General features: G+C 37.5%; 1 protein-coding gene across 1 annotated transcript; it reads right to left on the bottom strand.

Annotated features, from left to right (window-relative positions):
- Nucleotides 1–13,554: 13,554 nt before the first annotated feature.
- LOC143573477 (tobamovirus multiplication protein 2B) lies at nucleotides 13,555–18,854 on the bottom strand. The gene is made up of 5 exons (XM_077058345.1): nucleotides 18,708–18,854; nucleotides 16,885–16,950; nucleotides 16,738–16,802; nucleotides 14,015–14,105; nucleotides 13,555–13,737 (listed from the first exon to the last, which is right to left on the bottom strand). Exons 1-5 carry the CDS (start codon nucleotides 18,852–18,854, stop codon nucleotides 13,714–13,716), a joined length of 393 nt encoding a protein of 130 aa, XP_076914460.1. The 3' UTR covers nucleotides 13,555–13,713.
- Between the last annotated feature and the right edge of the window lie 37,467 nt (nucleotides 18,855–56,321).

Below are 56,321 nucleotides of genomic sequence, written 5' to 3' on the forward strand. Positions count from 1 at the left end.
TTAACATAATACTTTAATCTTCATCATCAGACAACAAATTATCAGAAAGATGATCAAAATCAGACTTACTGTTCAAGCAGCCTACCATCCAACCAACCTTCTGATGTATATAAAATTATACATCTTTTTAGCATCAAATAATCTCTAAAAATTGCAACTTCTATCAAATAATATAGCTCAGAAGGCTACTTATCACATTAAAATGCAGTTTCAGGTCAACCCAAGTCTTAAACGAAGAAACAGTGAAAAGACGAAGAAAAACGAAGAAAACCCCAGACACGCCCCCCTTCTGCCCTAGACACGCCCCCATGCTTCTGAACACAAGAAAAGACAAAAATCTTCAAGAAAAGACAAACACTGGAGACAGAAGCACGGGGCCGTGCTTTAGCAACCATGGGGCCATGGTCACCTTTCAGAAGAAGACAAAAGAAATAACATCAAAAGCACAGGGCCTTGCGTCAGAGAGCACGCCCCCATGGTGAGTCATCATGTACGATCTGACATAGCATTTAATGCAACTGGACACCTGGACACTGGGGCGTGCCTCCGGAAGCACGGGGCCATGCCTGCTTCCCCAGACTGCCTATTAATAGAGGAACATGTTTCATTAATCAAGTGTGCTTGAAGAAAAGTTCCATACTGGTTTCTTTTATAAAAACACTAACATTACACTCATATTGAAGATCTTGTGAAGAGTTTGAAGGCTTGGAGGCTATCATCATCATCGCCCATCATCCCCATCATCCATCGCCATTGAAGAAGGAAGATTCATCCACATTTGGTTAGATTCTTCTAGTTTGGTCATGTGTTTGTTATCTCCATCTCTTTTGATGTTCATAACCATGCTCAATTTGAGCTAAACTCCATTTACCATCTAAAATCTATGAAGAAGCTTTGTTTTACTTGATGATTATGTTTAACATGTAATTTAGTTTAGTAAAGTACATGGTAATTTTTCAATTATCCTTTGATGAAGAAATGTTTTCACTTTAACTCAATACATCAAGTTTGAAGACTAAAAATCATTCCTGTTCACTCATGTTCCTGGAGACTAGAAATGGTAAAAAGAATACCTTGATAACATATTTAAGATAAAACATGGATTATTATGTTGTACTTAGAAATGATGTGATATATGTTATGATCTATTCTCTAGTTTTAATAATTCTAAAATAACATTGTTAACACGATTGCTTAGGTTATCATGCTAGTTAAAGAAATCATATGTTAATGGAATGTGTAACTATAACCTAATCAAATCAACCAAGGGGAGGTTGTGTGAGTTAACTACAACCACTTGAAGTTGTTAGGATTGGTATTTGAGAAATCGAAGTCAATCCTAATCTTTCTACTTTACCAAAATACTTGTCTACTTAAATTGACATTCTCGTGATAGCATGATATTAAGCATAGGATGGACTTGGAAATACGCATGCTACTTTCTTTTATGTCATAGAATATGTTCACTTAGAAATGAGGGGACTATTCTATCATATATTATTAGGACAAGTCTATCATATGTTTATTTAATAATCATCAAGGAAGAATGGAGTGGATTCTTGATCTTAGATGGTACCTTCATATAATTGAACTACTCTTTTGGAAATTCTCTTCTGTCGCCTATATATTATATCTCAATTTTATAAAAAGTTTAAAAATCAACCCAAAAATGATTAAAACTCTCCGATTAAACTAAATCGAATATTCATCTTTAGAAACATTTATGTCCACGGATCGATACTTGATTCTTACCAATACTATTCTACAAATACGATACATACACTTGCCTATTTTGTGTGTGTTTAGTCTTAGTAGAAATCACTTTATTAAATTTAAAACACGATCTTATGCAAAAGCTAAAACCCCATCCATTATATTACTAGCACACTGCACGCACACATCACCTTCTTACTCAGCTCATCTTCTAAATCAAAATGAGCCCTGAATTTCCTAACATTAGAAGGCTTTAGACGGTCTATCTTTCTCCACATAGATAAATTATCTGACTCTAATAATATCTCACGATTCATGACCATGGCACTACCATCTTCAAACCTAACCATGACCATATTATCATTGGGAGGAAAACAACCACCCCCTCACAATGAACTATTGGTTTAACATCTTCAACAACACCATTAAGCCTAACAACAATCTGATCCATAAGATCGTTCTCTTCAACAGATGGAAAAATCTTCCTATTACCCATAGAATGTATTTGTTCCATAAATCATAAGTTTAAAGAGGATATGACACTAGCTTTATCGATTGTATATCGATCACTAAAAACAAAAATATATATGTTTTACCAACTGATCAAAACTCCAGGGCAACTATGTTCGCCATTGAAAATCTGATTGCGTTTTTAGAGTAAGGGTTAATTTTAGTCGATAGTTGTAGTAAGTAATGAAGAATAGAGCTGAAGTGTAGAATATTTAATTTCTTGGTTGAACATAGATAGGCATGATGATGATGATGACCACTATTTTCAAGCACTGGCAGACTAAAACATTTAATATCGAACCAAAACAATAATTAAAATAAAATACAAACCCATAAAGTTCTAAGATAACATAAAAACACACTTTAACAAAATATTTATATATATATAACTAAACCATAAAGTTAAAAGATAACTTTTAAAGAATAGTTCTGATATAAAATAATCAAATATATAACCCGCAACTTATTTCATAACAATCTGCTTTAAAAAGTAAAGTTCATTTTCACATAAACAAAAGGCTATATAAAAATTAAACAAAAATACGTAACTCAAGTCATATAAACATAAAATGGATTTAAGTTAGGTATTAAGTGGACAATAACTTACCTCATATTCACATAGTCAAAATATTAACATTCAAACCAGAGTTTTATTTAAATATAATATATATATATACATATATATATATATATATGATTCCCCTTGTATTCGTGCATACTCACCTATGGTTATGGGTTCGGGGTATTGTTTGATAACGGGGGAATGTCATGTTGTGGGGAACACTAGCTAATTAATTAATTATACCTTAATCATATCTAATAGCTGCTTGGTAGACTTTGATGCTTAAGATTAGGTGGATAAACAATACCCTTGATCGTCTTAACTATTCATGAAAAAAAAGAGAGCAACAAAAATTTTAAATCTGCTAGTTTTGAGGTTTAAGTCAAGTTGGGGGTGGTTTGTTCCGGTAAAAGCTAAAAATAAGCGGGGTCTTAATTGTGTAAACCACTGAGTAATATAATTGTTGGATCTTATTTGTCCCAGTAAGGATTAAGGCATGGGTTTAAGTGGACAACAATATCGAAGATCGCGGTTTGTGCGTTTTTCTAAGCTTTAAATTAATCTATAGGTTTTTAAGACTGTATTTTCCGATTCTGATTCCACTGCATTAGACTTTTTCAGGGACAAAAAAAAGAGTAAGTGTGGGTATATTTAAAATAATGATATATATATATATATGTATATATATATTTCCTTTGTATATTTTATTTAATATTTAATTAGTTTTGGTTCGATTTTTTGTTAAGATTTGTATACTACTAATATTATTGTGTTTTGTAGGTTTCAGAAGTTGATTGTGGTCGAAAAGGGCGAAAAAACGAGTCAAAATAACCCAAACGAGAAGCTGGAACGCATCAGGAAATGAACCGGAAGGAGGAACCGGTCGGACCAGCCGGTCAAACACCCCCAGAGTGTGTCGCGCCACGGGGCCATGAGGGGGATTCATGGTGGGCGGTGGCGGCCACCATAGATTCTATAAAGTTTTATCGTTTTTGTAGGGTTTTGGGCCGTGTTTCACTATATAAACACCATTAACCTTAACCTGAATAATATACCCTACGAACCAGAGCTGAATTTGGAGTTTCTTGGAGCATATTTTGGAGTTAATTGGCGGTTTTGAAGGCAAGGAAACTCGCGTGAAGAGCTTTACGTTCAAGATCGAAGACTACGGATTTTATCGCCTTTAATATTTCGTTTCTCATACTTTGACCATGATTTCTTATATTATTATTTTGTTTGATTTTAAGATGCTTGGCTAAACATTATAGATTGCCTATGATGAACCATCATTCATGTTTTTATTTTAGTTGGATTGTTTCTTTTCGTTATGGTGTTATGATTTAGTAAACTCTTTGATGTTACTTGATTGATGCGTATTTGTACTTGGTTTTGGTTGTTCTAGTTTTATTATTCCACATTATCCTTGGTGATCGTCTGTCATATATTAGGATTTTGTTAGGTCATTTACTGTGTGCTCTTGACTAGTTTGTGGTTGATTTTGCAATAAAACCATAGGAATAATAGTATTAGTCGAACGAATAAAAGTGTGCTGCTAACCTAGAAAGCTGTAAGGTGATAGGTTATTGTTAGATCTTTGTTGATTAAGATTGCTAGTTTCAGTTCTTAGTAAGGAGTCCGTCTAGGTTTGATTAATTAACCTTGTCTAGCGAGTCAATTAAGTTTATTAAATTACCTTTGATTTCGCGCTAAAAGGTAGGATTTCACTATAAAGGTAATCTTTCATAAAAAAAAGTTAATTAAATAATCGTAAGGAAGTTTAATACATTTAACTGGTGTGTCTTAAAAATTGTTAGAAACTCATAGGTGTCTTCTTGAAGGGTCAGGGGTCATGTTCGGGTTTTCTTTTAAGTGTCTATTTTACGATCCCAATTCCATAACTATTATTTTCCAGCTATTTGATAACTGAAACTTTGGGGATTCTAGCCTAGGTGGTTTTTCATCATCATTTGAATCAGTCAAACTTGTTTGTCTTATGTTTCATTAATTGTCTTTTATTAATTAGTTTATTTTATTAGTGTAATATAATATAGTTTAACCCCCCCCCCCATAATAATAATAATAAATAAATAGTCGAGTCTAATTAATTAGTTAATATACGTAATTTAAAGAGTCTCGTGAGTTCGATATCTAGACTTACTAAGCAATACTAAAGTCGATCGGTTCACTTGCCGGTTAGTAGTTTAAAAGTCTAGAGTATTACTTAGATTCTAGTTTAGTGTGTTTTTATTTGACTACTTTTAGAACATCAATACTCAAGCAAACCAGACACGTCGAGCAAGGTATTTACTTTTACCAAGCTGCACTTAGTCGAGCAAACTCATACTTCAGTCGAGAACAGTTTGTGTTAAGACAAACACTTGACAAATCCAACCTTAAGCCAAGTTTAAAAGTGATTTGTGGGTCGACCAAAAATACAATAAGAAGATCTCAATCATACTTGTGACAAGTTAAATAATCAATCTCAAACATACTACAACACCCGAGTATACTATGTTTGCTAGAATAAGTCTTTATAAGCCCATAAAAAACATAATATTATTATTAACACAATTTTAGTATTTAAAATATAACAACATTAACATATATTTTTAATAATAAAAAAAATTCAAGTAACCCGCATAACACGCGGGCTAAAAAGTGTGTGTGTGTGTGTGTGTATATATATAACGGAACATATTAAATAATAATATTTTCCAAACACAGGTCAAGGACAAACATTTGTCGCCCCCCCCCCCCACACACACATTCCGCTCCTTTTGTAGCCCGGGGGTGGTGTTCTTGCCCCAAAACCCTCCTTGTCTCCCTTTTTATATCACCCATTACACATAATCTAATATCTATGTAACATCCCAATTTTTCGTTCGGATAATAATAATAATAATAATAATAATAATAATAATAAATATGATAGGATAAGTAGGCTTTTAGATGGACTTAATTATGGACCAAAAGGGAAAGATGGGCCTTAGGTCCATGGGCTTAAGGGAGTATAAATACCCCTTAAAACCCTAATCCTTTCCATTTTTATCCTAATCTACACACTAGCCTACACCTTAGAAAACACACACAACACCATCTTGTAACCCGAACCAAGATCCGAAGGCGAAATCCCGAGCTTGTTGGTGCTGGAACGTCGTGACGGACCAAAACAACATCAAGGCTTAACCGTGTTCGTAGTTCGACTCGTTCAAGGTACGTTTATAGTTAGAAATCATTCGTATAGGTTCGGTTTGATTTGGGAAATCATAGATCTGTGTTAGTTTGTTATAAACGAACCTAAAACAACAAATATTACTGGAATTGATTAGCATTTGATATGTTAATTGTTAACCTAAAAGAACCCGTAACCTATATGCCTAAATCGCACCCCTTAAACATCGATGTTAGGACGATTTGATGGTTGGGGTTTGTAGGCGCTGGTCAGACGATTCCGTTGATACCAAAATCGTGATATTTGGTTAAGAAACGAAGGATTAATTGCAGATCTAAGATCTGTTGACTATTCGCTGTTCTTGACGATTTTGACTTTGACCCTTGAGTCAAAGTCTGGATAAGAACTATGGGTGATTCTTTAGCTAGTTCGTTATGGGAGCTTAGCGAATCAGAGGATGATTCGTTAGCTAGTTCGTTATGGGAGCTTAGCGAATCAGAGGGTGATTCGTTAGCTAGTTCGTTATGGGGGCTTAGCGAATCAGAGGGTGATTCGTTAGCTAGTTCGTTATGGGAGCTTAGCGAATCAGATGATGATTCTTTACCCAATTCGTTAAGGGAAAAGTAACGAACTAGGAGTTTAATATAAAGACAGAATGGTCCCTGGACTTAGAAAAGAATTATATAATTACATAACAGCCCTTGGAGTTTGGCAATTTATGAAAGATACCTTTAAAGGTTAATGAGTAACGATTAACTAACCAGGTAATGATTTAATGAAGTAAAACAACTTAGACGTGTAAGACTAATTAAATAGCAATGAGATGACTAGAGCGGTACTTAATACTGTAATTATTAAACAGTTAGACGCGCACGGCTCGAGAAGGAGTAACCGTTAGCAGAAGAAGTAACCGAGTTCAGGTGAGTTTCTAGCCCCATTTCCTTGTTATGTTTTCGGGGCTGTGTGCATAATCGATGTAAAGTGTGAATACACTTACCTTAAGTGGTAAGTGTATGCTATAGATGTTATACGAGGTAGCTAATATATAATACTGCCGGTGCGTGAACGATCTTCGGATATTGCACGCATCGCCAAGGATAGTGATTGTCAAGTGGTTATTAGTGTGTATGAATGCTATGATGTGACTTGCTTATTATGTAAATGATATGAAGCGTGTTGTAGACAAGTAGAGGTAGAGTGTGTTAGAAGTGGAAAGAGTCTAGTAAGAGTGTTAGTGGCATGACGATAGTACGTGGTAGGGTAAGCCTATACGTGACTACGTCATTAAAGTGGTAAAGTGGCATAACGTTATACGTTATTAAAGTGGCAAAGTGGCATAACGTTATACGTTATTAAAGTCGCAAAGTGGCATAACGTTATACGTTATTAAAGTGGCAAAGTGGCAAAGTGGTATAACGTTATACGTTATTAAAGTGGCAAAGTGGCAAAGTGGTAGGTGTAAATAAGAGGCTAAGTGGTAATGTGAGCAAGTTAGATAGTGGACTACGTGTCTTCGGATACGTATATGATGCATGTAGTGGTTGTATGATAAGTTGCTTGATTAACTAGAACTCACTCAGCGTAGCTGACTTTTAGTATGCACGCAGGTATATATGTTTATCAAGAAGGCATGAGGATGACACATGGCATGGATTGAACGGCTGGCATCTGAAGATGGAAGAAAAGATGTTTTAAATATAATGATTTGTTTTATGGTATCAAAGAAGAGACTGAATGTTTTGTAACGAATGCTTCAAGTAAACGTTTCCGCGAAAGTTTTAATTAACTCTGATTGCAAGAACTGTGTTTATGAGTAAATCCGATGCTAAAGTAGGGCTACCGGGAACGGGGCCTTACAATCTAACCTCCTGGAAAAACCGAAAAAGAATTTTATGACTTAAGGGTATGATTATTGAAAAGACAACTATTTTTTTTTATAAAATAGAATGTACACCTACGAGACTCTCCAACCATACAACAAGGGATAGGGATGAACATTTTCGATAACGGTATCGATTGGTACCGAACTGAATTCTGTACCGATTTGGTATTGTCGGTACCAAACCGATACAAAGTTTTAAATTTTTGATATCGGTATGGTACCGGTAATTCCCAATTTTTTTCATGAAATACTGTTACCGCACCGATACCGAACCAAACATTTTGGTACCGGGTACCGGTACCAAATATTTCAAATTTTCAGGATTAATACATGTACCATCCCGAACTCATCCCTACATACAACCATAGCCATATCAATTTCGGATAATATTTAAGATTCCATTGAAATAAAAATGCAGAACTCTGTTTGATTGTTTTCCAAGGGAAATGTTAAAATACAAAGAAAGACAAAAATGAGAACTGTGAGAAGGATTTGTGTGCATAAAAACCCCCTAAACAAAAAAAAATTCAAAAATAATAATAAAAAAATCATAACTCAAAATATAAATAAAAAAATTTTTGAAAAACTCAAATGTTTCCTCCATCGACCGCGTTCCAAAAAATCAATGAAAAGACACAATGACCTGATCCTGTTTTTTTTAGATGTTTAGGATTACATTCTAAAAATAAAATCACACAATTTGTTTCCAAAAGCATACCAGTATAGGATCTATTCTAATTTAAAAAATACACAGGCATCCAAAATTCAACTTTGCGATACGTATATGTAAAACCCCAAATAGTTGTGTAACATTGACTCAAAATGTCAAAATATTAACATGGTTAAATTATTTTATAAAGGGAAACAAAAATGAGAAAGATTTGTAGTCATGTAAAAAACCTCTCAAAATAAATAAAAACAAATTAATTAAAAAATAATAACTCAAAATTTAATTAAAAACGAAAATGTTTTCATCGTCTTTGTTGTTCTAAAAAAAGACACAATTGTGAGTGAAAAAATATCATTGTGTCGTTTTGTTTATCATTGTGTTTTGTGTTTATTTTCGTCATTGATTATGTCTTTTTTTTTCTTGACATTGTGTCTTTTTTTCTTTATATTATATTATATTACTTAACACTGTGCTAATTTTGTTCGGCATTGTATTATATTATGCGATCTATTTGTCTCATTTTTTTTATAATTGTGTCTGTTTTTCATTTTCGTAATTATGTCTTTGATCTCGGGATTATGACTTTTCGTCAATTTTTTCAATTTTTTTTCGAACAGGAATTATGGCAGAAACATTTTAGTATTTTCGTCAATTTTTTTCGGACGGGAATGATGGCGGAAAATGATTTTTTTATTATTATTTTTTAAATTTATTGTTAATGGGTTTTTTGTATGGTCACGAATCCTTCTTACACTTCTTAAATTTTTTTACAATTTATATTTTAGTTTTACCCTATATTAGCATAAGTATTTTGTTAGTATTAAAAAGCATCTTGGGTTTGTAATAAACCTTGTAGTGTTTATACAATTTCAAAGCGCCTGACACAATTGTCTAATGCATGTCATAGTGATTTTTTCATGTATTTTATTGTATGTTTCTTCTTTACGCGTGTGTGAAGCTCCTCCACCACTATCCCCACCCACCCACACTCATCACAAATTTTATTTTATTCTTCATTTTTCATAGTCTATCAAACAACACAATGTAATGATTTATTTCATTATCAAATAAACAAAATAAGACAGCGAAATTATGATATCAATTTCATTTCCACGTGTGTTACTACGTTACTCCTTAATGTAAAGACGGGTATATTAAGGCAAGATCTAATGTAGAGGTGCACAAATAAAAGGGTTCCGGACTCAACCCTGTGGAACCGACCCGGAACCGGTTCCAGTTCCTACCTGGTGGACCCAGTACCCAGGCTGGGTATAATTATACCCGAAAACCCTACCCGGTTATCCATTTTTCTCCTAAAATTGGGTCGTACCCGGTTCCAGTTCCTATCCAGAATGACCAGTTCCGTCGGGTATTTTACCATTAATGCAATGCAGGCTATAATATAGCTGTTGGAACCGGTTTTTGATGTCCAAAATGATATAAATTGATTTCTTATTCATTTTTTTACCACCAAACTCAAAACACTAAAAATACTTCTCGGTTTACACTCGTTTTACAAACCCGACTTAACTACGCCTCCATTTTGTTCACTTCCACCACTTATTACTGTAGCAAGAACTAACAAGGCCAACAATAAGGCTTCTACATCCGTTTTTATTGACCCAGTTTGTGTTGAAGAAGACTCCGATGTTGTGCGGTTGTCCCGCATAACTGCAACGAGGAGGTATGGCGGAATTGGGATTTTGTTGAGTTGATCAATGGGGACCTTAAGGCTCGTTGCAAATTTTATGGCACTTTTTTAAAGCAAGATTATAACTCTAATTTAAAAAGGCACATAGAAAAGAAATATTGCAAGACCTTGAAAGAAGTTCCCGTAACGGACCAAGTCGAATTGGGTCGAGATGGTACAATCTTTCGTTACAACATGAAAGCGGTTCATGATAGAATGGCCAAGTTCGTGTTTCAACAAGGTTTGTCGTTTAAAACTTTGACAACCCCGAGTTGACGACCATGATTCGAGAAACTCTTCAACCGCACTACACCCATGTAAGTCGTACTACTCTTAGATGTCATCGTCTAAAATTGTGGGATTGTGCAAAAAAAGATTTAATTGAGTTTTCTCAAACTCTACAAACGAGTGTGAATTTAACTAGTGATGTTTGGTCGGCACCACATGGGTTACCGGAATCCTACCTTTGTGTCACCGCTCATTGGGTGGATTTCGTGTTTTGGCAAATGATGAAACGCACCATCGCGTTTGAAAACTTTCCGTATCCACATACCGCCGAAAAAATGTTTGCAATTGTAGATGAGGTAATAACCACTTATAACTTGAAGAAAAAAAATATTTTCTATGTCGTTTAATAACGCAACAAACAATACAAAGGCGGTAGAAAAAGTTATCATAAAATATACACCACCTTGTTAAGGGAATTTTTTTCATGCTCGATGTGTTGCACATATTATCAATTTGGTTGTTCAAAAACGTCTCGCCAATGAAACCATGGAAGGCGGTTTGAGATGCTTTAGATATATGTCTCGGTTGAAAAAATATTAGGGGCCGAATTGGGATGTTCCAACCCGTTGGAACACAAATTGTCATATGCTAAAGTGTGCTTTTGCCCAACGAGAAACATAACAAAGTTTGGCGGATTTGTTTCCCGATGGTGTTGGGATAACATTGGTTATTTCTTGGAGTATCTTGATGTTTTTAAAACCGCAACAACTAAATTATCGGGGATTTATTATCCTACTAGTTGTTGGGTTTTGCAAGAATTATACAACATGTCCTTGAATTTTAAAGGGTTTGAAGACAAGAATGATCTTTCCAACATATGGTTAAACCAATGAAGGAGAAGTTCAAGAAATATTATACAGGTATACCATCAATGTTTACCTGTGTCGCCGCTTTAAACCCCTATTTGAATGTTTCTGGGGTTGAGGCATTGATCGAAGAAATATATGACAACATGGGTATGCATGAGATTGACCCGAGGTTGTCGACGGAAGCGACTGAATATTTCAACAAATCGCTTCAAGAACTTTATGATCATTATTTTCGACTTTATGGTCCAAGCTCGTAGTCATCTTTTGTGAGGCAAGCAACAATAAGTAGGCCTCGTAAGGACAAGCTTATAAATATGATGAATGTTGTTCGTGAGTCGGTGTCCAAGCGGCAAAGGGGAAACACACAACCAAGTGAACTTGGTCGATATGGTGGAGCAAACTATGTCGAATATGCATCGATCGATGAAATTCGCAACCTTGATATGTTAGCTTGGTGGAAAGGAAAGGAAAGGAAAGCAAAACGAATTTCCTTTTCTTTCCGGCCTGGCTCGTAACTTTCTTAGCATCCAAGCTTCAACGGTAGCTTCGGAATCGGTTTTTTTCTCTTAGTGGGAGGATATTATCGATGCGAATAACAAAACTAACTCCGGAGTCTCTAGAGATGTGCATTTGCCTAAAGCATCAGTTGGACGTGGTGGATCGTATACAACACAAGGCAAACTTTGAAGATGAAATACCACTACAACGTCCAATACATGATGAGGTAGTGGAAGAAAGGCTTTCTTCCGGTCTATCGGGTGGTGAAGAAGACGAAGGCGAAGACTAAGAAGAGTTTGAAAACATATAATTTTTATTTGTTTTAGACTTTTAGTAATGTAATTTGTAACACGAACCAATCAATCCACTTTCAAGTAATTTTTATTTGTTTTATTAGTCTTGCTTTATTTATTATTAGTCATGTTTTATTTTTTATTAGTCATGCTTTGTTTTCTATTACTCTTTCAACGACCACTTCATTACATTAACGTCAAACATTTTATTATAAAAAACACAACATGTTACAAAACATATTATTAAACAATTACAAACAATATTAAACATAACAACTTAAAATAACAAACAAGGTTCGTCGTTTTAATCCCGCTCTCTACGACGATTAAGCGTTGTTACCAGCTGTGGTAGGCGCTTGACTTGCAGAACCAGACAACTCTCCCGCTTCCGCTTTCTTAGCTTCCAAACCTTTTTTTTTCACGGCAATACTTGTTGATGTGCTTTCGGAGAGTGGAGTTCGACCTTGCTTTCAGAAACTTGGCATAATACTTGCACTGCGCCATCTCCTATGAGTCGGTCATAACACACAAATCATAATGAACCCAAACCTCGGGGCATCTTGGTGTGTCGATGACCATAACAACATTCTCGTTGGTTGCCATTGATTGCCGGTTTAAGTGTAATTGAGATTTAAAGTGTGTTTTAAAGTTTTAAAAATGGTTTTATCAATTTCTACACTCAACCTAGCTATTTATAGAGTATCTGTGTGCAAGATATATAATTTAAGAAAAAAGGTTCCAACGGTCCAAAAACGGCTATATAGCTGTTGGAACCGGTTCTCAACGGTCATATTCTTTTAAAAGTTAAAATACCTGGTGTACCCGGTTTTTGGGTATAAACCGGAACCGGTTCCTACCCTACCCGGTTCCACTGGGTCCTCATATTTTCCTGCCGGATCAGATCCGGTTCCTACCTGGTTCCTCACTGAAACCGATTCCATTTTGTACCCGGTCAAAATAATCCTGGTTCCGGGTTTTAATAATATCGTTAATCTAATGGGTGCTGTACCAAACCCCCAAATGGCGAACTTCATTATTTTGGGCCATCCTATTTTACATGATTCCGTTAGTTTGATTGACCATGGGCCCATTTGCGCTCAAACCAAACCAAACCAAACACCAAAATTTCATTAACCATTTTATTTCTTTTCTCAGTTATGGTCTTTGGTTTTCACGACAGTTTCGAATAACGCTGACATTGCTACGTTTTTTTAATGTTAAGTGGTTTGTCGGTTTTGAGATTAGTAACTAACACGGTAGTTTAATAATTTGTAAACAGGCCTGCAGCTAACTTGATAATGGGTCAAATTTTGCAAGAAGGGCATTTTGGTCATTTCCACAGTATCAGGTCTGAAACACTTTGATTTGAGTGATCTTCAAAATACGTCAACTCATGAAACACTTTGATTTGAGTGATCTTCAAAATACGTCAACTCATGGATAATGAGCCGGTTTATACTTAAATACTTCAATCATTTAAATTAATCCATCAACCCTTTTGACTTGTAACTTGTTGGATTACATAAATGGGTCGGGTCTAGATCAAGTCGACACTTTCAATGCTAAAACATCATAATTAACATAAATCTTATTTTTCACAAATGGTGTATCTATCCTTGTCTCAAGTCAAATGATGTCTGGTTTAGGTTCCTGCAAAAAAAAAAAAAGTAATTAGATAGACAGTAGAAAGAATATTTACCCAACCAAAAACACAAACTATATTAACCAATTTCATTAAATACAATTTATCATATGAGCACTGTACCTTCAAGTTTTAAGAGAAGGGTAAAAATGTCATAATTTGTAAATAAGTATGCATTAACAATATACCTATTTGACCTGTTCCCTTTATATATGATAATTATTTAAACCGTTTAAAATAAAACTTAACCAACGTAACATAGAGGTCTTGGATGTGCACATTTACCTCTATCGAGAGTCGTTCAGCAGTTAAAGGCTTGAGCTGGTTGTTCTCTATGTTGCTTAGCAACCGTGTAACAGTTTCAAGATGAGAGACACTGTCAACAAAATAAAGCAAATTAGCAATAGCATACAAGAAATCAAAATAATAATTTTATTACTTAGGACGTTTGCATAACTTCTTTGCCAATGCAAAACTTACAAAAAGAAGTTACGGATTTAGTCCCCAACCACCTAGTTTGCTTTTATAAAATGGTACCAAGGCAAAATTAGCAATTTGCACCTTTTAAAAGTTACACTTACCCCATACTAGTTTACTCTTTTAGAAATTACAGTTTAACCTAGACGTGGCAAATGGGTTGGGTCGAAACGGGTTAGGGTTGGAATGGGTCAAATAAAAAAGGGTTGTTTTGGTTCGGGTCGGAATGGGTTAGGGTCAACAGGATCAGGTCAGAACGGGTCAGGGTCGGAATGGGTCAAGGTCGGAACGGGTCAAAACATGTTTCGGGTCGTTTTTTTTTTTTTTGAAAAAGGACAACGGTGGAAACATTTTAATTTTTTTACTTTTTCTGTTTTTTATTTATATTTTAAGTTATGATTTTTTTGAATGTTTTTTGAATAAAAAAAATCATAACTCAAAATATAAATCAAAAACAAAAAAAGTAAAAAAATTAAAACGTTTCCTCGGTTGTCCTCGCTCAACCAAAAAAAATCCGAGAAATGAAGCAAAACCGAAAAGTCGAGGAAAACGAAACTAAAAACCAAAACTGTACCAAACTGATCGAAACCGGAAAAATCGATCAAAACGAAACTAAAAAACTGAAACCGAACAGAAACGAAAATGAACAAACCGACCAAAAAGAAACAGAAAACCGAAAACGAATCCGAAATCGACGAAAAAGAAACCAAAACCCAAGCCGTCCAGTGCGAAAATTTGTGTTGGCTCGAAACCTGATCCGAGCCAAAACCTAAACCGAACTCGTTCCAATCCAAAATCTAAACCGAACTCGTCTCAATCCAAAACTGTTTTAACCCGAGCCTGCCACTTTTCCTTACGACACTAACCCACATCAACCCATTTCTTTAAATTTGTCAACCCATTTTGACCTGAAAATAAGGTGGTATTTCAAGTGACCCATTTTGACCCATCTTATTAAAATCTATGACCCAAACCAACCCATATGAGTTTTAGAACAACCCAAATTTGACCAGTTTGAAATGGTTTGGGACAAGATTGCCACCCCTAGTTTAATCCTATGAAAGAAAACTTTTAAAAACCAAATTCTTTTAGAAAAAAGTGTACTTTTAAAAAGGGCAAAAAAAAAGGTGTAACTTTTAAAAAGGGCAAAATGGTAATCTTATCTGACCAAGAGACCATTTATGAGACTATCCCATTCACAAACCAACCAAACCCACTTTTTATTATAAAACTAATCTCTCTCTCTCTTCCACTTACCCAACCAAACTCAACTTTCAACACTCATTAGCAATCCAATCTTAACTATTTTTTGTTAAATAATATAAATTATAATTGTTTTTTATTAAAAGTGACTAGAAAATAAAAAATAATTTCTTTATTTAAAATAAATTATATATTTAATTAAAAAATATTTTTAAAAAATTATGAACCAATAGAAAGTTGACAAGTATCGGATAATATAGATCAAAATGAGTAATATAAATTTTATATTATATTATAAATATTTTTTTTTCAAACTCTGTTTTTAATAAAATTTATACCGGTATGTTTACAAGAAAAAACCGAACAATGCTATGTTTTTAGATTTTTTTAAAAACTTGATTATTAAAAGTTACTCCCTCCGTCCCATTATAAGTGTCCTAGTTTGACTTTTCAAGTCTTTCTTTTGCAACCTTGACCGTAAATATTTTTGTCCGTGTCATATAATACTAATACTTGATGAAAATTATATCAATGTAAAATACATTTAAAACCCAATCCATTCATATATTTTACATCAAGTATTATATAACACAAACAAAAATATTGTCGGTCAAAGTTAAACAAGAAAGACTTGAAAAATCAAACTAGGACACTTATAATGGGACGGAGGGAGTATTAAAGAAAAACAATATTAATATTAAAACTAATTAGTGTGAAAGAAAAAAGAAAAAGAAATTATAAAAGAAAACCATTCATGTCTTGACATTTGGCATCGGAAAAGATGGAGAATAGTTTTCAATTTGGTTTGCTACCACGAATGGTTTGGTCTAATTTCTTGCATTTTTAATTTTTATTTTTGTTTCAAATAGTGGAACAACCCACCTAATATTCACCAATGGGAGTGGTCTGAAAGCAAACTAGGTGGGTTGGGAACTACATTCGTAACTCTTAAAACTTAAAAAACGAAATCCAAAATTTGTACCAAATAGGGACCATGCGTGCAGTTTACTCATTGCAAAAATATCCACAATAATTAAAATGGCAACTATGCAACTTCACCTAAAATAGGGTTTGAAAAGGAAAGGTAGATGCTTTAGCCACTATGGCACTACGCCTATTCAAATGTCCGGTAAATCACCGGGTCGAGTTAGGCCACAAAAGTTGCAATAAATTCTAACAATAACGCACACTTTATGATCAAGGAATACACACACTTGTAATTACATAAACAATGTCCACTAAAAATTTAAATATAGAAAGCTTGACACTGATATGAATATTAAATTTTTTGATATTTTAGATATATCAAGAGAATAAGAGAGAAGAACCTTTGTAAGCCATTGTCCATGTATGCATCCAACGATGATATTACTGAAGGCATCTGCTCCAATACCTGTACCAGATGAAAATAATGGCATGCTAATATAAGCTTTTAGTACACAGCGTATTGAATCAAAAATTATTGTTGTTAGGACCTGTTGAGTGTTTTTTATGGTAGATGCTTTAGCCAAGAGGTTTTTAGGAAGCTTCACAAGATTGTCCTGCAGAATAATAAGATAAAACGCAACTTAAAAAAAAATTACAATAAAATATGAAACTTAGTTCTGTTACTAATGCTTTATCTATAAAATTGATCAGTTATCACATGACAATGACAGAACACTAAGCACATTCAATATTTGATATATAGACACACACACACACACACACACTAACACTGTTATAACATTGCTCTATTTTCATTCTGCAGCTTGCTTAAGTACAACCATACAACTAACTGTTAGTTAATTGTTAAGAATCACACAGTATATCCTAAACATTACAACAACTACAAATTGGACCCTCTACTTATTATTATCTTATTAACCGACAACCGTAACACATACAGTTGACATAGAGATGTTCAAATGAAAAATATTAACTAATTAGGAACCAGAGAACCACCCTTTGGCCCTTGGCTCATATTTCAATGGATGGCTAACAGTTATTTTCCCCTCCACTTTCCCATCCTCGTCTATTCCACGATCATTAAAGGTCAAAAGGTGGTTCTCATTTGCACTAACCCATGTGTTTTTATAAATGTAAGTATAATATAATTACAGAGAAACATAAGAAATTCAGTTATACGCGCCCTTCAGGCAAAATCAAAACCTTGTCTCAAAGTAGCACACACCTGTGTGTGCGTGTATATGCATAGGGGTGTGTGTGGTGCGGTTCGGTGCGGTTTTAACTAAAACCGAACCGAAAACCAAACTTTCGGTTTTACGGTTTTTTAAAACCGTTTGGTTTCGGTTTTTTCGGTTTCCGGTTTTTGATTTCGGTTCGGTTTTGGATGCGGTTTTTCGGTTTTGCTAATCAAGCCAAAACTTTTTGGGTAAAAAAAAAATTTGACCTAAGATATTGAAATTAGGCATGATATTTTTTTTTCCTTTAAACTAATAATTAATATAACATTGAATATTTTAGATCTCAAATATTAAAAGCTTATAAAGGATACTTTAAAATCAAAATTCGAAATCAAAACTAAAAGTATCAATATTATTAGCTATTAACCATATGCAGAAACTAAATATATTTGTTATTAACCATATGTTAAAACAAAACAAATAGTTATTGACAGATTTTATTTTAATGGTTACAGTTAAGATATTATGGTTATTACGATTTTTGTAATTTCGGTTCGGTTCGGTTTTTTCGGTTCTTTACAAATACAAAACCGAACCAAAACCAATATTTTGGTTTTTTCTAAAGTTCATAACCGAACCACCGGTTTGGTTTTTTCGGTTCGGTTTTTTTGGTTTTGGTTCGGTCTTTTCGGTTTTGTGCACACCCCTATATATGCACATATATATATAGCACACACATATACAGACATTACAGAAAAAACATAAGAAATTCTGCTACATGCTTTCAGGCCTATGAAAACCAAAACCTTCTATTTGTTATAAACCGTTTCATGCACATGGTCTGCAACCGTAACCCAACCCATATTATTATAAAAAATCGTTTTCCAAGAAGGAACATTTGTGTTTATTTTAAAAATTCTTTTTTTAACTTATATGGTAAATGGGACAAACGGGTTAGGGTTAATAATAATATGGGTCGGGTTACGGTTGCAGACGATTTCTTTGCTATTTTTGGGGGTATGGTTGTTGTGTTTATAGCAATTAATTAATACTTTATTAAGTAGTGTTAGGTAATTGCATTTTGATGATCCATTATTATTAAGCTTAATAAAGCATCAGGGTTAGGCAATTGCATAATCAGGAGTCGGATGATAATATTATTATATATCCACCTGAGATGGGGAGGATTGAAGCATGATGCGAATAAGATTAGAAGTGGAGAGAACCGCTTGTGAGATTTGATCCGTCACCACCCTTGAGTTCTGTCCTCTTCCTCTTCCTCTTCCTGCTGCTGGAGAAGAAGAAGAAGATGGTTCCATCGGTGTGGGGAAAAAACACAAGAATAACTTTGTTATATGATGATGTCATGGTAGTTTATAATACTTTTTGTTTTTAATTGTTTTGTTATTTTGTGATTATTTATTTTAATTTTAAATATATTTTGTTTTAATTTAATATATATATATATATTACTTTGTTATTATATTCTTTTAAGTTTGGGTATTTTCAATTAAGATACGTAGGTTTTTTTAGATTTTTAACGAACAAAAATACACGAATACGAATATGTTGATTTTTTTTTAAATGAAAAAACATGAACACAAATATTTGTCAAATGAAAAAGGGGACGTTGATTTGGTTGGCGATGGCGGGTAGTATCGGAAGTTAACCGGCGATGGAGATGATAGACCAGCAGTGGAGAACATGTAAAGAAGATAAATTAAATTAGGGTTTTAGGATGAAAGTATTTACAAATAAATAAGATTTTATAACTCATTTAAGAGCTATTAGGGTTTGGTAAGACCCATAACCCGTGGAAATTATTCTTTGATGATTAAGGGTTATTTCACATATAAATGAGATGTTATAACACGTTTAAGGGTTATCCGGGTTTGGTGAGACCCATGACTCGCGAAAATTATTATTTGTTTATGAAAGAGTTTCACAAATAAATGAGGTGTTATGACCCATTTAAAGACTACTGGGTTTGGTAAGATCCATACCCGCGATTTCGGGTCAAATGCATGAGAAAGTCTCCATTTAGAAATCAAGCAGCCACCTGGCTCTAGAGAATGAGGTCAATAAATTCATCTAGGCATGTTTAGGTGTTTGAAACAACTTATTGATTTATTAGATTTTTCAAAAAAACATTTTAAAAAGCCAAAATTTGTGGCTTTTACAAAACAACTATTTAACTTTATCAAAAAGCAAAAATAAAAGGACTTTTTGTGATTGCTAAACATTTTTTTCAACTTATTGTTTTTGAAAATTCCAATAAGTCAATAAGTTGTTTAAACTCAATCTCAAACATGCCTAGATGTGTAGTGTAGGCACGTTCTCCTCCACATAAGCGGAAAACATACGAACATCAGTACAAGAAGGTTGTTTTTAAGCGTTGAGGGCGCAAACTTAAAAGGAGAAATTGCGTAGCGTGTTGAATTGAACCATTACTCACTTTACTTCAGTTATTTTTTAAAACTTTTTAACCAATCATAATCATACATTTATTTTTCTTTTATCCTTTTTAATTAATTTTCACTTGAAATTGTTAAAAGTGTCTTTTTTCTTTTCACCCACGTAGCAATAACAAGAAATTTTCACTTTGTCTTGATCCACTATCAATGCCTTAACTTAAAACTTCATCCCTAAATCATGCTATCCTTAGATACCATTGTAACTTTCGTCGATTTTTGAACCCGAAAACCCGACCTGTTAAATAAAAAATATTTAATTATTATATTATTATTATTAATTAAACAAACATTAGTTACGCGTCAATCTACTTTACTTTTATTCGTTATCAAATTTGAAACTATTAAATTATTGCAAAAAACAACGATTAACTATGTTTTGATCATCATCACTTGAATAACAGTTAAACACCACAGACTAAATTGCAAAACATTCAAACTATTCATCCTCTTCCCTCTCCCTCCTTTTTCCCGTCGGCGACCCCCCCCCCCCTTCTCATTTTGGATCCTCGATTAATGTCGTAAATAAGGGAATTGACATCACGAAATCGTTAGTTAGTTGAATAAAAACGCGTTTAAAGCATAATCTAATCTTGGAAAATGACAGCGGTTTGATTCGTATTCGTCATTTAATGAACCCCTCCTGAAATCGACCCCAAACCACTATAAATACTTGTCCATTTTTCAATTAAACGATCCTACACCACCCTCTTACCTTTCCGATCCAGAATCCCTTATCAATTCCACCTCAGAAACCGTTTAAGACTAAGATCTAGATAGTGTTCATAGCCGAAACCCTAATTAGTCGTTCTCATTCAATTGGACCTCATATCAGATAATTGTTATGTTATTCTGGATTGAATTTTGATGCTTAATCAAAGTCCTCTGTCAATTTTGATTGACAGTGGGCAAAAGACCTTTAATTTGGGTTTGTGCGAATTAGAGTTTATGAGGATTTGGGACAATTTTTAGTTTATGTTTAAGTTTTTCTTGATCTGTTTCATTAACAAAAGACCTTTAATTTGGGTTTGTGCGTAATACTGTGAACCGTCTGGGGGCGTAACTTCTAGTTCCCATGGCCTGATTTTGATTTAATATTATTAGACAAAATGGCAAAAGACGTCCTTTACGTTTGCACGGTTTTTCAATAGATGTCCTTTGGCAAAACATATAGCAGAAAGCATACTTCATGTTTCAAATCTATTTCACGTCTCGTCCTTTGACACTAACCTCATTAATTTTTCTCGTTAAATATGGACATGTGTAACACACATGAGGGTAATTTTGTAATTTTCCAATCTATATATTAACAAACAATCTAAAAGAATAAATATAAAAAACAAAACTCTCTCTCTAATCTTCATCATCTTCTTCCACAGTAACCATCACCACCATCACTCACCTACCAAACAAACAACCACCACCCCATCACCTTCCACCGCAGCCACTACCACTTGCCTCTATATTACCCTAGATTTCGTCTGCAGCCGCCACCATCAGAACAACAGCCACCGGATTCGTCCACAAACCCTAGATTTGGAAACCCCAGGGTTGGAGACAAACACAATACCTGCGATTTATGGCTTTTCACAACAGAGAGAGGCGCCGCGGATGGTTCTGAACAGTGAGTAGATCGTTATTATGGTCGCCGGAGAGAGAGCCGTCGTGGTGGTGGGGGTGGTCGTCGGTTCCGTGCTGCTGGCTGGAACTGGTGATCGTGGTTGAGAAGTTAGTAAGCGAGAGAGAGAACATAATGGTGGTTGTTTAGTTGGTGGATTGGATGGATTGTAATGGAAATGAGGATGAAGTTGGTGGGTTGAATAAGGAAGAAGGAAGAAGGAGAGGAGAGAGTGTGTGTGTTTTTATTTTACGGTTGGAGGGTGGTGGTGGTCCAACGGCGGGTACGGAGGTGGGTGGTTTGTCGGTGGTGGTGGGAGTTTGGATGGGATGATGATGATGGGTGGTGGTTGGTTATGGTGGTTGATGGTGGGTTATGAAGATTTGGGGAAGAAGATGGTTAAAAAGAAAAAAATCTTTTATTTATTTAAAGTCCAAAATTTTAAGTCAATCACACAAATAGCCCCTGAGGGGGTAAAATGACTAAATTGCCCTCACATGAGGTGCACGTGACTGGATTTAACAAGAAAAGCTAACCCTTGTTAGTAAAAAGGACGAACCATGCAACGTTTTCTGAACATAAAGGATCTTTTCTGTCATTAAGTTTGCTAAAGGACGTCTATTGAAAAACAGTGCAAACGTAAAGGACGTCTTTTGCTATTTTGTCATTCCCAAAATAGTCATCTAGAATAGAGAGAAATCCTAAATAATTCAAAACTTTTTCCCTTCCCAAAATAGTCCTTGCAAATCTATCTCCCACGTGAAATTGGTATTTGTGACGTGAGATTTGGTTGACCAGTCACAGAGTGACACGTGTAAATTTAAAGATAAAGTTTCAGCGAAATCTGTCTCGGCCGATATTTTTGTAGTCAAACTAGTTTTATTAAAAACCATTGTTTTGGAATGAAAGTTGTCCGTCACGTGAGGTTTTAAACTCATCGGTTTCCGCGGTATTTTGAAATTCGTCGCGTCCGACGCATTTCAGGTGAATTTCGTCTCATACGAGAAATTTCAAAATTGTTTCAAAAAAACCATACTTTTCCAATGAATTTAGTCTTGTTAGATGATTTTCAAAAAAGTTTAAAAAAACGAGAATTTCCCAACGAATTTAATCTCCTTAGATGATTTTTATAAAAGTTTTAAAAATATGGCAAATGTTAAGAATGTGTTTCGTGGTGAGTGGTGGTGTTGGATGATGGCGGTGGGTGGTGGTGGTTGATGATGGCGGTGGGTGGTGGTGGTTGATGATGACGGTGGATGGTGGTGGTGGATGATGGCGGTGGTGGTTGATGATGGCGTTGGGTGGTGGATGATGACGGTGGGTGGTGGGGGTGGGGGTGGTGGTGGATGATGACGGTGGGTGGTGGTGGTTGATGATGGCGGTGGGTGGTGGTGGTGGTGGATGATGACGGTGGGTGTTGGTGGTTGATGATGGCGGTGGGTGGTGGATGATGGCGGTGGGTCGATAAATTTATCTTTTTCTAACATCTATTCTTTTTATGCAAAAACAGATAAATTTCATCAAAAAACCATCGAATTAACATACTTTGTAACAAAATCTATCTTTTCTGACAACACGTCTTTTTATGCAAAAATAGACGAAATTCATTTGAAATGCGTCTGAGGAGATGAATTTCAAAAAAACGTGAAAATAATTTTTTTTTGAAACCTCACGTGGCGTACAACTTTCATTCCAAAAATATCGGTCGAGACAGATTTGGATAAAACTTTATCGTTAACTTTACACGTGTCAATCTGTGACTGGTCAACCAAATCTCACGTCACGAATACCAATTTCACGTAGAAGACAGATTTCCAAGGACTATTTTGGGAATGGAACATGTTTGAACTATTTTGGATTTCCCTCTCTTCTAAAGGACTATTTTGGAAATTCTCCCATTTATTTATGTAGCTATTTAACCTAGTATAACTTTACAAATAAATAAACTAAAATAGTTATACTCGTTTAAACGAATCAGTCACCGCTAAAAACTTTCAAAACAAGTTTTCGTTTATTATATAATATTAATTTAGCAATTCGTTGTTTAAAAATAAATAAATCGTTTACATGTTTAACTCAACTTATATATAATTAATATAACATATAATTAACGTTTTAGCGATCCTAAATCCAGTATAAACCCTTGTTATTATGTCTTGTATTTTTACGTTGTTAGATTGTTTGTTTTTATAACTTTAAACTAGTTTTCGTACCCGGTGCGTTGCCGGGCCAAGTCGGATCTGTTTATGAACCATTTGTATAGTGAGTCGACGCGAATTTGGCCAATATCAATTACGTTTGCTACGGTATAAGCAATGTTAGCAAAACCCACATGTTCAAACCTAAGAAAAAAGTTCTTCAAATTAATAAACAAATAAAATATTTAAAACGACGTTTATTCGGTTGGTAAAACCCGAATGTTGGTAAAACCCGATCGTTGTCAGTGTGGGGCGTTGGGATGGTGAATCATAAAACCCATATGTTGGTAAAGCCCGAGCTTTGTTGGTCGTGGGCGTTACGGCCGTGAGTTGACGCGAATTCGGTCGGTTTTAGTTATGTTCATTACGGTACCGGAACTAAAACAAACATGCCGGTAAAACCCGAGCGTAGTCGCTCCCAGATGGTGAGAGAACGCGAATAACCATTTAATTCTAAATATAAAATAAAAAAACAAAAGAAAAACAATAAAAATTATTTTGCCCAATCATAACATGCCAAGTGGCCCAATCGTTGTCCAACGTCGCCAAACTTCTAATTTATTATATATATATATATATATATATATATATATATATATAATTAGGATAATTCGTCAAGACTCCTCAAAGGACTAATTTACGTGTTTGCTTTAATCACCTTTTTGTCGCCACCTACTTTATCTTTAAGGTGAGTAATCACATCCCCTTTTTCATATTTTTGTTTTGGGGGCATTATACGTACTAAGCTATTTACTATTATAAAATTATACTCAAAACACAATTCCATTAATTGCGTGGTTGTGATGTTGCTTGATTAATTGCTATGTGAATTATGTGTATACTGCTTTATGGTTGGTTGGTATCTCATCCTTATCCTCATAAGTATGATCATACGCATCCGAAGTAACTCGAGGGGAAATGACACTTTTCTTTTTATGTTGTTACTGGTTGCGAATTCATACGAGTAGACATGGCGAAATTTAGTGGCATGATCGAAAATGCACATATACTTGTTTATATTAATTGTGTTATTTACCTATGCAAGGAATTTTTTATTCTTATTACTACTACTATTATTATACTAAACCGTGGTTACTCGCTCAACATGTGTTGGTGACAAATTTTTTATGCGTAATGCAGGTTATTATAGAAAGTGATTTGAAGTGAAGACATGGATTTGGACTTTAGGCTAAAACTTATAAAGTTTAAATGTTGTACTTATTTCTTTTTCATTTGAGCTATTTGTGTACGATTGTTGTGAATAAGTAAATTTTGATATTGATGTTTTATTATTATAGTGTCTTTGAACTATGATATAAATATTGTTGCGCCCCGACATGTTCCGTCGTTAGGTTGAGGTGTGACAGTTTGGTATCAGAGGCGAAGGCTATAAGATAGGTGGTTAAACATAACGACTTAATAGCATGCTTATGGTCCCTATACGTGTACCCTATTTGTTTAACTTATTTATTCATAGCTGAATTATATTTAAATGTATTATTTACACAAAAAACACAAACAACTCCGAAGCTATGTCTGATTCTCAAAAATAATTTTCGAAACCTTAGATGTTATTTTAAAATGGGAAATTCCTTAAGAATTCCCACCATTTTTTATTTAACTCCCCTATCCTTGAGGATGATTCGTGTGCCAAATATGTAGTAACTAGAAAGGGAACACACTTGTTCTCTGAACCCTTGACACCAAGGCTTGCGAGCCTAAGGAAATGCAATGCGTATAAATCTCAATCAATCGCAAGTCCCGATTGCTTTCATAGAGGGTTCGGCGAGGATGTGAAACTTATTAGACCAAAGCGTGTCATAACAAACGTTTACGAATCTACTTACCTCATTGTATCAAACGTGGTCATGTGACGATCACATTCCTTAACTATAAATGAATTCATGGTGATACGTGGGTAAACTCGATTTTTTCTATGTTTTTAGTTGAATGAATGGGTGGGAAAAGCAATGGTGGTCATAGAATACCCCAACCGTTCGCGTCAACGCCCCATATCTTAATTATAATTGATTTTTGATCATTTTGTCGAAATAATGCCATAGTGATACATGGATAATTCAACAAGTAGGTTTTTTTATTAAGGATTTTATTAATGGATATCAATGTTATTTTCTCATTTTTGTTAAAAGGAATCATGGTGATTCATGAACTCCTAGCTTGTTTTTATAAAATATTATTAAATTTTCTTTTATTTAAAATGTATATCACGAATGATTAAAATCCTCAACCTCAATTTCAATTAAGAGTATTGATGTGCTAAAAATAGTCAAATAATTATTAACTAAAGATAAGCTAATCTAGACACTAAGTAATAATTCTAGACTCTTAACGTAACTAAAACTACTAACCGGCAAGTGAACCGGTAAGTCCGGATATCGAACCAACGAGACTCTTTAAATTATGTAATTAACTAATTAGACTCAACTAACTGACACGACTATTTAATTATATTGTTTAGGGGAGGGGGGTTAAACTAAATAGTAATAAACTAACAACTAAACCCTAATTTAATTATAATATTAAAACTATAATGATTACTTTAACCTATTATTTAACTTAATCCTAATTAATTAAAATATAATAAACTATTAAAATACTTAGATTAATGCAGATGATGAAAGTAACTACCTAGGCTGGAATCCCCTAAGTTACGACACTCAATTAACTGGGAAACTTAAGTTATGGAACTGAGATCGTAAAATAAACCCTCGACTAGAAAACCCGAACAGTTGCCTTGAACTTCAAGAAGACACATATGGATTTCTAACAAGTTTTAAAGCACAGCAGTTTTATGAATTAAACTTCCTTACGGTTATTTAATGTAACGATTCCGACTAAACCAGGTATACCCTAACCGGTAGACAATAGTTATGTTATATTTAATGTCGGGTACATGAATTACCATAGTAATTATACGAGAATACATGGTTCACTGTATCGATTGTACGTGAATATACAATTCATCGTATTGATATGCGATTAATCGATCGATAGTTATTGAAACCCGAACGAATCGAGGGTTCAATTATAGACGATATCTATAATATTTAGTGATTTTACGGAGCATTAATGCTTCGGGATAAGTAAAGTACGGCACAGAAAAAGAATTTCGATTTAATGGTACGACGATACATTAAACGAAACCTTTAATACCAAACCGAGCAAGAGACGATCGATCAAGCCGAAAAAGATGCGCAATAATTAATAATATGATGTTTTAAGTTAATAAATGTCATGGTTTAAGTTTTTAAAGTTTTTAAATCGGTTTTATATAAATTTCATTTTTAAGCCGAAAACGACCGTTTTAGCCTCGTTTTAAGCCGAATTAAACATTTAACCGAAAAACGAACTGAACCAGATTATCCAAAACATTATCCGGATTTCTGAAATCTAAATATGTGGCTAAGAATGAAAAGGTGGGTCCCACCCCACCCCCTCAAACTTCCGATCGGACCAAGGGTCCAACCCCATTCCTTCCTTTTATTTTGAGCAACCATGGCATTATCCTTCTTCCTCTCCACATTATCACTCAAAAACCGAGATTTTAGCAAGAAAACCGAGGTAAAAAGTCGAGTTATTTACGTTTCCATCTTCGTTTCTTGAGTTTGTTTGCAAGAAAATGAGGTTTCAAAGATGAAAACCGATTCTTGCATGATCAAGTGATGTATACGGGTTATACAAGGGATCTTGGTCCAAGAAAGGAGTTAAACGAACCAAAAACGAATTTTTACGGTTTAAACTTTAGTTTTGAAACAATAACCGAAACTATAGTGTAAGAGGCTTGATTGTGAGTGTAACTTGCTTGGTATTGTGGTATGTTGGTTGTAGGTTCTGTTTTTAGTGGTAGATAAGGCGGAAAGACGAGTGTGTAGCTTGTAGTGGCGGAAAACGAAAGGTATATTCGGTTTATGTTCGGTATTGGATTTTTGGACAGATTGTGGTAGGTTTAGAGTTAGGTCATGAAATTTTACAGGGATGTTCTACACATGAAAATAAGAGTTCTGTGAAATTTTGGTAATTTTTGGACAAATGATGAATATTTGGTGAATTTAATGCTCGGTTTTGGCTAAAAATGGTGAAAAATAGTTTAAATCATGAAAAATTCTGGAAAATTGCAGATAAGCTTTTTATTACATGTAAAAGTCACACACAAAATTTTAGGTCAGTTGGAGAAGTCTAAGTAGGCTTTTCGGTTAAACGAGTTCTAGGGTTTTCTAGCTCGGTTTTAGTGAAAATGGCATGTAAAAGAATATTTTGGTTTTGGAAAAATTACAAGGGACTATGTGGATGGCAGGGGACATCCAGGAAAAATTTGGGATTTTTCTAAGGTCGTTTGGTATTTACGACATATTTATTGTTTAAATGGTGTTTAAAAATAGATAAATAAATTTTAAATATAAAAATTAATTCTGGAAATATTTTTATAAAATTCCCCACTGTCAAAAAGTGATTTGTGCAAAATTTCAAGATCCGAGATTAAACGGATAATTATTTGTGCAAAAACAAACTTTTAAAGCTTAAAATGCGTAAACCAGCAAAGTTCGGGTAGACGAGCTGACTGGTGTATAAAAACCCTAAAAATGAACTATTTTCATATAACTGAGTTAAACAAGTAAAATAAATCATCCGAAAATAATTCGGATGATTTGAGTAATTTTACCCGATTTAACAGTTTCCGGTGCGCTAAAGACGGAAACGGGTCCCGCAGCCAAACGGGGCTTCTAAACTGAGCTCTAATTTCACAACTTTAATTAAATTATCAGTCAACGACTATTTTCGGGTCGTGTGTGACCAAACTCAATTTTGGAACGTAAAAACGGATAACCGTGCTAGGCACACAAAACGGGGAAAACAAACTAATAGTAATTGTGACCATGGAACTCTAAACGATATCACAATCTGAGTCCGGAGAAGTGTTTCTGGGTTAATATTGCCACCGGAATGGGTACAGTACTGGGTTAACAGTGTCCCCAGATGTCCCTAGAAGTGTTTCTGGGTTAACATTGCCCCCGGAATGGGTACAGTACTGGGTTAACAGTGTCCCCAGATGTCCCTATAAGTGTTTCTGGGTTAACATTGCCCCCGGAATGGGTACAGTACTGGGTTAACAGTGTCCCCAGATGTATCGGTTGATACGGTTAAAGATTATATAAACTATAATTGTATAATAACGATCGTAGGGATCATATTACAGATTGGACGTGTTAACTAATAATGACTGTTGTACCTGCTTGCATGTGCTAAGGTGAGTTTCACGAGCCCCTTTTTCTGAATTGTTTTTAAATATTTTCATCGGGGCTGAAGCATGTTACTACTGAAATGTTTAAGTGCATACAGAACGCATGGATTTGCGTGGATTTATATATTTTTATTGTACGAGAATCGTACGGAAATGTACTAAGATGGTAATTGTCTGAGTTGCTAACATTCTAAGGCCCCGGAACACGAGTGATTAACTGAAAACCGGTAGAGTGTGGATAGTACTATTGGTCTGACAAACCCAACTGGTCCGGCATGGATTTGCTGATGTTTCCCAGCCAGTTGCACATGTCTATTTTGTTGTTATTTATTTTGCTATGTAATGTTAGACATAGCGGTTTGGGGCAGGGTCGTGGGCGGGGGATATGCCACGAGGGTTGTGTGTGATAGTCAGAGGTTTCACTTGTGGGCTCAGTATAATTACATCGATAATATTATATTTTGATAATGATTTATCATGGTTTACCCGAATTGTGAAACTCACCAACTATTCGTAGTTGACCCGTTTTCTCACATGCTTTTCAGGTACAATTAAGATGAAGTGTTTGCTTACGTGCTAAGTGCTTGATGTGTGTAAGATTTGCGTGCGGGATGTTAGGATACATTATAATAAATAGAATTATGTATCGTATTGTATGATGTGTGTATCACCTAGACGGTAATGAAATATGAGATAATGTAATTTGAAGTATATTAATGTATTCAGTTTTCTTTATAAACAATGTGGTTGATGTCAGAGGTGTCTGTTGCATCCCATTTACGTTTCCGCTGCGGTTACGGGGTGCTACATTTAATAATTTATGTCTAAGTATTGTAGGTTCCTGAACGGATCGTACACGGGATATCGCTAACAACGCAGGTGCGGAATCCCTGCGCAGGTAGTTACGAGTGTAGAGATAGAATCACACGAGCAATAAATCAACCACGTTATATTGATAACCGAACACGTGACTCACGGTCACTATTACAGAAAATAACACGTAACACCAATATGAAACACACTGAAACAAACCCTAAACGACCAACACTCAAACTGTTTCAGCGAAACAGTTTTATACACGATGGCGAAGTTGTCCATAACTTCGCTGATTCAACAAGTTCGCCATAGCGAACTTGTTGACAACTTCGCGTATTACAAAACAATCATAAACAAAACATAATTACATTACAGACTCGATTACAAATGCTAGACTATGAACTACTGACACACATGTACCAACAGACTCCCCCTTGGCAGTAGCTTCATATCTTGATCTTCAAATCTTGAGTCTTGTAATCTTCACCTCTACGCGTGCGCCCCTTCTCTCACACATACCGACACTACCCCTTGATATTTCCTAGCTTGATCCTTCCACGCAGGAATGTAGAAGATCTTCTTCTCGTTGAGCACTTTCAAATCAGCCTGCGACAGATTAACAAGATGCATCGGGTCGTAAACCCGAAGTACTTCTTGTTCATCCTCATCTTCCATTACTGCCTCAACTGTCTCGCAATCTACGTACCACCATTTTAAATCTTTTAGGACGTTCTTGGGCATAACTTTCATCGGTACTTCTTTCAAATGACGGACTGGTTTATACTTCATAACCATCCATGGTTTGCCGTCAGCCCTCATTCCACGATCTTTGTCTTCTATCAACTTTCCTTTTTGAGGCTTTAGCAGTTCAAACTTTTTGTCTTTAATGGCTTCTTTCCATACAATCTTCTCAATGATTCTTGCCATATCATCATTGCTTCTATTGATCAGCCCCAATCTCGCTAAATCTTTCACCTCACATTCTGGTAAGGAATTCAGAGATCTCAACAATCTCTTAAAGTACTGAATGCCGTCGTACCGTTTGATCACAAATAGTTTCAGCTCTTTGTCGTACAACCAGCATATGATTCCCTTCTTTGACTCTGCATAGCCCTTTATATTATAAGTCTTTCTAAACATCGTTGGCACTGCAGGCTTCTTGGTTTTAACAAACCACTGAGCACAGCCTTCTTTCCAGTTCGGCTGCTCCTCCCATACTGTATCTTCTATCACACTCTCATCCCCCAATTCTGATCTCTCAACAGCTGGAATCTCATGTTCCACTGAATCATCCACAATCTCACCTTCTTCTAATACATCTTCCACATTAATCTGTTCTCCTATCCTCTCAATCTCATCCATAGGCAACACGTCGTCATCATCCATCAACTCATCGTCCTCCTCCTCATCCAACTCCTTCAAAGCATCGATAACGTCTTCAACATCAGCGTCGTCATCCACAACTACAACATCATCACCAGCTGCATTTGTAGACTCCCCCTCAGTTGTGGAAGCCCCAAGAGCCTGAGAGGTTCTTGGCAGCTCATCACCTGCACCGGAAGGTGCATTGGGATCATCGTCATGATCTTCTCGTCTTTTCGTTCTCAACTCGTCGCCCCTACAAGTATTCTCCCCCTGAGATGCCAAGTAATCCTTGAAGGCATCTATTATTCTTCCATGTTCAACCAGGAGGGCAGCTTGTAGTCGATTGGATTCCACTAGGCTTTGAATGGTCTTTGTCTGATCAGCAACAATCCGCTCTAGTGATGTAATCCTCTCGGAATCTGAAGTAGGCGTTGGAGTTGGCGGGACATCAGCAGAAGTGACCGCAGGTGGTACACTTGGTAACACTGCAGTAGAAGTGATTGTCGACTCCACAAATCGTGCAACTACCACCGGTGGATTAAGCGGTTGGGGTGGTAGGGACACAATTGCTGGGGCCGACGTCTCGACCGATGTAACCTGTGCTGTAGTAGTAATAAGAGACATACCAGACAAGGCAGGTGGAGCAAAACGTACTAGTCTTGAAGATTCTCCAGCTCCCGAACCTATACCTCTCTGTTCTCTTCTTGAACGTCTAAGCACAATCTGCACTGCCTCCTCTTCATCCTCATCCTCCTCCACAGTTCTCGGCCTCTTTCCCGTAGTCCGTTCCCGAGACACCATAAGTCTTCTTGCCTCAGCAAACGTCTCGTCTAGATCAGAGTCAGCTACCGAAGTAGCTGCACTGGTAACATCCATAAATTGAGGACCCGAGACATCCATATCAAACACACCATGTACGCCAAAGGCAACATTAAGATCAACGTCTTCAGCAGTAGACACAGCATGAGATACAGTAGCTGGCACAGCAGCAGAGGCAACAGTAGAAACCACAGGCGCAGCTGATACAGCATGAGGTGCTGCCGCCTGATGTGGTTGGGGATCTCTGAACTCGTCCCCTCCTGCAGGAACATACTCCGGGTTGATGAGATACCCGAAAAGTGGAGTATGCCTGGGACGCCGCTCAGGGTTGCTACGAGTGCTCGACGTCCTGCACTGAGCAAAGATACGTTTTGTTACGCACTCAACGTATCTGATAGGGCGTCTTTGCGGTATAGACGGAGCGACATGATTAATAATCATTTGTAGAAATCGAGGATACATAATAAAACGCTCGCGCGCCGTCGCCCGTCTCTGACGATCAATCTCGTAAAAGATTAGCTGACTAGCAGAATATCTGCGGTTGTAAGTCAGCGCAATCATGGCCGATTGCATCGTCGCACCCATCCCGTCTGTTCCTGCCTTTCTGCCGGACATGCATACTATTAACACATGCATCAGAAAGCGCCATTGATCCAGCAGAAAGCCTTTCCTCCTCTGCGAGTCCCCCAGCGGACCCGAATAACCCATCCTCAAGTAAGCTCCGTCACGGAAAGGAGCTACGAACTCCGTTGGGTCGTCTCTCGTTTCATCACCGAACTGCAGAGCCAACCGTATGTCTTCCGAGGAAAACTGTATGTTGTGACCATTTACGGTTGCTCGCATCACCGGAGGCTCAGGTCTGCAATCATAATACACCGTCTGCCAGAAATCTTCAATGTTAGGCAGAGATATGGGTAGTGTATTAGTGATTGCGTGAAAAACTCGTGATCGTTGGAGAAATGTGATAATCTCCCTATAGTCTTCAACGCCTCGTGCGTCTGGATCCAAAGTGATGTATTGGTTATGGGCTGGAAAGAATTGTCGTTGCTCATCACCATCATCACCACCAGCACCTCCAACAGCAGCCATATCTGCATAAAACAAATCAAGTTAGAGACCATATAACCATCTCACAAGTTCGCTGTGTACCATGTGCGAAGTTGTGATGTACACAGAACAGGCGAATTTAAAGGTGAGGCGAAGTTGGGAACAACTTCGCTTCATCTGTAAGTTCGTCTGAAATCTTATAAAAAAAAATTGAAATAGGCGAAGTTGTGTTCAAGGCGAAGTTATGGATAACTTCGCCATAGGCGAAATTAAGCTTTAAGCGAAGTTGTGGATAACATCGCTGAAGGCGAACTTAAGCCACTGGCGAAGTTGAGAATAACTTCGCGTAAACCTTAACTTCGCCTGAATCTGAAACGGCGACTGTTCAGATTCAAACAAGTTTTATCCGACGTTTCGGACCGATTTATGGATATAACAATGAAGTCCAACATATTTCAATGGCGTTAGGACGAAAAGGTCGTCCATGAACACGTAACGTGAGGTCGAAAAACTTGGTTTCGAAGGTTCGACGACCCGAGGTCTCGAACCGGGTAAAACAATAAAGAGAAAGATAGGATGATATTGACAACACATACCACTAGTATAGTAGAAACAAGGAACACAAGATCGAAAACGGAATGAAAACAAGATCGCCGGATATAATGTATTTGATAATATGTTCGCCGGAAAATAAGAATTTATGTTACTGATACTGTTTCAAAATCCTTATATAGGGCAGAGTTTGTTCAGGCGAAGTTACGTTTAACTTCGCCTAGGCGAAGTTAAGCACAACTTCGCCGAATTCAACAACTTCGCCCGTATTTTCAAAATCAGCCCTTTAAGTTTGAAAAATCTTGCAGTTAACACTAGAAGTTTCCAAAAAGAGTTAAACAAATATGATCAAGACCCAGTAACCAACAATAAAATAATATAACTACAAAAACTAAAAAACTTAGAAAAATTTTAACGAAATAAGGGATCAAATTTCAGTCTAGTCAGAGACCACTACGTTTTAGAAAAGATTCTAACAGGAATCATACTAACGATGTGACTGTCACTTAGATCCGTGTTTAGCTGTATTATGACATAGAGACACAGGTTGTAAGCATGTAAATAACGTAAATGGTTTTCATCGTTTCTGTGATACGGATTAAGGTTCAATTAAGCTCAAAAATTTAAGATGGCAACATCTCAGAGATAATGATGTCTTCTATCTATTCTCAAAGCGTATTTGGCTATACCCAAGTCACCCCGAGTTGACTTCGACCCATAGTGTCTGATTAATTTGTATATACTCGTTGACTGCATCCCGTTCTCTTCTTACTCCAGACATGAGAAGTCTTGATTGTTACTATGTCTCATAAGTACTTAAAAATATACACGTATATATATATATATATATATATATATATATTTTTTTTTTAAACAAACATTTTTATCGACTTCGGAGTACTAAACCACTGCAAGTCCCGAATCTGGATCACTGCAGTATCTTGAAATGCTTTCTTCACGGGAATCAGAACACTTACGGGCTCGTGTATGACTGGGTAGTCGCTTTTCTGCCTATCCTTCGAAAAGATATGTATGAAGACATACAAAACTCTTAAGGAGTTTCCACGTAAATTCGAGTAAATTTAAGTTAGTATCACATACACTTTTACGCACCATAAAAATTACCATGACATACAATGACTGTTCTAAAGCCTTTTAAGCCTAATAACTTCACTACTTAAGCACACACAATCAGTATATATATCATTTTCCAAGGTTGGATCAATTTTCTGTTAAACACAGCATAGAACTTCTTACGAAGTAACAGACTTGAAAATTAATTTCATTTCCCAAAAGAGAAAAAAAAAAAACTTTAATTTCAATCGCCCCAATCACGTCAAAGTCGTCAGGTAAACGGCTATCCTGAAGGTCCAATGGATCAACTGGACCGACCACATACAAGTATGTGTCCTTCTTACTAAGTATGACCGACTAATTTTCAGCAACTGAAAGAACACACGTCATAGCTGCCCCGGTTACTTTCAGTCTTCCGGTTAATGGCTATCCTTATTTTCTAAGTCGAAAAACGAGGACCAAAACATATCCGAGGATATGTCCATCAAACTGAGGTAACCGACTGATTTTAAGCAAAAATGACCCTTTTTTTTTCTTTTTTTTTTAAAACAAAGACATGGTTACTCGGGATTGATCATCCCGTTTAGCTCAATTAGGTTTTGAAATCTGGATTTATCAAACGCTTTTGTAAACAAGTCAGCAACATTTTCAAGTGTATCAACTTTTTCGATCTTTATCAGTTTCTTCTCAGCACAATCCCGTATGAAGTGATGACGAATGTCAATATGCTTAGTTTTACTGTGCTTCACGGGATTGTTAATTACTGAGATGGCGGCAGTGTTATCAATTAAAATAGGAGTAAGTAAGAAATTCAGACCATAGTCGCGCAATTGTTGCTGAATCCACAAAACCTGAGAGCAGCAGTTGGATGCTGCCATGTATTCAGCTTCGCATGTTGAAATTGCAACTGATGTCTGTTTCTTGCACTGCCAGGAAACTAATCTTCCTCCAAGAAACTGACAGCCTCCTGTTGTTGACTTCCGACTCTGATTACATCCACCATAATCAGAATCTGTATATGCCACCAGTTCAACGTCTCCTCCCTTTGGGTACCACAACCCTAGTTTCGGCTTGCCCTTAAGATACCGCAAAATCCTCTTCACACCTTTCATGTGAGATTCCTTTGGGTTTGCCTGAAAACGAGCACAAAGACAAACAGAAAACATTATATCGGGCCTAGAAGCAGTTAAATACATTAATGAACCTATTATCGCCCGATACAGAGTAGGGTCCACATCTGCGTCACCATCTGAGTCGTCTCGTCTTTCGTTTTCAGAAAATATACCCACGAGTATCGCGAGTAATCATCAGTTATCACCAAGCAGTAAGAAGTACCGCCTAGACTTTGTACATTCACCGGACCGAAGAGATCCATATGAAGTAGTTCTAGAGTACCAGCAATTGAGTTGATCGTCTTGGTGAGATGGCTTTTCTTGTGTTGTTTTCCCTTCTTGCACGCTATGCATTTATCTTCAAAGTTAAAACTCTTTAAGGGAACGCCCATCACAAGCCCATTTTTGACAATGAAGTTCATCTTACGAAGATGAATATGTCCCATTCTCCTGTGCCATAATTCTGATTCTGATTCGCTTGCCTTTGTCATTAAACAGGATTCTCCGGTGGCCATTTCAGTAGACCTCATATCCATCACGTATGTATTCGTTTCTCCTGGAGCTTTCATTACTATCCATTCTTCTGGTATATGAAAACCAGGCTTCAATACAATCGCTTCATTCTTAGTGAAATGGACAGTGTATTCTTTATCACAAATCTGCGACACACTCAGCAGATTGTGCTTTAATTCCTCCACAAAGTTTACATTTTCAAGTGTCATTCTCCCATTCGACACAGTTCCTCTACCAGTAATCCTTCCACCGCTTTCACCAGCAAAACTAACTCTAGCTCCCTGAACAGGTTTTAAGTCTTGCAACAAGTGTTTGTTGCCTGTCATGTGCCTGGAACAGCCGCTATCTACAATCCAAAGATTGTTTGCAGCCCTGTTCAACTGTTCCTGCACAATAAAACAAAGAGTTAGAATCTTGGGACCCAAGACCAATTGGTCTTGGATCGATACGTCCCGTACCCTGGCTTTCTCAAGTTAGCGTCAGGATAATTTCTGTAAGTCCTGTTAGGGAATCTCCTTGCAGATTGGGTGTAATGCCTTCCAAACCTTTGAGAATTGAAAGTGTTATATCTTGAGGTTTGGTTGTAAAAATGAGGTTGGTCTTTATGAAAACTTGAATTCGTTACATTTTGGCATTTTTTAAAGTTTTCATTTTTAGCAGGAACAAAATGACGCTTATTCTCATTTTTATTTGGCTTCACACCTCTGAATCTCGGCTCCAGAGGGCAATCTGCAACTAAATGCCCTAATTTGTTACATCTAAAGCAACACCGACTCTCCAATTTCTTGTCAAATGTTGGTTTGGATGTAGAGGCAGTGTTACCAGCCGTTCGTCTCACATAAGGTGGGACATACGGGTTGAGTGGAGTACACTTTTTAGAAGATTTATTTTTATCTCCACCGGTGGGTAACACTACATTCTCGTTCGTCTTACCAGATTCGGACAACTTATCCGAATCCGATGAGACTGGACTCGTAACAGAAATATTTACACTAGAAACAGGCGAACTCGTTTCGCCATTACTAACAGTTGGTTCTTTAAATGTAACCTTGATGGGAACTGTCTGAGGAACTTCAAACTCAGCAGATTTCTGTACACTAGGGTTAAAAGTGTAATTATGGTTATACGGTGGTGGAACCTCGTGATAACCAATTCCTCCTCTCTTTGGAGAGGTACCTTGATCACTAACAAGGTGATCAAGAATAGCTGAGGAATTTCGGAACTGCTCGAGTTTTCGGTTCAGTTCCACCACTTTCACCTGGTGGTCAGCAATCTGCTTTTCACGTTCAGCAATAAGTTTAGTTTTTTCTTCTAAAACCTCATAGCTTAGGTCAATTACATCAATTTTTTCAGCAAGTTTAGTTTTTAAGCTTTTGACATCTTTTTCACATGCTTTTATTTTAACTTTAAAACTGTTTTCTCTTGCCTTAGTAAAATGATGATCTTCTTTAAGATTTTTAAATTCAGCATCTAAACGAACATACTGATCAGTTATGGTCGCAAGTTGCTCAGACAAATTCTCACATTTTGTACAAACAGGTTTAGGACTTACCTCGGAGCGATTATCTTTGTCATTTGCCATGAAAGCGGTTTCTTCTTCATTTGCTTTCTCAATTTCTTCAACCTTCTCACATTCTTCAGCTTCAGACTCAGCCATGTTTGCTTGCTCACCAGAACCACTTGAGCGTTGATTCCAGTTGTACTCTCCTGCCTCTCTGGTCAACATGGCATTTATCTCTCTGTTAACTCCTGAGTGTTGTGTAGGTCGACCTTGTCCTCGTTCAACCCTCTCATTTCTGCATTCCTTGGCAAAGTGCCCGTACTGTTGACAATTATAGCACCTTACCTTGGACTTGTCGAACCCGGGCCTACCACCAACAAACTTTCTTCCAGTTTTGTGCATAAACCGTTTAACACGCCTCACAATCATTGCCATTTGCCATTGCAAATCCATCTCCTCCAGATCATCAGCATCGATCTGGTCGTAGTCCTCATCCAGAACAGCAGGGTCCACAATCTTCCCCTGGATGTAGTTTTCATAGGAAGCAATAAATGATGCATAGACTGCAAACTGCTCTTCAGCAGATTTTACACTCATAGGCATCTTGGAATAATTATTGCTTGAGGCATGTGCAGAAAAACCACTTGAGGACGCTTGAGGCTTTGAAGTACTAGATCCTCCAGCAACGAAACATACATCACCATTCATGTTAACAGAAACATTTCCTTCATGAGGTGAGTCAGGACCTGACTCCCCTTTCGAGTAAAAGGCAGCAGATTCAGGCCTTGAACTTGAGCCTGAGTTAACCTTAGCACCATACATACCAGGGTCTTGTATCTGATCTGTTGGTGTTTCCTTTCGAACCATATTAAGCTCATAAGTTCTGAGCTTGTTTACTGCTATTTCTAGATCATAGGTTGGAAAGTCTCTGTCTTCCCTCATAAGGACGGTGTACATTTCCCACTTCGGTGGGAGAGCATCGAGAAGCTTTTCAACGATCTCTTCTTCTCGGTAAGCAATTGAATAATTGCTGAGCTCTGTCATTAGATGATAGTATCTGGTGATAATATCATCCAGTGATTCGTTCTTCAAAAATTTGAAAACGGAGAACTGGGTCTTCAAAAGTTTTACCTTCGATGCACGGATACCCACATTCCCCTCGAATCTATTTTCAAGAGCATCCCAAAGCTCTCTTGCAGAAGTGTACTTTCGGAACGTATGGAGAACCTCTTGAGGAAGTGCCATTGTTATCGCAGCATGGGCCTTGCTTTCGGCCTCGTACATTTTCTTCTCTTCGTCCTCCATTTTGCTGTACTTCTTAACCACATCGCGACCTTCGTACACCATGGTTGGTGGGATATATCCATACTGGATGCACACCCACATCTTTGCATCCTGATATTTAATATATTGGATGAATCTGTCCTTCCATGCCACGAAGTCAGTTCCTTTCATCAGCCTCGGGGCCTTAGTGGCAGACCCCGCTTCTACTTCCATCTTGACCAAATCGGAGATGTTGATCGACGACATCCTTGCAAAAACCTGAAAAACCTGAAAAAAAACAAAAAAAATATTAAAACAGCTCAGTAGGCGAAGTTAAGAATAACTTCGCTTGAAAGTTAACTTCGCTGAAAAGAGAACTTCGCTGTGTTCTTAAATTCGCTAGATTTGGCGAAGTTAAAAAATAACTTCGCTTAGCTCTGGCGAACTTATGAGTTGAGCGAACTTGGGTATGAAGCGAAGTTGCGGATAACTTCGCTAAGGCGAACTTATGAAGTGAGCGAAGTTGTGGTTAACTTCGCTAATCCTTATATCTTCGCCAAAAACCCTAATTCCAGCGACGGCAACTTCGCCTGAAGAATGGTAACTTCGCCCGATGAACGGTAACTTCGCCCGATGAACAGGGAAGTTTGTTCAGATCTGTTTTCGTCAATCCAGCTGCTCCCGATCAATGCAAAGGCTTGAAAATGACTGTCAAGCACTAGCAAAACTCAATCCCAACAAAAACACGTCCCGCGAATAGGTCAAACGAGACGTTTTCTACACCTGCGTGAAATCCCGAACCTCACAATCGAGCCGATTGGCTCTGATACCAATTGTAGGTTCCTGAACGGATCGTACACGGGATATCGCTAACAACGCAGGTGCGGAATCCCTGCGCAGGTAGTTACGAGTGTAGAGATAGAATCACACGAGCAATAAATCAACCACGTTATATTGATAACCGAACACGTGACTCACGGTCACTATTACAGAAAATAACACGTAACACCAATATGAAACACACTGAAACAAACCCTAAACGACCAACACTCAAACTGTTTCAGCGAAACAGTTTTATACACGACAACTTCGCCATTGGCGAAGTTGTCCATAACTTCGCTGATTCAACAAGTTCGCCATAGCGAACTTGTTGACAACTTCGCGTATTACAAAACAATCATAAACAAAACATAATTACATTACAGACTCGATTACAAATGCTAGACTATGAACTACTGACACACATGTACCAACAAGTATCTTTATGACGAAATCCTACCTTACAGCGCTGAAATCAAAGATAGTTAAGTAGACTCAATTGAATTAATAGACTAAGTTGATAATCAAACATAGACGGACTCCTTACGAAGAACTAAATCTAGCAATCCTGACCAACAAAGATCTATCAATAACCTATCACCTTACAACTTTCTAGGCTAGCAGCTCACTTTTATTTATTTAATTAGTTTTGTTGTCTCTATGATCTTATTCGAATTCGATCACAAACTAGTCAAGAACACACAGTAAATGACCTAACAAAACCCTATCCTATGAAGCAATCAACAAGGGCAATGTAAAACAATAAATCCAAGTAAATAAAACCAAGCAATCATGCACATCAATTAACTCAACTCAACAGTTTACTTAAAACATAAAATCCATAACGAAACACATCCCAATTAAAATCAAACCGAACAAAGGTTCATCACGACCTAGCATCGTATAATCTAAATCAAAGAAAAAAATTAAAACTGAAAACATGGTGAAATAATGAGAAACGAAATATTAAAGGCGATAAAACCCGTAGTCTTCGATCTTAAACGTAAAGCTCTTCACCGGATGTTCTCTTGCCTTCAAAACCTCCACGAAACTCGAATGATAGTTCTCAAAAACTCCAAATTTGTCTGGGGCAGCAGGTTCCGTTTAGGTTAAAGTTAGGGATGTTTTTATACTGAAAACAAGGCCCAACAAGTAATAAAAATGAATTAAAAATCCATCAGATGTAGGTAGGCGTCGCGCGACCCCTATGGCTTCTGAGGCCACGCGACATGGCGTGTCAAAATAGGGGGGTCGGTCAGACCGGCCCAGTCTGATCGGTTCTCTGTCCGGTTCCTTCCTGACGTGTTCCGGATCTCCGTTTTGGCTCTTTTTAACTCGTTTTTCGCCCTTTTTGATCACGATCAACTTCCATTGCCTACAAAACATAAAAGTGTTAGTAGTATAAAAATCTCGACTAAAAACGGACATAAACTTTTAAAATATTAAATAAATTATACACGGGAAACTTAAATATTTAATGTTATATCAAATATCCCCACACTTATTCTTTTTTCGTCCCTGAAAAAGTCTGATGCAGTTGGATCAGAATCAGAAAATACATTCTTAAAAACATATAGGTTAATTTAAAGCTCTGATAAACGCAAAAACCGCGATCACCGATATTGTGGTCCACTTAAACCCATGCTTTAATCTTTACCGGGACAAATAAGATCCGACAATAATATTACTCAGTGGTTTACACAATTAAGACCAACTTATTTTCAGCTTTACCGAACCAGACCACCCCAACTTGACTTAAACCTCAAAATTAGCAGATTTAAAACTTTTGTTGCTCTATTTTTTTCATTGAATAGTTAAGACGATCAAGGGTATTGTTTATCCACCTAAGCTTAAGCATCAAAGTCTACCAAGCAGCCATTAGATATGATTAAGATACAATTAATTAATAGCTAGTGTTCCCCACAACATGACATACCCCCGTTATCAAGCAATACCCCGAACCATCACCATAGGTGAGCATGCAATTCATCTGTAGGGCTTATATGTAGCATGTCCCTTGTGGTCCGTTTCTTAATGGTAATGGGACGCGAGCAAAGGGATCCCACATGGCTAACAGTGTGGATGATCAATTCAGTAGTGTATTTGTACTTTTTGTACGTAGTGATCATGTTTATTGACTTATGAGGGTTTGCTCTTTTTAGCTTTATTTTAAATATCTACAACCCCAGTTAGGAATACCCAGATGAATACATTGCATACAGACCCATGGTCTCCGGACCCTAAGCATCCCATCAATACAAGAATTAAGGTTATAAAACCATACACCAATGAGGTGTAAAACACTAAAACTAAGCAGTTTAAGATTTATATCACCGGCTACACGACATACTCTAACGTCAAACCCACCGAAGCATCATATGATAACGTATTCAAAATTTTAAATTCATAATATTTATAATATTCACATTTCATACCAAAAATTGAGGCTTGAGTATGGCCCGACCTTTCATTACTTATCTTCCACGGACAAAACGATTTACCCACAAAAGATTTCCGTTTACCCATTTTATCAAATTGCACTTTCATTCTCAAGGCTGAGTCTACCGACACATCTCAAGTTAAGTGCCTTTTCTTTTATATCATCTAATATTATTAGTAGTTTGAAAAACCAATTTCCGACAAATATCATCATCTCCCATTTTAACGCAAAAAACTAAAATCAAGGGACATCTTTTTTAAAACATTTTTAAATTTTTTTAGAATTAAATTATGACTCAAATATCCTATCCCCACATTTAAATTTTGCATTGTCCTCAATGCAAGGATAAGGACGACTTAAAACAAAAATAAATACTACAAAAAACTAAAAACTAAAAAAAAATAAAAACAAGAGCCAAATAAAAAGTTAATAAGCTAGATAATGGAAAAGACTTAGCTGGTAATATGCGCATGAAACATGATGCTAAAGTCTTCTTCCATGAATAACCTCCAACTACGAACGTGCTCATCAATTGGTAACTCCTTCTCTCACACACGAACATGAGCATAAAAAATTCAACAAACAATATCTAGTTATATATCTTATCAAGCTGATAAATATTATGCAATTAAAGTACTTCACCAACCGAAAAATATATAAAATTTGAATAATTAGCCGCAAATTATAAATATAAAGTATGCGACTCAGCTGCTCCATCCCCACACTTGTCTTTTTCATTAGATTCTTCCTTGGGGATCGTTTCTCTAGCTCACTAAATCTTCAAATTAGCAAAACTTAAAAACGTGAAAACAAAGTTGAACTACAAAAACTACGTTAGTGACTCGATGAATTATACAAGACTCGGACAACTAGACCTTAAAATATGACTCAAAATACCAAACTAAACACAAGGAATCACACTTGAAAGATAGCATAAGGAATAACAAGAAATAATAAATAAATAGTAAACAAAAATATGGTATGTGCACCCATGGCCGCGTTGCGCGACCAGGGATGGGCTCCTGGCCACGCGGCGCGACGGGTGTTTTTAACAGAAAGTTTTGACGTTTGAAGGCCCTTTTTGCCTTAGAACATTTCAAGAAAATTACTAAGTCTTTGTTATGCCTTTTTATGTCATTTTTACGTGTAAAACTTATCTGGAACCTCTTGAATTCTAGTAAATTCCTCTTTCCATGATGGTGATGATTCCTTGAAACAAGTCGACGACGCAACGATACTACAAAATTAGTGTTAGCGACACAAAGAAAAATAACATAAAATAAAGGAAATTATACAAATTCTACACTTGAGTTTTCACTCAAGAACCCATGCTATATGAATCATGTGGCGGACCGAGTGGAGCTTCCTCCACCTCGGTAAAAGTCCAATGCCCTCACGGATTCTGAATCACGATCCGGCCATTCGTCAACCTTACTTTTCTTCTTTCTAACTCCATAAACCTTTTCAGCCTTTCGCATACCACCATCACATTCTCTAACACACTTTACCATTACTCGAGAACTCGAAACCTCTCGCTCCTTCTCCACACTAATTCTCACCGAATGGGAATCGTCAAAACGTGAATCCATGCCCGAGATAAATGATTCTATCGAGTAAACTGGATGACAGGATCAATAAGACCTTCTTGACTACTCGGTTGTCTCATGGATTTAGCCATATAAGTAGCACCATCATCGCCGGCTCTAACAGTGATCTTGCCTTCAAAAACGTCAATGATTGCCCTTGCAGTACGTAAAAACGGATGACCCAAAATGATAGGAACTCTCTCGTCGGCCTCCATATCCAAAACAACAAAATCTGCGGGGAAAACCAAATTATCAACCTTAACGAGCAAATTCTCCACGACACCCCTCGGATACTTAATAGAACGATCGGCTAAAGACAACGTCATATGTGTAGGGGTGAGCTCTCCTAGGCCTGGCTTTTCATATATAGAATATGGCATGAGGTTTATGCTAGCTCCTAGATCAGCCAATGCTTGACACATCGTGTCACTTCCGAAAAGGCATGGAATTGTAAAAACGCCGGGGTCGGGTAATTTAGTGGGACAGTCGAAAGCTCCTCCAACTTATCCTTTCTTTTAAGAAGATCTTTTAAAATCTTGGCATATTTAGGAATATGCTGGAGGACTTCAATGAACGGAATATTGATATTCAATTGGCTAAATATATTGAGAAAATGCCCGTAATCTTTCGTATACTTTTGATGTTTTAGACGAGCGATATACAGGACATAGGCAAGGTCAATGATGTGTGGTGGCCGGACTTCAACCGGCTTCTTTTCGGTGCTTTTATCTACTTGTGGCTTAATAAATGGTATGTTACCTTGTATTTTTCTCAGAACCTCCATCTCTCTCTCCTCATCCACCAATTCGTCTTCCCCATCTTTCTCAACTTCTCTACTAACTATCTCCGGACCAAAAACCCTACCACTACGAGTGGAGATGGCTTTCAATTGAGCAACCGGATTAGTCTGAGGAATACCGGAAAAATGACCCGGAGGCCTCTCTTCTAAACGACGAGCAATATCACCAACAGTCCATTGAATATCAAGAATAGCAAATTGTTGATTCTTAAAAAGGAGGTCATGCTCGGAGAACTTCTTCTGTGTAGCTTGGTCTCTCTCCAGGATTTGCTTCATCATCTCTTCCAAACGTCCAATTCCACCATTCGAATCCTGCATAGTATTTTGAACATTAGTACCATTGGTATTATTATTATTGAAATACTGGCCTTGTCCTTGATTATAAGAAGTATGAAATCTGGGTGGTGCGCCCGACGGACGCCAATTAGAATTATCTTGATTCAGGTTCTTTTAGGTGTTCCAACTCGAATTGTTGCTGCAACTAAAAGATTTGGAAACTTGTTCTGACCAGTAATAAAATCGACCTCTTGATTCATCAACGGACACTCCAAAGTGCCATGTCCATCCCTACAAACCTCACACTTATCAACCTTTTCCTTAAGCTCCTTAACCTCTCTAGTTAGTGATTCCAAAGCTAGCAGCAACACTAGTATCCAGATTAACCTGGTGTACAGCTCCAGCGGATGAGGATGTACTAGCGACGGGAGTGGAATTCCCGCGATGTGGCCCTTTGGCATAATCATATTGAGCAAAGCTTTCAAACATCTCGTTGTATTCTGTGACCTTCTTCATTGCCATTAGATTTCCTCCCCTGGTCGTGTTGAAACGAACTTGGGTTTCGTAGTTCTAGCCCATTGTAAAATTTCTCCACGAGAGCCCATGGTGTGAGACCATTCTGTGAGCAACGAGCTAGCATGTTCTGGAAATGCTCCCAAGCATGACAATATTGTTTATCCGGCTTCATGTGAAACGAGTGAATATGATCACAAAGAATAGCCGGTTTAGCAGGTGGGAAGTATTTCTTGATAAAAGCTGAACGCAGTGCTTCCCAAGTAGTGAACGTGCCAGGTGGCTGAGTGTCAAGCCAAAGAGCCGCTTTTCCTGCAAGTGAAAAAGGAAAAAGATGTAAGAAAATAGCATCTTCAGTAGCACTTTGCAAATTAAAAGTTTTCATGTAACATTATGAAAATTCCGAGTTCAAAATGTCAACTTTCCAAAGTCAAAGGACCAAAAATGCCAAAATTCCAAACCTTAGGGTTTATAATGAAAAATCTGTTTTCTTGTCCTCTCGCGCTACGCGACGGGGCAAAAGACAAGCCCATCGCGATGGGGCTTGGTCAATGCTTCTAGAAGAAGTCAACAGCGATACGCGATCGCTGTTAACTTACGTCATCGCGATACGTGATGACGTGGCCTTACACGAGTGGCACCGGTTCCGCCACGTGTCCACACGTGGCACACCGTCAGCCACGTGTCCCGACACGTGGCACATCGTCCGCCACGTGCCAACACGTGGCACATCGTCTGCCACGTGACGATACGTGGCAGACCTACATTGTGACTGCGCATGCCTACATCGCGATACGCGACGGGTGCCCAAAAGGCCGTCGCGTACAGCGACGGGTTCCAGATTTTGCCTATAAATAGAAGGCCACGAGATTCATCACAACTCACACCAAAACCTATTCTCCTTTCTCTCTCTAACATCTCTCTAGCCATATTATCATACCTCGAAGTTAGTGCCTTATTTCCTCGATAAACGTGCCCCGATTCCCTTATTCTGTTGTACCGACGTTTCTGCAAAGTTTGTTCAACCCTCCACCAACATACAACCAAGAAGGCGTTTGTTATCATGGTGATGAGTTCGAAAAGCGTGCCAACGAGTGTTGAAGATTAGTGTTATCGTTTGGCGACGAGAAAGGAAGTATTGATCAAGACGACAAAGGAAACCAAGTGGCCTTGGAGTGCTGCTCAAATCGTTAGGGTTTTCTTATGCTGTTAAGGTAAGGTTTAAACGCCAATGAAAATAATAATAAAATATTATAAAGGCTTAAACCTTAAGTTGAGGTTATACTCGACAACTCGATAAAAGAAAAAGAAACATAACAAAGAAGGAAACAAAAGATAAGAATATGAGTATTGATATATATGTGTGTAAGTATATATTCTTTGTTATGAAAATATTATTTAAGTAATAATGAGTATTCTTAAATAATAAAAGAAAAGAATACGTTTCTTAGAGAAGAAGAAACGTCGGGTTTTTATAGATAAACTAAAGGTTTATAATTACTTTTAAACTAAAGGTTTTCAAGTAAAAGAGATTTATGAACTAAAGGTTCGTCGAGATAGAGTTATAAAATAAGACTAAAGGTCTTAAGCCGGATTGTATATCCGACTAACAAATGGTTATACTCGTACTATAGGTGCGAGATAGCAAGGGAAAGACCCTCGGACGGTGTTGAAGCCGATCCCAAAGCGATAAGGTGAATACGCCCCCAAAATTTTAAACTTGGTTTCAAATGAGTCAAACATGTTATATGAAAATGATTACAAAGGACTACGTGTCCCTAAAACCATTATAAATGAAAGTATAAACCTAGCCCTCAGGCTGTGGTATACGTGTGTATGGATCTTTACATATGTGGTAGTACGCGATGGGCACATCGCACCACCCTGATCGTAGGACGCTTTCCCGCGGGAAGTACGATCATTTTGTATACTTACGGGTACTTAACTTAGTCGAACGTTTCGGTGTTTACTGAGATGACCTAGATTAAAGACTTGAATTTATAAATGTGTTATTTAACTTTGTTATTCCTAAGCCACGATGGGCCGAGGCAGGTGTAGTCTCGAGGGGTAATAAAGTAAAAGAAAATGTTTTAGCGTTAGCGTGTTCTCCAGCATTCATTACTGATGTATTTTATTTACATTTTGCAGGTAAACAAGATTAGCGTTTGGAATGTCGATGTGCTATTTATATATCCGATGGCTCGGATTTATTTTGTATAAACCTAGAATATTTAATGGTGGTTTTGTAAGCATAAAACAAATAATCTTTTGAACTTGATCGGGAATCTTTTAAAATCCCGACTTATATATATATATATATAAATATTTACAACTTTAATCCACATGTTTATAATACTTCCGCTAATCGAACGTAACTCTGATTTATTCACAAGTATGGTACCAACATAGTCGTCACACTCCTAGGCCGTGTTTTGGGGTGTGACAAGCGTTGGTATCAGAGCCATCGATCTTAGCGAATTGGGTATCATAAAACAATACCCAAGTTCGATCCAAGTATAGGAAATAATTGAATATTTGTTTTAGGGATAAGATAGGTTGGTAACCTTTTCTTTCCCTCCACATTCTAAAACCACCCATAATATAGATGTCATTCAAAAGTTGGATGGAGAACTATGTACGGAAGGCAAAAGAGGCCGGAATCGCCGAACCTTACCCCGAGGATAACTTGAGTGATGGATATTTTGAAGCATACTTCGACCAAGATGTGGAACATGACTTGAACAAGACGGTATACTATCCCGAAAGCAGACATTATCCAATCAATGTTCCCGATAGTCCACCAAAACAAGGAAATGAACCACCAAGACACTCAAGCTACCACCCCCCCGACAATACCCATGTATCACCCCTCAAAAGTACCGATGTACCACCCCTCGGAAATCCCCACAAACCAACCATCACAAGTGCCGCAGTACTACCCAACTGGATACCTACCAAATCCACACCCGTCCTATACCTTCCTCTCAAATCGGCCAATAAAAGAAGAACCAAGATCCCCATCCTCTGACTAGATGCAATGCCACTCAGATCCACGAAGGTGGCATACCGGAAGCTCCACCATGAACGAAGTCAATTCTCAACCCACCAATAATGAAGGGACAGCCCGCAAACCAAGAATGAGGGTGATGATGCCCTATGAAAGCTTCCGAATACCATCAATGGTGAATGAGACTACTCAACCCAAGGAAGAAGAGGAACCAAAGGAAGAGGAGCCAGAAGAAGAAGAGGACCGAGAAGAAGAGGAAGACCCTGAGGAAGAGTCTGAACCAGAAGAAGAGCATCCCGATAATTCCAATGAGATAGAAATATCAATGGATGGATCACTCATTTCCCAAAACCTGAGCTACGGTTCTGTGGACCCATATGTTCAATATCTCAAATCTCTCAAGAACCAAGCTTCATCAAGCTTCCCACCATTCCAAGGAGAAATTTCCTTGATTCAAGAGCAAGCTGATGAGATCCGAGTACAAAACCAAGCTGCTAAAGCTTTCTTCTACCTTTCTTCCGACATGACCGACGTCCCGTATCCAGAACCAAGGAATCACTACGAAATGGTGACATTGGGTTACTGTGACCCACCTCCACAATATGGATACCCCGACAAGGTCCCACAGTCGTATGAAGAACACTTGGACCGCGCTTTGCATGAGACAGACGATTGGAGAAAGAAGGTGGTTGAAGAAGAAAAGAAAAAGAAGAAAATAGGAAAGACGCTCCTTCACAAGCGCAACAAATTAACGAAGGTTGTGAAGAAGTTTTTGAAGGATTAAAGCAGTTTGGATGAAGAATGTGAAGGAGAAGTGTGTGTGTAATATAATCTTGTATGTTATGTGAATTATGTGTGTAACAAGAACGTTGAAACGTTCTTAAAATAAAGATAGGATGATTAACATATATATATATCGTTGGAACGATATATATATATCCGTGTATGTATTGTGAAATATATATATATATATATATATATATACGAATGTATAATAAAATTACATGTTTAATAAAAGAGAAACGTTGTTTAAATTTCAGATATAAAAAGATATTAAAAGATAATGTATGAACAAAGTAACAACATCGAGAAAATTCAAAAAGAAAAAGAAATAAAAGAAAAGGGGAAAGGCCCCGAGAAAGAAGATGAATCTCTCCCCGATAAATATACAAGTCAAATCCAAAAGATGATTAGGGATGCGATTAGAGAAGAGTCCATGGCTAGGTCTCAATCAAAAAACTCAAAACATTCTCATTTCGTTAATCCTTCCCGAAAATTCGAAATATCCCGTCCGAACCCATCTCGTGTCGAAGAGAGCGTTCATGAGTCTAACGCTGATGGAGAAGTTAGGCAAAAATTTAACAAAATGAAGATTAGTGGGTGTTCGTTTAAGGATTCAAATACTATGGACCAAAAGAATTCCACAGTGATAAAGGAGCCATCACAACCGTGATGTGGCTTGAGGAGATGGAGACGATCGTGATAACAAGCAAATGTTCCGATGAGGAGAAGATTCAATACTCTGCCCTTATGTTTATGGGAGAAGCGCTCGAGTGGTGGAATACCATGTTAATGAGTAAAGGGGGAGAGGTGATGTATAATCTGTCTTGGGATGAGTTCAAGACTATGTTGATGGGAAATTTTTGTCCCATGATTAAACCGACCAAATCCAAACTAAATTTCTAAATCTTAAGGTCGTGGGGACGAACCTTCGTGAATACAACACCAAGTTTCACAAGTATTATCGCCTGGTTCCCCAGCTGGTGAATCCTGAATCCAGCAAAGTTACCCGATACATTTGGGGACTGCCGTGGGAAATCCGTGATATGGTGAGGTCTTAATTACCTCAAACCGCTGACTCTGCGATGGAGTTAGCTGGTTATCTGATGGGCGGAATGCTCCGCAACAAAGAAGAAGATAAGAAGGTTACAACAACAGCTGCTCAAGGGAGAACAGGAGGAAGCACCAACTTCAAAGGCAAGGGCATAAACCAACACCAAAATCAATTCAATCCAAATGCTACGCCATGCAAGACATGTAGGAGGTATCACAAGGGTCGATGCAACTTCGCTCCGCCTCCTAAAGTTTACGAATCATGTAACCGTATGGGTCATGCGGCTGCGGATTGCTGGAAAAAGAAGATGACGTGCTACAGTTGTAAAGAGATGGGCCATCTTAGCTTCGAACGCCCAAAGAACAAACCCGCTACTGGTGGTGCGAGTGGAAGTGGCCAAAACAAGAAGGGAAATGCGCGAGTCTTCGTACTCGACACAAAGAAGGCCGCTGACATGCCAGAAACCATTACCGGTACGTTTTTTAGTCAACGACACCTATGCTAGAGTTTTATTTGATTCGGGTGCCAATTTAAGTAATATAGATTATAGTTTTTGTAGTCTATTAAACGAACCTTTAACAAAGTTTCTCTAAGCGTCGAGACTGCTAGTGGCGAAATCATTAAGATCTCCGAAGCCCTTGAAAACGGAAAAATTCTTTTAGCTGGTTATATCCTGCCTATCCAACTCTTACCAATGGCACTTGCTGGTTTTGATATTGTACTTGGTATGGACTGGTTATCCAATAACCATGCTCGTATCATTTGCAATAGCAAAACCGTTGAACTTCAAGCCCCCGATAAACAAACCATTCGAATTGAAGGGGACAAAGACGCGAGCCAAGTTAGCATAATTTCTATGATTAGGGCTAACAAATGTTCAAATCAAGGATGCTTAGCATTCATGGCCTACGTCACAGAAGAATCAAAGCCAAAGGAGATAAAGGACGTACATGTAGTCTCCGACTTTTCTGATGTCTTTCCTGATTAACTTCCCGGAATTCCTCCCAATCGTGAAGTAGAGTTTAGGATCGATCTTATTCCTGGTACCGCTCCGATCGCCAAAGCTCCATATCGCTTAGCACCGACTGAGATGAAGGAGTTAAAGAAACAACTCGATGAGCTACTAGAGAAAGGTTTCATTCGACCAAGTTCGTCACGTTGGGGAGTGCCAATCCTATTAGTCAAGAAGAAGGATGGATCCATGCGTATGTGTATAGATTATCGTGTGTTGAACAAAGTCACAATCAAGAACCGATGATCTTTTTGATCAACTTCAAGGTGCTAGCTTCTTTTCTAAAATCGATCTTCGTTTCGGCTATTACCAACTCAAGGGCCAATCTGAGGATATTCCTAAAACCGCCTTTCGAACGAGGTATGGCCATTATGAGTTCACCGTTATACCATTCGGACTCACTAATGCGCCAGCCGCATTCATGGACATGATGAACCGAATTTGTAAGCCTTACTTAGATAAATTTGTTATCGTATTCATCGACGACATACTTATTTATTCTAAGTCTAAGGCTGATCATGAAGGCCACCTCCGAACGTTGCTTGAAATTCTTAGAACCAAGAAGTTGTACGCCAAGTTCTCGAAATGCAAGTTCTGGTTGTACGAGGTGCAATTTCTTGGTCACATCATCAACGTCAACGATATTCAAGTCGATCCCACTAAAATTGAAGCTATCTCTAAGTTGGAGATCCCAAAATCACCAATCGAAGTCAGAAGTTTCTTAGGTTTGGCCGGCTATTACCGTAGGTTCTTTGAAATCTTTTCATGAATCACTGTTCCCCTAACCTCCTTAACTCGCAAGAACATCAAACATGAATGGGGAACAAAGAAACAAGAGGCTTTCGATATACTCAAACAAAAGCTTACCCAAGCACCAATACTGGCTTTGCCAGAAGGTACTGAGGATTTTGTGGTATTTAGTGACGCGCCTCATTCCGGCTTGGGATGCGTACTAATGCAATGCAAGAAAGTAATCGCCTACGCCACTCGTAAACTCAAAGTACACGAAAAGAATTACACAACTCACGATCTAGAGTTAGGCGCGATAATCTTTGCATTAAAGATATGGAGGCACTATCTCTATGGAGTAAGATTTATCGTGTACACCGATCACAAAAGTCTAAATCACATCTTCGATCAAAAAGAACTTAACATGCGCCAACGGCGATGGATGGAAACACTCAATGACTATGATTGTGATATTGTTTACCACGAAGGTAAAGCCAACGTTGTGTGACCGACGCCTTAAGTCGTAACGAGCAATAAAAGCCCAAAAGAGTCCGAGCATTGAGGCTAGAACTCCAAGTTGATCTCCTTGAACTAATCAAATCTACCCAAACTCAAGCGATCAATGAAAACCAAATCTCTAAAGAAAAGCGTAACGGCACCATTGACTCGCCAGTCAAGGGTGACGATTGTATCCTTAGACTCGACAATAGAATTTGGGTACCAATCGTTGGGGACTGGGGACTTGCGTGAGAAAATTTTGAATGAGGCTCACAAATCCAAGTATATGATGCATCCCGGGAGCGACAAAATGTACCATAACCTCAAATCAAACTATTGGTGGAATGGAATGAAAAAGGATGTCGCTTCGCATGTGGTGAAATGTTTAACATGTTTGAAAGTCAAGGCTGAACACCAAAAGCCTTCGGGATTGCTTCAGCAACCCGAACTTCCCGTATGGAAGTGGGAGTTAATAACCATGGATTTTATTACCAAACTCCCTAAAACGGCTCGACGACACAACGCAATTTGGGTTATCGTGGATCCGATTGACAAAGTCCGCACATTTCATACCCATTAACGAATCATACTCTATGGATAGATTAGCACGTATCTATGTAAACACCATCGTTGCCTTGCATGGAGTACCACTATCTATAATCTCTGATCGAGACAGTCGTTTTACGTCTCATTTCTGGAAAAGCTTCCAACAAGCACTCGGTACAAAAACTAAACCTTAGCACAGCCTATCATCCGCAAACCGATGGGCAAAGCGAAAGGACGATCCAAACGTTGGAAGACACGCTTCGAGCGTGTGTGATCGATTTAGGTGGAAGTTGGGATGACCACTTACCCCTAATGGAATTCTCGTATAATAATAGCTATCACACAAGTATACAAGCCGCACCATTCGAGGCGTTGTATGGTCGAAAGTGTAGAACGCCTGTGTGTTCGTCTGAAACCGGAGAAAATCAATTGTCTGGACCCGAGATAGTCCAAGAAACCACCGACAAGATTCTTCAAATCTGAGAACGACTTAAGACGGCACGTGATCTCCAAAAGAGTTACGCCGATATCCGTCGTAAGCCGTTGGAATTCAATGTTGGTGATAAAGTGTTATTGAAAGTTTCGCCTTGGAGAGGCGTCGTGCACTTTGGAAAGAAAGAAAAATTAAGTCCTAGATTTGTTAGACCCTTTGAGGTACTTGAACGAATCGGCACTGTTGCATATCGTTTGCGACTGTCCGAGGAAATGCAAGGGATACATGACGTATTCCATGTTTCGAATCTGCGTAAATGTTTAACCGATGAATCTTTAGCTATGCCATTAAAAGACTTCGAAATAAATGAAAATTTAAAATTCGTAGAACGTCCAATTCAAATAGAAAATTCAAAAACAAAGAAATTAAAAAGAACATTGAACATTATGAAAGTAAAATGGGACTCACGAAGAGGACCCGAATATACATGGGAACTTGAATCGGAAATGAGAAAGAAATACCCCCACTTGTTCTTGTAAAGCAATCTCGAGGACGTGAATTATTTCAAGGTGGGGAGGATGTAACATTATGAAAATTCCAAGTTCAAAATTTCAACTTTCCAAAGTCAAATGACCAAAAATGCCCAAATTCCAAACCTTAGGGTTTATAATAAAAAATCTGTTTTCTTGTCCTATCGCGCTACGCGACGGGGGTAAAAGAAAAGCCCATCGCGTATCGCGATGGAGCTTGGTCAACGCTTCTAGAAGAAGTCAACATCGATACGCGATCGCTGTTAATTTACGTCATCGCGATACACGATGACGTCACCTGACACGACTGGCACCAGTTCCGCCACGTGTCCACACGTGGCACACCGTCTGCCACGTGTCCCGACACGTGGCCACGCGTGGCACATTGTCCGCCACGTGCCAACACATGGCACATCGTCTGCCACGTGGCGACACATGGCAGACCTACGTTGTGACTGCGCATGCCTACATCGCGATACGCGACGTGTGCCCAGGAGGCCGTCGCGTACCGCGAGGGGTTCTAGATTTTACCTATAAATAGATGGCCACGGGATTCATCACAACTCACACCAAAACCTGTTCTCCTTTCTCTCTCTAACATCTCTAACCATATTATCATACCTCGAAGTTCGTGCCTTATTTCCTCGATAAACGTGCCCCGATTCCCTTATTTTGTGTACCGACGTTTCCGCAAAGTTCGTTCCACGCTCCACCCACATACAACCAAGAAGGCGATTGTTATCATGGTGATGAGTCTCGAAAAGCGTGCCAACGAGCGTTGAAGATTAGTGTTATCGTTTGGCGACAAGAAAGGAAGTATTGATCAAGACGACAAAAGAAACCAAGTGGCCTTGGAGTGCTGCCCAAATCGTTAGGGTTTTCTTAAGCCGTTAAGGTAAGGTTTTAAACGCCAATGAATATAATAATAAAATATTTTAAAGGCTTAAACCTTAAGTCGAGGTTATACTCGACACCTCGATAAAAGAAAAATAAACATAACAAAGAAAGAAACAAAAGATAAGAATATGAGTGTTGATATATATGTGTGTAAGTATATATTCTTTGTTATGAAAATATTATTTAAGTAATAATGAGTATTCTTAAATAATAAAAGAAAAGAATACGCTTCTTAGAGAATAAGAAACGTCGGGTTTTATAAATAAACTAAAGGTTTATAATTACTTTTAAACTAAAGGTTTTCAAGTAAAAGAGATTTATGAACTAAAGGTTCATCGAGGTAGAGTTATAAAATAAGACTAAAGGCCTTAAGCCGGATTGTATATCCGACTAACAAATAGGTATACTCGTACAATAGGTGCGAGATAGCAAAGGAAATACCCTCGGACGATGTTGAAGCCGATCCGAAAGCGATAAGGTGAATACGCCCCCAAACTTTTAAACTTGTTTTCAAATGAGTCAAACATGTTATATGAAAATGATTACAAAGGACTACGTGTCCCTAAAACCATTATAAATGAAAGTATAAACCTAGCCCTCAGGCTGTGGTATACGTGTGTCTGGATCCTTACATATGTGGTAGTACGCGATGGGCACATCGCACCACCCTGATCGTAGGATGCTTTCCTGCGGGAAGTACGATCATTGTGTATACTTACGGGTACTTAACTAAGTCGAACACTGCAGTGTTTGCTGAGGTGACCTAGAGTAGAGACTTGAATTTAAAAATGTGTTATTTAACTTTGTTATTCCTAAGCCACGATGGGCCGAGGCAGGTGTAGTCTCGGGGGTAATAAAGTAAAAGAAAATGTTTTAGCGTCAGCGTGTTCACCAGCATTCGTTGCTGACGTATTTTATTTACATTTTGCAGGTGAATAAGATTAGCGCTTGGAATGTCGAAGTGCTATTTATATATCTGATGGCTCAGATTTATTATGTATAAACCTAGTATATTAAATGGTGGTTTTGTAAGCATAAAACAAATAATATTTTGAACTTGATCGGGAATCTTATAAAATCCCGACTTATATATATATATATTTACAACTTTAATCCACATGTTTGTAAGACTTTCGCTAATGGAACGTAACTCTGATTTATTCACAAATATGGTACCAACATAGTCGTCACACTCCTAGGTCGTGTTTTGGGGTGTGACATTTCAAAACGCGGTAGAGTCGGTTAATGTGAGCCGGTG

Source organism: Bidens hawaiensis, unplaced genomic scaffold (genome assembly GCF_021521415.1).
Source record: "Bidens hawaiensis isolate Kalapana, Puna unplaced genomic scaffold, B.hawaiensis_p1.1 tig00026442_1, whole genome shotgun sequence".
NCBI classification, from domain to species: domain Eukaryota; kingdom Viridiplantae; phylum Streptophyta; class Magnoliopsida; order Asterales; family Asteraceae; genus Bidens; species Bidens hawaiensis.

What these genes read in the sequence shown, in the direction of transcription:
- LOC143573477 (XM_077058345.1), bottom strand. Translation starts at nt 18,854, where the DNA reads ATGGAACCATCTTCTTCTTCTTCTCCAGCAGCAGGAAGAGGAAGAGGA. An exon ending in CCATAAAAAACACTCAACAG is followed by an intron (nt 16,803 to 16,884) that starts GTCCTAACAACA and finishes CATCTGGTACAG; the next exon opens with GTATTGGAGCAGATGCCTTC. An exon ending in CTGAACGACTCTCGATAGAG is followed by an intron (nt 13,738 to 14,014) that starts GTAAATGTGCAC and finishes TTTTTTTTGCAG; the next exon opens with GAACCTAAACCAGACATCAT.